We start from the raw sequence: 54,832 nt of genomic DNA, 5'->3' as shown, positions 1-54,832 counted from the left end.
CCCGCCACCTGCATTTGCTCGTGTTTGATATCCTTTCGCCCCTATGAGCTAGGAAGCTGCGGTGCATTTTTCCTTCTCTCTCATGCACACCAGGAAACGAGATTAGGTCTCGTTCCTCCTGGGCTCGGCTCTCTCCGGCTCCTCCCGGGCGATTTTCGGCGGTGATGGCTACTTCGCGCAGGAAGGCGGAAATGTCCGCGCGTCTCCCTCCCTCCCCCGCCGCGCCGTCTTTATAAGTTGCTCCCTCCCAGCTTCGTCTTCCTCTCCTCCATTTCCCGACCTCGTTCCCTTACATCCCCACTGCAATCCCGTTGAGTGACCGGAGGATTTGGCGAGTTTGGTGGGCGTCACGGTGGTGGCCTGCGTCCCTGGTGCTTCTCTTCGTTCGTCACCGTCGGATCTGGTTCACCGCGTGGCCGCTCCGTCTCCTCCCGAGCTCCGTGGAGGCGGTGTTCTTCCTCCTTCGTCTTCCTCAACTCCGTTGGTGCGGCTGGTGTTCGTGGCTGTGGATATGCCTCCTCTCCTTCCAGATCAGCTACATCTGCACCGGCTGCTCTTCTTCTTCTCCGTTCCGAGCACCTCGAAAGCTCCGACGACCACCCCGAGGTGAAATTGACCCCATTTACCCATTCTTGCGATGTTAGCGTTTTGTTCATACCTAGGGTTTCGATGCGACTACAGAAATGATGCATGGTTTGGTTACTGTTGCTCTATTATTGCCTATTTTCATTACATTAAGGTCAATCATGTTTCAGTTTGTGGTAAAGTTGTTCATTTTGCACAGATACATGCTTTTGCTCATGTTTTTGCTTGTTTGATATACTGTTACGGTCCATGAGGAATATGTCCATGCACTGGAGGCATTTTTCCCTATGCAGCCATGCTATTTTTTGTTGTTGAATGCTCACTCATGCATGTTGAGGGAAGCCAAGGTGTTTACATCTGAGTTATATATGTGAATGTTCATTGCTTTGTAGAGGGATCCCTATGAACATCGTCATTTGATGGCGAGACAAGCTGCAGCCATGGTTGTGGTCATGCTATCCTTTGTGATGACTAGGCTTAGGAGGATTAGGGCCGAAGAAGAGCCATTAGTTTACGGTCCTAGGTGTATTGCTAAGAAGCACAGACAAAGTACCCTCCAAATGATCTACAACTCCACTGATGTTAAATGCCTAGCTATGCTTCGTATGACCGGAGCCCCTTTTTTCAATCTATGCAACCTATTTAGACAAAGGGGCCTTGTAAAAGAGACTAGGGGGTGCTCAGTGGAGGAACAGGTTGCAATGTTCCTCCATGTTGTTGGGCACAACCAGAGGTTTAGGGTTGTCCACCAGTCCTTCAGGAGATCCATTGAGACTGTTAGTAGGATATTCCACCAAGTCCTGTTTGCTATTGGTGAGCTTAGGGCAGAAATGATCAAGCCTCCTAGCACCTCCATCCATCCAAAAAAATTGGGAAGCCACAGATGGTACCCATTCTTGCAGGTAAATCTAATTCATGTTAATGTGCCAATGTAAGCAACTAGTGGTACTTAATAGTTGTTATCCCACTTTTAGGATTGCATTAGTGCCATTGATGGCACACATGTGTTGGCAAAGGTGCCTAGACACATGCAGCAGGCTTTTAGGGGTAGGAAAAGCAATCCCACACAAAATGTTATGCCTGTTGTGGACTTTGATCTAAAGTTCACCTATGTTCCTGCTGGCTGGGAGGGGTCTACTCATGATGCACTGATACTTGCTGATGCAATTGAGAGGGATGATGGGTTCATTGTTCCTAAAGGTAAATAAATTATGTAATAAATACACATTCACATATGTCCATACACTACCAAGCACATTCACTATAGTCAATGTTTGGTTCACTTGTAGGCAAATTCTACCTTGTAGATGCTGGGTATGCATGCCGCACTGGTTTCCTCCCCCTTATAGGGGGGTCAGGTACCATTTGTCTGAGTATGGGAGCCACAATTACCCCACCAATGCAAATGAGCTGTTTAACCTAAGGCACTCTTCTCTTAGGGTGACTATGGAGAGGGCCTTTGGTGCACTCAAGAACAGATTTAGGATGCTTGACAACAAACCCTTCCATACTTACAAGACTCAAGTCAAGGCTCCACAATTGGATACTTGGGTTTGGCAAAGACCAAGTTGTGTCTGCAGAGGATAACTTTGAAGGTGCCCTTCCTGAGGCACATGATACCCAAACTCTAAGAGACATGTTGTCCTAGGATTCTATTGGGATGGCCCTTAGGAGGGATGTGTAACACCCTTGGTGTTACCGCTTAAACAACTTGCTAAAATATGTCATGAGCGTCATGTTTATGTGTTAATGCATGTGATAAAGTGTGTAGATCAATTTCTGTAACTCAAAACGATCGACAAAAATGCGAAACGAAAGTTGATTCAATAGTTCATGCATATCAAGTAGGGTTTAAAACCAATTTTTATTAAGCAAAAATGCTATAGAACATGTATGTGATGCTTAAATAAAGTTTAAAGTACAAACTTTGTAGATGACAATGAAATACTTACTGTAGAAAAATAATGTTACTAGCTAGTATTTTTAATAGTCTAGAAACAGAACTTGGAAAGCAAATTCAGCTCAAAAAATTAGAAATTTCCAAGTCTGTCAACAGCTAGACATTGCTATGTTTAGCAATTTATTTGGAGAGATTGGGTTAAGAAATGGTGTAGTGTTATAACTCAATTTGGTAGTCTCATATGCCATCTTGGCCGCGATCACCGCGCTTGGGCGCTCAGCGTCACGTGTTGGTCGCACGTGCGTGCGCTGCCGTGCGTGACTGGTCATGGCCGCCTCTGGCCTAGCTATGGTTCGGTTGTCGCTGGCCCCGCCATGCGGAGCCACTGCTACTATCGCCTGCCCTGCCCATGTCATGATGGAGCCACTACTAGCGCCATCAACTCACCATCACGTTCGCATTGCTGCCCTGCCTCGCGTTGCTGCTACCGATGCCACTGCGACGCTGTACTGCGCTGCCGCTCGCCTTGTCCTAGCACGCACATTGGCTATCCTGGCTGCCCCTCATCGTCGCCTTGCCCTAATGGTGTTGCGGCCACGCATGCCATGCCCCCACCTGCCTCCGCGCGTGTGCACATGGTTTGGTCGTATTGTTATGTAGCAGGTGCGCAGACACCACCTTAGGTTCGGTCGACCGTGTCCCACCAAGGCATGGAGGAGCCGAGCCCACCTATCATGTCCCGTCTCTCTCTCTGCTTTCCACCATCGTTGAGTCACGGTCATGGTGCGTCAGAGAGCAAGCACCTCTCATCAATTCCTCGTGCTCGCGTCTCCACCTTTACGTCCTCTTGTCGACCGTTCCCACCCCACCATGATTACGGCTAGACCGAGCTCCAATTTTGGAGTTTTGCTCCCACTACCGCGCTATTAAGGCCTAGCCCGCCTTGCCGTGGCCAGCTCCAACCTCGCCATCTCGTGTTGAATTGACCATACCACTAGCCTCGCCTAGAACCCCTCTTCATCATGTGCATGCTAGTCATAGCCCTAGTGTCGCCTCCACGCCACTAGCACGGGCATGTCACTGTGGTTCGCCGTCGAGCTCTGAAAGCTCTAGTTTGGTTTTGGTGAATTGATGAAACCCTAAGTGCTAACCTAGTTTATCAAGTGATCATGAGATAGGTAGCACATTCTAAGTTGTGAAGCAAATGAAGATCATGGCATGATGATGGTGATGCCATGGTGATGATCAAGTGCTTAGACTTAAAAAGAAGAAAGAGAAAAACAAAAGGTTCAAGGCAAAGGTATAAATGGTAGGAGCTATTTTGTTTTAGTGATCGAGACACTTAGTGAGTGTGATCACATTTAGGATCGATAACCATACTATTAAGAGGGATGAAACTCGTATCGAAATGCGGTTATCAAAGTACCACTAGATGCTCTAACTCATTGCATATGCATTTAGGATCTAATGGAGTGCTAACACCCTTGAAAATGTTTATGAAAATATGCTAACATGTGTGCGCAAGGTGATACACATGGTGGTTGGCACATTTGAGCAAGGGTTAGGAACTTCACCGGTGGAGTGTCCGCCCATAGAGTACGGACAGTCCGACGGTACCACCGGTGCCCTAAACAGAAAAGACGGAGGTCACTGCAAGTGACCGCACGCTGGCCTCGGTTGGACCGGCACGTCCGGTCAGTGGAAGCCACGAAGACGCTGGCGTCGGTCTCTAACCAGACGCTGGGTCACTTAGTGACTGGACACTGACAGGGTGCGTCCGGTCCTACTAATGTGGTAGCACACAGGGGAGTCATCATGTGACCGGACACTGGGTGTGTCCGGTCGAGCATGACCGGACGCGTCCGGTCGTGAAAAATCATTTTTGGATGCTTACTGGAAACAACCGGACACTGAGGTCCAGCGTCCGGTCACTTTGAGCTACTGCGTTTGGTCATCACTTGACCATTGAGATTGGACGATCAACATTTGAAGAGAGGGGACACGTGGCACGCATCGCGTGACCGAACGCTGAGGTCCAGCGTCCGGTCGATATGACCTGAGCGTCCGGTCACCCCATGTTGTGCCCAGTGAAGGCGTACAACGACTCTATTTCATGAGGGCTTCTATTTAAGCCCTATGACCGGCTCAAGCTCACTCTCTTAGCCATTTACATTGACATAGCAACCTTGTGAGCTTATCCAAAGCCCTCCCTCTCATCTCCATCATAGATTCATCATCTTTGTGAGATTAGAAGAGAATCCAAGTGCATTGCTTGAGTGTTTGCATCTAGAGGCACTTGGTATTCGTGTTTCGCTGTAGAATTCACTTGTTACTCTTGGTGGTTGCCACCACTTAGATGGCTTGGAGCAGCGAGGATCATCGAGCGAAGGGTGGTGATTGTCTCTGGCTCCGGTCATGGTGATTGTGAGGGGTTCTTGACCTTTCCCCGGTGGAGAGCCAAAAGGTACTCTAGTGGATTGCTCATGATTTGTGTGATCCTCATCTTGTGTTGGTTATATGGCACCCTATTGAGGGTTTGGCGTATGAAGCCAATTAGCGCGTGAACCTCCAAGTGAGTGAATCGTCACAACGAGAAGTAGCTTGCCAGCTAGCAAGTGAACCTCGGTAAAAAATCATTGTGTTCATCATTTGATTCCGAGGTGATTGGTCTTCATTGGTATTCATTCTTGTGATTGATTGGCTCCTTCCTCGACACGGCGGTATAAACAAATTGATCACTCTCTTTACTTTACCGTAAACTAGTTATCAAGCTCTTTAGTGTAGCTAGTTGTGAGAGCTTGTTAGTTTGGTTAGTGTGGCTCTTTAGCTAGTTTTTTAGAGCACACTAACTTAGTGTAGTGACATAGTTTTTGTGTGGATAGAAACTACATAAGCTAGAATTATGATAGGTGGCTTGCTATTTTAGTAGGCTAGCGCAACACTTGCTTCGCCTCATAATTATCTAACTGGTTTGTTAAGTGTTGTTGTAGAAATTTTTAATAGGATATTCACCCCCCTCTAGCCATTAGGACCTTTCAAGTGGTATCAGAGCCGAGGTCATCATGATTTGAGGCTTAACAACCTTCGGTGTAAAAATAGTTCAAATCAACAACACCAAGAAGCCACCCCAATTTGATGGCACAAATTATCCGTATTGGAAATCAAAGATGACCACACATATCAAGTCAATCAATAGAAAAGTGTGGAAGGTGGTAGAAACCAAAATTGAGATTGGTGATCCAAAGAATCCCACTGTGACCGAAGAAGTGCTTTTCCAAAATAATGACATTGCTCTAAGTGCCATTCATGATGCAATTGATGAGAGAATATTTGAGCAAATCAAGAATATTGAGATGGCTTATGAGGCATGGAAAAAATTAGAGGAATCATTTGAAGGCACTTAAGCCATGAAGGATGCAAAGGCATATATTCTCAAAGAGAAGTTTGTAAGCTTCAAGATGAAGGAGGATGAGAGTGTGCCGGAGATGTTTCATAGGCTTTAAGTTCTTATTAATGATCTCAAAGTACTTAGAGAAGAGGTGAAGGACAAGAACTTCTCCCACAAGTTCTTAAGATGCTTACCTTTAAGATTTGGCACATTGGTAACTATTCTAGTGAGGAGTGGTTTGGACACCATGACACCAAACCAAGTGTTGAGAGATATAATGACCGATGATACATATAGAGATGATGATGAGAAGGAAGAAAAGAAGGAGAAGAAAGATGAGAAGAAGAAGAGTGTGGCATTCAAAGCCACATCATCCAAGGACAAAGCAAGGCAAGAAATATCAAGTGAAGATGATGGCTTATGGGATGATGATGATGATGATGATGAGAAGATGGCTCTCTTTATTAATAAATTTGGCAAGTTCATGATAAAGAAAGGGTACCATGCTAGAAGAAAGAAATCGTCATCTAAGAACAAAGAAGAGTCAAGAAGGTGCTTTAAATTTGGAAGCAAAGATCATCTTGTTGCTCAATGTCCATACAATAGTGACAATGATGACGACAACAAGAAGAACAAGAAGAATGACAAGAAGGAAAAGAAAGAGAAGAAGGACAAGATGACCTTCAAGAAGAAGAAGGATGGTTTATATGTGGTCACTTGGGATAGTGATGCTTCCTCAAGTGATGATGATGATAGTGATAATGACGAGACCACCAAGAAAAAGGCACTTGCAAGCATTGCAATCAATGAGAAGCCTTCTCTCTTCGACACTCCATCATGCTTCATGGCTAAGGCCACTAAGGTACAAATTTGTGATGATAAAAGTGATGGAGAACATGATAACAAAAATGAAAATGAAAATGATAGTGATAGTGATAGTGATGATGATGAACCTACTAAAGATGAATTATTTGACATGCTAGAAGATGCTAAAGAACACTTTGACATTAAGAGAAAGGAATGTAAGAGCTTGAATAAGGAGGTAAAAGCCCTTAAGCAAGCCCTTGATAAGCTCAAAGCAACTCATGAGTGGCTAGAGAAAGCCCACGAGAAGCTTGGCAAGGCTTACAAGAAGCTTGAAAAAGCTCATTCCTCTTTGCTTAATGAGCAAAATAAAAAGAAGTATGTTGAAACTTGCAATATAGGCTTAACTTGTGATATAATTGATGAATCATTATCTATGCCTATCATTGTTGCTCCCGCTAACCCTTCTTGTAGTACTTCTACTTCCATCTCATCTAGTAGTGATGATCTCACTTGTGATGCCTCACTAATGGTTGAGAATAAGAACCTCAAGAAGGTCAATAAGCTCACTCACACCTTAGCTAAGACCTATGGTGGTGAGGATCGCTTGCTTATGTGCTTAGGTAGTCAAAGAGCTTCTCTATACAAAAAGAGATTGGGCTATACCCCCAAGAAAGGTAAGGCGACCTTTGCTCCTCACAAGACGAGTTTTATAAAGAACAATGGTCGGTTTTGCACTAGTTGTAAGCAAGTTGGTCATAAAGAGCATGAGTGCAAGACCAAGAGTAAAAATAATAATGTATCCTCTATTAAGCTTGATTCTTTCTATGTGCTTACTAAGGGTACAAATGGTGTGAAGGCTACGTTCATTGATAAACCATGGATGGGCTCAAAGAAGAAAGTTATTTGGGTACCAAAGAGCTTAGTGACTAACCTTTAAGTACCCAAGCAAGTTTGGGTACCTAAAAAGAATTGACCTTCTTTTGTAGGTCAATTACAAAGCCGGAGAAAGGCATTAGATTCTTGATAGTGGGTGTACTCAACACATGACCGGTGATGCAAGAATGTTCAACTCAATTAATACCAATGACAATGATGGTTATGATAGTATTACATTTAGTGATAATGGTAAAGGCAAGGTCAAAGGGTTTGGTAAGATTGTAATATCCAATGACATGAGCATTTCCAATATGTTGCTAGTAGAGAGCTTGAACTTCAATTTGCTATCCGTTGCTCAATTGTGTGATTTTAGATTCAAATGCATATTTAGGGTAGATGATGTAGAGATCATAAGTGTAGATGGCTCTAATTTGATTTTCAAAGGCTTTAGATATAAGAATCTATACTTGGTTGATTTCAATGCTAGTGAAGCTAAATTATCTACATGCTTATTCACTAAGTCTAGCATGGGTTGGTTATGACATAGAAGACTTGATCATGTTGGAATGAAATAATCGAATAGATTGGTTAAGCATGACTTGGTTAGAGGCTTGAAAGATGTTGTGTTTGAAAAGGATAAGCTTTGTAGCTCTTGTTAAGCCAAAAAACAAGTTGGAAATATTCATCCTAAGAAAAGCATGATGAGCACTAGTAAAGCATTTGAGTTATTGCACATGGATTTATTTGAGCCAACACAATACACTAGCATTGGTGGTAATAAATATGGCTTTATGATAGTGGATGATTATACTAGATACATATGGGTATTCTTTCTAATGGACAAAAATGATATGTTTGCAACATTCAAATCATTTGTCAAGGGCATTCACAATGAGTTTGAAACAACCATCAAGAGAGTAAGAAGTGACAATGGTAGTGAGTTCAAGAACACTAGATTTGATGAGTTGTGTGATGAATTTAGAATTAGACATCAATTCTCGGCTAAGTACACTCCACAATCAAATAGCCTTGTTGAGAGGAAGAATAGGACACTCATTGATATGGCAAGGTCTATGCTTAGTGAGTACAATGTGAGTCAATCTTTTTAGGCCAAAGCTATCAACACGGCTTGCTATTGTAGCAACCACCTCTATTGTCACCAATTGAAAGAGAAGACACCATATGAGCTCTTGAATGGTAGAAAGCCCAACATTGCATATTTTTTAGTCTTTGGTTGCAAATGCTATATCTTGAAGAAAGACACTAGATTTGGCAAGTTTGACAAGAAATATGATGAAAGATTCCTACTTAGTTATTCCACTACAAGCAAAGAATTTGGATAGTGGTACTCTTGAGGAAGTTCATGATGTTGAATTTGATGAAACCAAGGGTTCACAAGTAGAGAATGAGAACTTGGAAGATGTTAGAGGCATTTAACTTTCAAATGCCATGAAGAACATGGATGTTGATGAATTGAGGCCTAGGCAAGTGAATGATGATGAAGATAATCAAGTGCAAGTGTTCTCTATCTCAAATGTGCAAGATGATACAAATCAAGTTAGTACAAGTTGCTCTCATGATAATGAACAAGATCAATTGGCTAGTACATCATCTCAACCCAATAATCAAGCAAGTGTAAGCAATCAAGTTTCAATCCTCCAACCAATCAATATTGCAAGGGATCATCCATTGGACACTATCATTGGTGATATTTTAAGAGGTGTGCAAACTAGATCAAGATTGGCTTCATTTTGTGAGCACTTCTCATTTGTGTCATCCATTGAACCAAAGAAGATAGATGAAGCATTGAAAGATATTGATTGGGTAAATGCTATGTATGAAGAATTGAATAACTTCACAAGAAATCAAGTATGGGAATTAATAGAGAGACCAAAGAGACACAATGTGATTGGAACCAAATGGGTCTATAGAAATAAGCAAGATCAAGATAGGATAGTAGTAAGGAACAAAGCAAGATTGGTAGCTCAAGGCTAAACACAAGTTGAAGGTCTTGACTTTGGAGAAACATATGCCCGGGTTGCTAGATTGGAAGCAATTAGAATCTTGCTAGCCTATACTTGTGCCGACAACATCAAGCTCTATCAAATGGATGTTAAGAGTGTATTTCTCAATGGTTACATCAATGAAGAAGTATATGTTGAGCAACCTCCTAGTTTTAAAGATGACAAGAAGCCCAACCATGTGTACAAGTTGAAGAAGGCATTGTATGGTTTGAAGCAAGCACCTAGAGCATGGTATAAGAGATTGAGGGACTTTCTACTCTCTAAAGGATTCATGATGGATAAGGTTGACACCACTCTTTTCATCAAGAAGATTGGAAAAGATTTATTTGTGTTGCAAATCTATATTGATGACATCATATTTGGATCAACAAATCAAGACTTTTGTGATGAGTTTGGAAAGATGATGGCTAGTGAGTTTAAGATGTCTATGATTGGAGAGTTAAGTTACTTCCTTAGTCTTCAAATCAAGCAATTAAAGAATGGTATATTTGTGAGTCAAGGCAAGTATATCAAGGACTTGACCAAGAAGTTTGGCATGAGTGATAGCAAGGCCATTAGCACACCAATGGAAACCAATAGCAACTTGGATAGTGATGTAAGTGGAAATATGGTGGATCAAAAATTGTATCAGTCTATGATTGGAAGCCTACTCTATGTGACCGCATCAAGGCCAGATATCATGTTTAGTGTATGCATGTGTGTAAGATTTTAAGCCTCACCAAGAGAAAGTTATTTGAAGGCTACAAAGAAAATATTGAGGTACTTGAAGCATACACCAAATGTTGGTTTGTGGTATCCCAAAAGAGCAAAGTTTGAGCTAGTTGGTTACTCCGACTCAGATTATGTGGGATGCAAGGTTGAAAGGAAGAGCACCTCGAGCACATGTTAATTATTGAGAAGATCACTTATTTCATGGTCATCAAAGAAGCAAAATAGTGTTGCATTATCAACCGCCGAAGCCAAATACATATCCGTCAGTAGTTGTTGTGCACAAGTACTTTGGATAAAGGCCACTTTAAGAGATTTTGGAATCAAGTTCAAGAAAGTGCCATTGCTATGTGACAATAAGAGTGTAATCAAGTTGACCAACAATCCAGTTCAATATGTAAGAACAAAGCACATTGATGTCCGCCATCATTTCATAAGAGATCACCAATAAAAAGGGGACATTTGCATTGAGAGTGTAGGCACCGAAGATCAACTTACCGATATATTCACCAAGCCATTGGATGAGAAAAGGTTTTGCAAGCTAAGGAATGAGTTGAACATATTGGATTTCTCAAATATGTGTTGATGCACCCCCCACTCATATGACATGCCTCTCCTTCAAGCAATCTAAGGTAAAAGTTGATTGACATGGCATACATCCTTGATAAGGACTTGTTTAGTGCATCTAGACATCTTTCATATTCAATAGGCTCATTTATGAAAATCAAATGAATTTGATGATTGTATGGTACTGTCGATGTTTTACCACCGATAGCCTGCCACGGGGGTACCCGGGGCAGTATGTTCGGGCTTCGGCGTGTGCCGAACTCGATGGTTAACGCAAGACACAGTCGATTTATCCTGGTTCAGGCCCTCGATCGTAGATCGAGTAATAACCTTACGTCCAGTCGGCCTTAGCCTTTGCGTTGGATTGATTGTCAAGTGTTGTGTTGTACAATCGTCGTCCCCGTCTTAGGAGCCCTGCCCTCCTTTATATAGTCAGGAGGCCAGAGTCCTAGTCGGTTTATAATGAGATATCCTAGTAGGATTGCTTAATAGTTATACTACTAAGATTACAGGGGAAGAATCCTAGTTAGACTAGATCTTCTCTGTCCTTCGCGGGGTATCCTATGGGTCCCGCATCGACAAGCCCCCGAGCACTTCATGGTTGAGCTCTGAAAGTCTCGCTCTGCTCCTTCAAGTCTTGTTGAGTAGGAACAAAATGTCATCCGAGTGCTTTCTGGAGTAAAACCTTGTAGCGCTTCTTGGGATCCTTGAGTCGCGAGTGCTTTTTTAAGAAAAAATACATCCATCTAGTTGTAGCCCCCGAGCCTCTTGCTATTTGGAACAAGGAGCTGGAGGATCTTGTCTTGAAGTTGCTTTGATTGTTCGTTGAAGTTTTTTTTAAAAAAAAACTCGAATATGGATCGTTCCGGGTTCTTTTTGTCGTGATGTCTTGAAGTGGTCTGTGTTGAGGAAATCTTTTGGTGACGTGCGCTTTTTCGAGGAAAAAGTGCGCTCACTGAGTGTAGCCCCCGATCCTCTTGCTATTTGGAACAAAAAGTTGGAGGGTCTTGATCTTTTATGTTGTTTGAAGAATTTGTGTTCTGAAGTAGTCCCCGAGACTTGGATTATTTCGTTATCCGAGTAGTTTCGCGGCATGTAGCCTCCGAGCTTATGTCCAGGTTCTTTTTGTTTCAGGAAGAACTCGGATGCGAGGTCTTGGCGTATTCTTTGATAGTCTGCTGTTGCCAGATGTAGTTGTATTGTGGTGGTTGAGCGTAAATGCCTTTTGTTCACGAGTTGTACTGTGCTAGTATATTCTTCCGAATATGCCCGTCTTCGAGTACTGCTTCTTCTCGCCTGAGTCGTCCATTACTGAGTCCTGTCTTTTCACTGTGTCCTTTGTTGGTCTTATTTCGTTGGTGCTCCTGGTCCATGTGCGCCGATCCTTTGGCCTATAAATACCGTCCCGGAGTGCTTGTTTTCATCCATTGGACATTCTGTTGAAACCTTCTTGGTTGTGAACATGGTAGTTTGTGAAGTAGAGCAGCCCCCAGGCGTATTTTGTAGTTCCTGTGTGTCTTGTCGTAGCTGGAGGAAGTCTTGTGATAGGGATTAGAGGTAGGCTAATCCCGCGACAGCATTGTGCCAGGATGTACGTGGTGGTAGTTGGAGGAAGTCTTGTGATGTGGGCTTCGTTCCTTCATCCGGCAGTTCTGGGTTGATCCTCGTCGCCTGTCTTGAGACCGTCCGGTGCAGATCAACACCATATCCAGCATCACATCGGTCTTGGGTAGACAGATGCCCGCCGGCCTTCTCTGCTCCATGTTGCCCTGCCGTGCTGCCGATTTCCGCCTTGGATGCACTGCGTTCGTCCTTTGAAGAAAACAGTGTAGCTGATGGCGGTCTGTCCTTCCGAGTAGCAATTTGGGACACGTAGTCGTTCCAGAGCCTAGTCGTGTCCGTGTTCCTCTTTACTACTTTGCTTTTCGTGGTGCCGAGTTCGTTGGGTCTTGTAGGGTTTGTAATCTTCTATTTTTGAAGTCGCTTGTAATGTAACGAATCTTGTCTTCTGAGTTGTCTTTGATTCTTCTGTTGTGATCCCTGTCATTCATGAGACAACCGAGTTCCTTCTTACATAACCGGGTTCTTTTGTTACTCGTGAGGTAGCCCTTTCTTTCTTCTTGGTTTCAACGAGTTGTTCCTGTGGTCATCTAATAACCCTGCTGTGTTGCTGCGCGGATAAGTCTGAAATCTGCCCGTTGGTTCGTACCGTTGTGTGGATTCATGCCCTCCGTTGTTTTAGCTGCGTCGGTAAATGGACCGTTGTTTTCCCACGATGTGCTTTAACGGGCCTTATGGGCCGTTTGTATCACTGAGAAATCTATTTAAAGACCTTTTATCTTCTTTCCTCTGGTTCTTATTGGTGCTTCCTTTTATCACTTTTTCAGTGCTTCGTCTTCTTTAATTTCTCCATCGACTTCTTCTCTGCTTCCCGCCGTGCCAACGAGTTCTGAGCCTCGAGACTCACAACATTCTGTTGATGAAGTTGCAGCGGGGGCTTCAGAGCTACCTGGCGGAGTTGCAGGCTTGGTCGCTCCGGAGGTAACCGTGGCCGTCGCGCCGAGTTCTTCTGGGGATTTGGCTCCGGCTTCCCTAGAGGTTGCTCTGGTCGCTCCTGCTTCACCCCGGTCGGCTTCTCTTTCCCCTTCTTTTGCCTCCGGCGGCCCTTCTCTGTCCGATGACGTGGTGCAACAATTCGATGCCACTCATCGGTTATCGGAGCTGACCGCAGCCTGGGGGAGCTTGTCGACCCTCGCGACTTCTTTTGGTGAAAAGCTCCAGGTAAATTTTACTGCCACTTTTCTTTTGCATGCTTGTTTTTCTTCTATCCTTACGCCCCGTTTCTCTTTGCCTCTTTCTGCTCAGTCTTTTTCTCGTGATCATTCTGGCTTCTTTTTCTCATCTGAAAATGAGAGGAAGTTGTCTTCGGAGGTGGATGCTCTGAAAGCCGATCTTGGCCTTCTCCGGGCTGAGTTGGAGACGGAGCGTCAGTTGCACCAAAAGGAGGAGAACGCCCTTCGCGCCCGGGTTGTGGAGACGGAGAAACAGAGAGATGCTACGATGGAGTCTGCGAAGAATGAAAACAAAGGTGCCGCGGGTTCTGTCTGTTCCTTCTTGTATTTTGACTTCTTTTTCTGCTGACTTGTTCTTTGGTGTTCTGTTCTAGCTCTCCGAGTTGAGAAACAGAAGCTCTCGGAGAGTATTGATGAAATGAAGGCCCTTGTCCATTCTAGTCATAATAGAGCTGAGGAGGTAAATACTCACGCTGAGGAAGAACTCGCCCTCGCTAGGCTGATTAGGCGTGGAGCTGACAGAGATCTTGTGCAGGCCCAAAAAACCATTGAAGGCCTATCTGGGAAGCTGGCGACGGCTACCGAAAATTGGAATGCCTTGTGGAAATCTTTTCATTCGGTAGCCGACGTCCTCCGGACTTCGGCGGATGACGGGCAATCTTGGGCGCAGTTCATTCCTCGGATTCCGACTCATTTCCAAGAGTTCGCGAAGAGGTGCGCCCAAGTATGTACCAAAAATGTGCTGGCCCAGGTCCGGGTCCTTGCTCCGGAGGCGCCTCTCTCCAAGTCGATGTTTTACCACCGATAGCCTGCCACGAGGGTACCCGGGGCAGTATGTTCGGGCTTCGGCGTGTGCCGAACTCGATGGTTAACGCAAGACACAGTCGATTTATCCTGGTTCAGGCCCTCGATCGTAGATCGAGTAATAACCTTACGTCCAGTCGGCCTTAGCCTTTGCGTTGGATTGATTGTCAAGTGTTGTGTTGTACAAACGCAAAGCGCCGAGGTCCCCTACCTGGCGCGCCAGCTGTCGATGTTTTACCACCGATAGCCTGCCACGGGGGTACCCGGGGCAGTATGTTCGGGCTTCGGCGTGTGCCGAACTCGATGGTAAACGCAGGGAGACAACGATTTATACTGGTTCGGCACGCCGGAAAATCACGGCGCCCTACATCCAGTCTGGGGTGGATAGTATATTGCGCCCTACGCTATATGTTGTGTTGCGAGGTATGTTGCGGTTATGTGTGTAGCTACCGATCTAGGGACCTCTGCCCTCCTTTATATAGTCTAGGAGAGGCAGGAGTCCTAGTCGGTTACAAAGTAGAGATCCTAGTAGGATTATGTGTAACTAGTTCTAGTAGGATTACATGTAGGGAATCCTAGTTGAACTAGGTCTTCTTCTCTCTTCTCCGTGGGAAACCCCATGGGTCTCGTATCGACAAGCCCCCGAGCATCTCATGGATGAGCTTCGGAAGCCTTCTTGTTCTTGGTCTTTGTCGAGTTGTTGTAAATCCGTTCGAGGTTCTTCTTGAAGTGAAACCTTGAGATGGTCTTCTTTGTCTTTTCTTCGGCTGATGTGCACTTTTGGATAAAAGTGCACTCAGTGAGTGTAGCCCCCGAGCCTCTTGCTTGTTGGGACAAGAAGCCAGAGGGTCCCTTTAGTCTTCTTGGTTGCTCCGAGTTCTTTTTCGGTGGGTGCAATTTTTCGTAAAAATTGCACTCACTGAGTGTAGCCCCCGAGCCTCTTGCTTTTGCTTGCAAAAGTTGGAGGGTCCAGATTCTTGTCTTCAAAAAATTTTTGGGGTTATGTATCCCGCAGCCCCCGAGCCTTCTCCGAGTACTTTTCTTTAGAATAGAAATCGGATGAAGGGTCTTGATGTGTTGTCGTTGTTGTAGTCTTGAGTACTTGCATTCTTGGTCTTTCATCCTTGAATTCGAGCCCCCAGGCGTAGTTGAAGCGAATGCGGAGCCCCCGAGCTTAGTGCTTGACTAAGCCGTGACGCTCTTCCGAGTTGTTTTTTATTCCTCCAGGTCATTTTCTAGACTTCTCTGGTTCTTGACGTACCTCTTCCAGGTTGTTTGCACTTCATCCAGGTTCTTTCTGAACTTGTATGTACCTCATCCGGGTTGTTTTCTGATCAATCCAAGTTCTTTTTTGTCTTGATTTCTATTCCCAACTTATCTGGGTTGTTTTTCTTCAATCCGGGTTCTCTCTGATCTTATCTTGGTCCTTGCCGCACCTTGTAGGGGTTCTTTTTTGATAAATCCGGGTTCTTTCTGATCTTGTCTTGGTCCTTGCCGCACCTTGTCAGGGTTCTTTTTTTATCAATCCGGGTTCTTTCTGATCTTGTCTTGGTTCTTGCCGCATCTTGTCGGGGTTCTTTTTTGATCAATCCGGGTTCTTTCTAAAATTGTCTTGTTACTTGCAGCACCTCTTTAGGGTTGTTTTCTGATTGTTCCGGGTTCTTTCTGAACTTGTACGTTCCTCATCCGGATTGTTTTCTGATCAATCCGGGTTCTTTCTGAATTTGTCTTGGTACCTGCAGCACCTCTTCGGGGTTGTTTGCGCTTCGTCCAGGTTCTTTCTAAACTTGTATGTATCTCATCCGGGTTGTTTTCTGATCAATCCGAGTTCTTTCTGGACTAGCTCTCAGGAGCGTGTTTTCCTGATCTCATGGTACTGATGTAGCTCCCCTGCATGTTAAACATAAAAATATGTTGTAAATGACATTCCGGATATGAAGTGGGGAGCATGTCCCATATTTGAATAATCAATTAGGGGCAGGCCCCTGCATTATGAAATGCATATAAACTTTTTGTGTCTTGCTCTTGCTAGGCCATGCAAATTCCTCAGGTAGTGTCCTGTTACGTTTAAGCACTTGAATCTCTGGCGTATGGTTCAGAGGTTCATGACGTGACCATGTGAGCCTGGCACTCGGTTCGTGACCGTCCATGTGAGTAGACAAGCTTCACGGATTAAGGCGTGTTCTACCTGAGGAATTCGGCGACCGTTAAGAGAAGGCCTAGAGCATTATGTTTGCTCGCATGATGATTTTTTGTGTCTTCCCTTGCTAGGTCGGTTAATTTTCTGGGTAGTAGCCTGTTACGTTTAAGCACTTGAATCTCGCGTATGGTTCAGAGGTCCATTGATGTGACCACCCGTATGGTTCAGAGGTTCTTTGACGTGACCATCCGTATGGTTCAGAGGTTCATTGACGTGACCATCCATTCGAGAAAACAAGCTTCATGAATTAAGGCTTACTATCCGAGAAAATTAACAGCCATTAAGGGAAGATAATATGGCCACAGAGGTATATGAATAATATCCGGAATATATAAAAAATGAGACGTGACTTAGCTTGGTTCATGGCAGAGTTGTCGACGTAGCCTTGGCGGTCATCGATGAAGCTGACTAGTCGGAGTTGATTCCGACTAGTTGTTGATCACATGGAAACCCGCCCTCGGCTAGTTTTCTAGTCGATACGGGGAGTCGAAGCAGTGGCCGACGAGTCAATGCGGCCAGATGTCGATGTATGCGAGTAGTCGGATGTGGTGCAGCGACGGTTTGACGCAGGCATACTGCTCGCCTCCGGCTTGATGCAGTTGAACAACGTGTTCTGTCTTGTGTATGCATGTAAGTCCTTCTCTGATTATTGGCATGTACGATCAAGCCTTGACGTGAGCCGTATATTCTGTGGCATACGACAATGAAACACCTTTTCGAATCCGATTGTTGTGCTGGAATAGACAACGTTAGCTTGTAGGGCCCTGGAGGTTGATCCTGCGTCGGGGCTCCTTAGTACGTGATCGACGTGAACTCGATTGGAAACTCCGGGGCCGTAGTCTGTAGCTGAAGCGCCCGATGAAGCAGTGTTCCAGGCTGGCGAGGAAGGTCCTTAGGGGCACGATCTAGAAAACGAGGCAGCTGCGGCCCACGTAGTGCTGCAGGGTGGCGGTCCCGGTTGGTGCAGTGCCCGCCCTCTCAGAGGATGATGTTGGAGGAAGCGCTTGACGGCGTTGCCTGCGCTTCATTGTGCCTAGAGAAGAGGACGGATGGCTTGCACTGTTGTCATCTCTGAGCGAATTGTGCCGAACGGATCGGATCCGAGTAGATGGATCTGCAGCCGGCCGTGTTGATCTCAAATTGATCTTGACGTAGTCGACGAGTTGACTATGTATGACCCGATGGGGATCGGCATGGTAAGGCTGAGCTTCTGCGGAACGACGTAGAAGATGCATGCTGATCCCGCCGGGAACAAGGTGACAACGAGGTCTGCAGCGAGTTGTCGACGAGGGCCGACGAGTACCACGACAAACGTTGATGTTGAGGTCCATCGAGCTCTTGAACGCAAAGCGCCGAGGTCCCCTACCTGGCGCGCCAGCTGTCGATGTTTTACCACCGATAGCCTGCCACGGGGGTACCCGGGGCAGTATGTTCGGGCTTCGGCGTGTGCCGAACTCGATGGTTAACGCAAGACACAGTCGATTTATCCTGGTTCAGGCCCTCGATCGTAGATCGAGTAATAACCTTACGTCCAGTCGGCCTTAGCCTTTGCGTTGGATTGATTGTCAAGTGTTGTGTTGTACAATCGTCGTCCCCGTCTTAGGAGCCCTGCCCTCCTTTATATAGTCAGGAGGCCAGAGTCCTAGTCGGTTTATAATGAGATATCCTAGTAGGATTGCTTAATAGTTATACTACTAAGATTACAGGGGAAGAATCCTAGTTAGACTAGATCTTCTCTGTCCTTCGCGGGGTATCCTATGGGTCCCGCATCGACAGGTACCACTATTGCTTCTATGCTTATTTTGATCTAGTGTTAGCATATGACATGTTTGTGGGCTTGTAAACCTAGTGTTTGATCTAGAAAATGAGCTCTAAGTGTTTAACTCAATATGGTACAAGATAACCCTTATTTGGAGGTGTGAAGGAGCTTGTCCTTGGATCAAACCGAGTTAAATGTCGTTGGCAAGTATTCTAGATTGAACCAAATTTGGGAAAATAATCCTCATCCCATTGATTGACATTGATAATCTCAACCTATCTATAATTTAAGCCTTTGTGGTCATTGATGACAAAGAGGAAGAAATAGTGCACAAAGATAGTGAAAAGACAACACAAAGGGGAGAGAAATAAAGATACAAGTGATAGGGGGAGAACTTAACATAAGACGAGAAATATGACAAAGGAAAGGAATAGTGAAAAGACAACACAAAGGGGAGAGAAATAAAGATACAAGTGATATGGGGAGAACTTGACATAAGGCGAGAAATATGACAAAGAAAAGGGATCAATTAAAATTTTGAGCACACAAGTAGGGGGAGCAAGCTCATGAACTTGTATGGTGTATTTGAATGTGTATTTCATATGTTTGCTTGCATGGCATAAGTTTTAAATGTCAATATTTATGCTTGTGTGGTGTATGCTAGTTATAGGTTTGAATGATGAAATGAAAATTTAGCATGCATAGGTTACCTAGTGATTTCATTTCTGAGTGTTTCCAAGTGGTATCAAGCTAACCATGGTGCTAAGGATGGTATAATGGTGCACTCCGATTGGTATCACACTTCAAAGGTCCATCTTTTATACCTTAGCATCATTTGGTAGACATTGTCTCCTATATTTTCTATCTAAGCATATGTGCAAGCTACAATCCAAACTCTTAGCACATATGTAGGAGGAGCAATTACTACCATTTGGGGTTCATGAAACTTGTCCATATCCTTTTACACATGGTAAATATGCTTGGGCAAGCAACATGGATTCATTTGAATTTCAATTCATATCTTTGTGAAAGAGTTGTCATCAATTACCAAAAAGGGAGAGATCGAAATCTCTAGTTTGGTTTTGGTGAATTGATAAAACCCTAAGTGCTAACCTAGTTTCTCAAGTGATCATGAGATAGGTAGCACATTCCAAGTGGTGAAGCAAATGAAGATCATGACATGATGATGGTGATGCCATGGTGATGATCAAGTGCTTAGACTTGAAAAGAAGAAAGAGAAAAACAAAAGGCTTAAGGCAAAGGTATAAATAGTAGGAGCTATTTTGTTTTAGTGATCAAGACACTTAGTGAGTGTGATCACATTTAGGATCGATAGTCGTACTCTTAAGAGGGGTGAAACTCATATCAAAATCCAATTATCAAAGTGCCACTAGATGCTCTAATTCATTGCATATGCATTTAGGATCTAGTGGAGTGCTAACACTCTTGAAAATATTTATGAAAATATGCTAACACATGTGCACAAGGTGATACACTTTGTGGTTGGCACATTTGAGCAAGGGTTAGAAACTTCACCGGTGGAGTGTTCGCCCGTAGAGTATGGATAGTCCGACGGTGCCACCGATGTCCTAAATAGAAAAGACGGAGGTCACTGCAAGTGACCGGATGCTGGCCTCATTTGGACCGGCGCACTCAGTCAGTGGAAGCCGCGAAGACGCTGGCGTCGGTCTCTGACCAGACGCTGGGTCACTTAGTGACTAGACGCTGGGTCACTTAGTGACCGGACGCTGATAGAGTGTGTCTGGTCCTATTGACGTGGCAGCACATAGGGGAGTCACCGTGTGACTGGACGCTGGGTGTGTCCGGTCGAGCATAACCGAACGCGTCCGGTCATGAAAAATCGTTTCTAGATGCTTACTGGAAACGACCGGATGCTGAGGTCCAGCGTCCAGTCACTTTGAGCTATTGTGTTCGGTCATCACTTGACCATTGAGATCGGGCGATCAACATTTGAAGAGAGGAGACACGTGGCACGCATCGCGTGACCAGACGCTGAGGTCCAGCGTCCGGTCGATATGACCAGAGCATTCGGTCACCTCGTGTTGTGCCCAGCAAATTGGTACAACGGCTCTATTTCATGGGGGCTTCTATTTAAGCCCCATGGCCGACTCAAGCTCACTCTCTTGGTCATTTACATTGACATAGCAACCTTGTGAGCTTATCCAAAGCCCTCCCACTCATCTCCATCATAGATTCATCATCTTTGTGAGATTGGAAGAGAATCCAAATGCATTGCTTGAGTGTTTGCATCTAGAGGCACTTGGTGTTCGTGTTTCGCTGTGGAATTCACTTGTTACTTTTGGTGGTTGCTGCCACCTAGACGGCTTAGAGCAGCAAGGATTGTCGAGTGAAGGGTGGTGATTGTCTCTGGCTCCGATCATGGTGATTGTGAGGGGTTCTTGATCTTTCCCCGGCGGAGAGCCAAAAGGTACTCTAGTGGATTGCTTGTGGCTTGTATGATCCTCATCTTGTGTTGGTTGTGCAGCACCCTATTGAGGGTTTGGCGTGTGAAGTCAATTAGCGCGTGAACCTCCAAGTGGGTGAATCGCTACAACGAGGAGTAGCTTGCCGGCTAGCAAGTGAACCTCGGTAAAAAATCATTGTATTCATCATTTGATTTCAAGGTGATTGGTTTTTATTGGTATTCATTCTTGTGATTGATTGGCTCCTTTCTCGACACGGTGGTATAAACAAATTGCTCACTCTCTTTACTTTACCGCAAACTAGTTATCAAGCTCTTTAGTATAGCTAGTTGTGAGAGCTTGTTAGTTTGGTTAGTGTGGCTCTTTAGCTAGTTTTTGAGAGCACACTAACTTAGTGTAGTGACATAGTTTTTGTATAGATAGAAACTACATAAGCTAAAATTGTGGTAGGTGGCTTGCTATTTTAGTAGGCTAGCGCAACACTTGCTTCGCCTCATAATTATTTAACTGGTTTGTTAAGTGTTGTTGTAAAAATTTTTAATAGGCTATTCACCCCTCTCTAACCATTAGGACCTTTAAAGCTCGCCGTGCACACGCGGCCAGACTTGCTCAGGGCGTCTCTGGCTAGGAAACCACCATGGGTAGGATCATGGCGCGTCACTGATGCTTACCCGTCACCTCTATTATCTGTTGTGCGCTGTGACTCACCAAAACACGGTTGTCATCGCTACAGGTCGCCGCCATCGGGGAGAGCCCGCTCTGCTTCACTCCCGTTCATGCAACCATCGCCCATCGTCGCGCGTCGGCCCATAGGTGAGCGTCGGTCTCCTAGCTAGGTCTACAAGGGTCCTGGTGGTCGGCATACCGCCTAGTGCCACCGCCCGGCACGCCGACGAGCGCGGGGCGTCTCGGGGACCTCTCCGGTGCGAAGGTGAAAAAATACGATGGCTCCATTGCAAAGTCATTGTCTATAGAAATAGTACGTGTCGTACTCACGCTTTTGTTTGATAACGCGAGGGCATTTTTGTAAAAATGCTAGCACGTGCGGACTCCCATCGCGGGCTGCCTCTGTGCTTGGGTCACGCCTCGCGTGGGCCACGTTGGGCCGAAATCGGTTTACCTTTTTTGTGGAAAAATAGAAATAGCTTCTTATTTTAATTCTGAGCTGAACTTTGGTAATTAATATAAAATAATGTAGATATCCAAAAATTGTGAAATAAATTTTATTAGGTTCCTAAAATTGTGCTCTATCTGTTAGTGTATTTAGTTCATATATGTGCTTGTTGATACCAGGAGCTATTAAATCATTTTAGAATGCTCAATATTATTAAGTTAATTATGGTAGGAATTTTTGTGGTAGATTGGTGATAGCTTTAAGTCTAAAATTTTTATAGTAGCTTCATTGTATTATTATGTGCTCACTATAATGTTTTTGTAGCCCTAGAGTAGACTACTTAATATGGTAGCTAAATACCCATTAAGGCTAAAGAAATAATGGCATGATGTTGATTTATAAAAGTTAAGCACTTGTAGGGTGAGTTTGAAATCTATTTGGCAAAGATAATGATTAGCTTAGTATCTTAGTCATCAGAGCTAGCTTAGTGGCTTAGCATGTGTATTCTTATTTAAGAGTTGTTGTTGCCAAAATGCTAAGTGTTGCATCATCATTGCATGCATGTAGAGAATGAGTTGGCGGAGATCGTGACCATCGGCGATCATGAGTTCGAGGAAATCATCGAGGAGTACGAGGAGGAGATCCTCGTGCAGGAGGAGGTCTCAAAGCCACCACTAACTGACTCAGCTGACACCGCGCCTACCCAAGGCAAGCCCCGGTGCATAACCCTTATTTTGAATGATCACTGGATATATATATGTGATGTGCATTTACGTACATGATGTATATTGAAACTACGTGCATAGATAAATCTACCAATGAGTCCTACTAGCAGAGGTCGAGTAGCTGCTATGCTTAAGCTATCGATAGCGTGAGTAACCTACCGTTACTCATAATAGGTGATTATTATTATTATTACTCTCATGATAAAATGGTGAAAGAAAATGGAGACCGGATAGGGATATGGTACGGGTATTGGTGGGTGTAATAGGTTGTGTCACATGGCTAACGGGGCATAGCTTGGTTACACTGTTTTTTCTATCCATGTCGATTAAGGACCGTCCGTTGCTATGGATTCTAGTCAGTTCACAAACTTATTATCCTAAGCACATACTTGCTTATGGGACCAGGAAGGCTCGTTGCTCTCTTATCATGGGTTTTGTCTCTTTCTAGACCTACTAATTGGAGGCAGGGATGGTGGAGGTCTAAGCACCACACTAAGTCCGGGACTCAGTAGTGAGGGCTTGGAGTCCAAGTTTAGATGGAGACCTGGACCCCTTGATAGGAGAGTGGTGGGTTGGTCTTGCTTGTGCCTGGGGTACAAACGGGACGTGTGTTTTAGGGTACCCAGCTGGGATACATTGGTTCGCGAACCACCGTGTGATATGGTACGACTTATCTACGATCTAGCACCATAGTAAGAACTAAAAGATGAAAGATGGTGAAATAGATCTAATTGCTCAACTCTTGCTTGAAAGTAGAACATGTGCTTACATAGAATGGTTAGCTAATGAACTAATCATGACTGCTAATAAGAAACATACATAAGGATTCACTACTAGTAATGCTTTTCGCAAAAAGGAAACCCAGTAAATCATAAAGCTTATCATATCCTTTGGAGTCGAGAAATTATTCCCACTAGTCGGGTATGTCTTGCGAGTACATTGTGTGCTCAGGGTTTATTTACCCTTGTTGCAGGTGCAGCTTGAGGAGTGACTGTTGTGTGGAGGATTCTTCTGGTGGGCACACATGGATCCTTGTATCTTATCATTAGATGTTTATTCCAATTCCCCTGTTTAAATTCCGCACTCTGAACTTGGTATTGTAATAATGTATTTCTGAGAACTCTTGTTATATGAAATGGACTAAGTGTTGTAAACTCGTTCTCATTATTGGATCCTAGATGTAAAACATGGATTGTTCGAATTCTCCCTTAGGGTGTGCTCGACAGAACTGTCCGATGTAGCTAACTTTTGGGGTGCTTAGTGTCTAGTTGAAGATGAGCGCCTCCGAAAGCATGTTATTTCAGGCGGTTCTACCTTAGGATGGCATTTGTAATGCCATGTGGGCTGGTAGGGGGACCTCTATAATTTAGTTTATCATCCATTTGTTGTATAACTTCATTTGGACACCCTGGTATGGAACTCATGTATGGGTACTGCTCATGTCATATTTGTTGGACATGTTTGAGACCTGATTTTTAATAATTTCTTTTCTTCTATCTGTTGTTAATATTGTATGTTTTCATATGGTGTACTTCATATTTGGCTGGTAACCTATTTAGGATGGCTTTACTTGGTGCTGATGGGTCTGCTGGTGCTGCTGGGTTTGCATCTACTGCTGACTTGCTTGCTGGGGTTGCTGGAGGGCCAACGGTAGTTAGGGCTACTGTAGCAGCTGCTGCTGGGGCAGTAATGGTTGCAACAACTGCTACTGGTGCTGGTGTTGGTGCTGCATCTGATGTTGTTGATGTGGAGGCTGATGAACCTATGGAAGTGCCTACCAAAGGGGTGTTTGTGGTGCAAGGCCCTCATGAGGTGGAATAACAACTCATCAGGGTTTGTCCTTAGGAGGATAGCCCAAATTGAAAGACCTTAGTGGTGCACTATTTGATCAGTAGACCAATGCCATTATACTGGATCCAAAGCACTTCCTAGGGCACTACAAGGTAGACAATTAGTCATGAACACTTGTGGTCACTATTTCTCATCTTCCTTGTTTGTTTAATCAAATAAAATGCCTGTAGGACCACCCTAAGGATGCTGAGTTCCTCAACACACCTATCAGGTTCTACACTGAGATGGAGACCATCTTTGGTGGTTCTATGGCCACTGGTAGGTATGCTATAGGGCCTAGTGAGCCTCTTGGGGTCAACCAAGTTGACAGTGTGGCAGCTAAGATAGAGGGCAATGGATTCACCAGTGGTGCTGATGTGAAAACCACCACTGAGGTTGGTGAGGGTAGCAAGACCACTAAGCTGCTCACATCAACATTGGGGGGGAAAGAGGAAGAGGCCCAACTTTAGTGAGGATGAGATGCTTATGATGACCAACATGACAGATGTTGTCAACAATGTGGCTAATGCCCTTAGGGAGACAGGTCCTGCACATGTGGATCCTGACCTCTATCTTGCAGGCATGGAGATGCATGGCTTCACCACTGAAGCCCTCATTATTGCCTACACCTACCTGCTGGAAAACAAGGCCCTTGGCACAGGCTTTTATGAACATGGCAATGAGCCATAGGGACATTTGGCTGAGGAAATACCTTGCCAAGAACTACTATATGTAGTTCTGTCCACTTATGACAGCAAGGCAAAGAGGGAGTTGATTGTTGAGATATATAGTTCCTCCACCTCCCTCACCCACTCTCTTCTCTTTTGGGTTCCATTTTGTTGTAGCTACTGTGCAGGTAGATGGCTGACAAGCACCTGTCCTTTTGGGTTAGTGTAGCTGTAGGGTGGCTAACTATAGGTGACCAAGTGTGACTTGGGTACTACTATTTGTGCCTATTTCTTATGGGCTAAACTGCTATTTGGACACAACCATGTTGAATTAATATGCAGCCTCTGTTGGCTGCTTGGTTTGCTTACCTTTCTTGTATATATCAATTGTGTTGGGTTCTTGCTGATGTTATTTTGTGATTTCAGCTGGATTCAACTGTTAACATGCTGCAGTAATGAGAGGAATGGGTTCTGGCCAATGATGCAATCTAAACAAACTATAATGAGGTGGTTGTTTCTTTTCATTTTGCATGTCTTATTGGTGTTTCTCATGGTGGTCATCCAACCCATGGGACACATCCATTCCCTATGCAACACTGTAACCTAAGTACAGTGATGGCAGGGAATGGATGTGCCTATGGCTTTCGTGGTCTTCATGATTTGGGAGGTTGCTTGGCACTAATGTTTAACTAGTGGTTTTTCTGTGTTGCATTTTGAAAATAAAGCCACCAATGATTGAGTTGAGAATGTAGCAGCAAATTCATATGCTGAGGCCTCACTTGTTCATGCCTATGATGTCAGATATTTTTGTTCAAAAAAGTGACTGAGGCACTAGTGTGTTGCTATAAGTAGCCTATGATGTACTGAGGCATTGTTTGATCAATACTTTTGTGGCTTGCTTGGTGGTGTTGACTGGCCTGTGATGCAAAACATGGCAAGTAGATATGACGTGCCTGCACTGCTGATTTTTCCTGATGGTGTTTATCATGATTGTCATCAAGCACGTTTGGACCATCCATTCTCTAGCAACTCCAGTGAATCACTAGGTTGATGGCAGAGAATGGATGGATAGAAGTGTTCCATGGCTGCCATGTTGTTGGGTTCATACTGTTTACATGTGCATGCACCTAAGATTGAGCATATATGAATTGAAGTACCATATATAAGAGCTGAGGCCACTCTTTTCTTAGCCAGTGATGTCACATCACAATGTTAGTTTGGTCCTGATGAAGCACCTCATTGGTGTGGCATTTAGGATCTTTGGATTGGTTTCAACCGACCCCTAGATCTTCAATGTCGCACTCATGGGTTCTTTCATGTGTCATATTTGACTGAGGCTAATTAAACTTTTGTTCTCCACAGAAATGGCTCCTTGTTATGTTGTTTTTGAGGGAAGGAAGCCTAGGATTTACATGTCTTGGCATGAATGCAGTCTTCATGTGTTAGGCTACACAAATGCTAGGTACAAGAAGTATGCAACCTATGATCAGGCTTTTGATGTTTATAATGCTTCAAGAACCGCAGGCTATGCATACTTCTGCTTTCCCTATTGGTTCACCTGATGGTTAGCAAGGTGGTTGGAAAAATGTGGTTATTCTAGCTCTGTGTGTCATGGTTTTTGCTCTTTGGCAGAGGGTTAACATGTCTCCCTCTTGTGAGTGCAATTTGTAGGCCGATGATGACATAACCTAGGCAAGTAGCTTCATGTTTTTCCTACTTTGACTGGTCGACCTCTATGATTTAAGACAATGTATGTGGCATCAGACTATGATGATGTTTATGCTGCTGATCTCTCTGTCAGATTCTTCTTTGTTTATTTGGATGAAACTATGATTAATCATGCATCAATCAATGCCATTAGTCTGAGGCCAGTGTGGGTTTACAACCTTATTTCATCTGTTCTTTCTTCCTTGCCGTTTCTGTTATGTGGGATGTGCCCAGCCGGGCCAAAATCAAACAACATCTCCAACTGGCAGTTGGAGATAGTTGATGATGGGCCTGGCTGAAGTGATGCAATCAAACACAGGTTAGGCTGGGCCTGGCTCCACTGCTACAATGAAATCAAACAGGTGCAGTTGTCCACTCTGGGCCTGGCCGTGGCTGGCCAGAGCCTGGCTCACGGGCCTAGCCTCCCACAGCCCAGAAATCAAACACGCCCTGAGTGATCTGATTTCCCCCCGTCCCCCCTGCTTCAGTTCAGGAGATACTACAGTGCTGTTTTTAGGAACATGGTGTTGATGTCAAATTTCGATCTGCCAAATGTTTCATTTTATTTCACGTACTGCACTTGATAATTGGTAATTATGCCCATTTGGTACAAAAGAGTTATCATGCTTTTGCAGTAATTAAGATGTTTGGTGCTAAGCTTCCCAAACTCAACACACCCTTAAAGCTATGCATTGTTTGATCGCTCAATCAGCTACCACTTGGTGAACATACTTATGTTGATGTTTTTACTACAAATATTTGGCCCGCGTATCCATTACAGACGCACAGAAATGATTAAAAAAGCACATCTGACAAACGTGTTAGCTGATTGTGATTGTAAAACGAGGCATGCGCACCAATTTGATTGTTACACGCTACACACGGTCCAGCCTCAGTTTCAGTTGTGGTTACAACTTACAACAACTGCATTCCAACAGATCTAATTGGCAAAACCTAAGGTCATCATCATACATCTAATAAAGAACTGTTCTGGCTGTTCTAATACAAATACATCCTTCCATGAACCCCCTATGGGTTCATGAAATCTTTTGCACTTCCAAGCATCAGAGCATATTCAGGCATCAAAGCTTGTAGAGAAACTCAACGTGCTGCATTCCAAGTTCCTCAGATTGAGCTGCATTAGCATAAAGAGAGATTTTTGTTACCAACTGATCTAATTATATCCAACGAGAATCAGTGCTGAGGAAAATATCAAATAAAGCAAGTGTACACTGTCTTGTGTCTAAAGTTCTGTAGAATAAAGTGGGACATGTTTTTTAGCTTTGAATTTTTATTATGTCGTTATCGTAAAAGTAACAAATGCCTGAATCAAGAATTCTTCTCTTCTCTGTCTCTGATTACCAAGATAATAAAAGTGGATCTACTGGTACCCAATCATATAAGAACATACCATTACAGCAGCTCCACTCTCAGAGAACCTTGGGATGGAGATTAGCCTCACTTTCTGTTTTTCTGGCCCTGGATAACTAGGAGGGTAAGTTGGATGTTCAAGCAATATTATGAAGCTTTACATGAAGTACTACCTTCCAACAGTCGAGTTTCATATTTATCTTGATTCCCAACAAAGTAGACGTGCGGGCAACTTTCAACAAGGAAAGGATCCTTGTCTGTGTATGGATAACAGCCTGAATAGAATTACCAAATAAGTGTTTTCTAGCTTTGGATTATACAATTACCAAAAAAAATCAATCACCAAATCATGTACGGATTCACATACAAATAAATGGGTTATGATAATAGTTATCTAACTATTTTGGTGCAGTTGGTATGCCAATTTGAGCTGGAAACAAGTTACCTAGGCTATTTGGAGCAGTAGGAGCAAGATGGCGCCATCTCAGTGTTCTTTCCATGAATTCCAGCTTGTCTTTAGCATCAGAGTACTTGTACAGGTCATCTATGTTCTGTCCAGATGTTCCAAGAAACCTACATAGAGAACTTTCTTGTCTCAAAACCTCCAAGCTGCTTAAATATTGAGGTTAGTCAAATGAGAGCTTGACACTCACTGGACACTGTCAAGCTCGAATTGATGGGGATTTGAACATGACGAAAAAGTGTTGTAGGTGGATGCCCCAGAGAAAAGGCATCTGTGCAGAGGCTGCAGTTAAACAATAAGTGAGTTAGCCATGCATGCACAAAATGCACACTTGAGTGCTGCTAGTACAAATCAAAAGTATGTATCCACGTCAATAGCCCACCTGCTGAGGCAAAGAAAAATTTGCCGGATCATGACACCCCGGCATCATATCTACAGGCAACGATGCCACAAGCTGAAGATAGCATGGATTACATAAAGGTCAATGTCAGAGCAGAACCGGTTGCGATGACTAAATTTGATGGAAGAAAAAGCAATATTTTTAACCTGGGTAAGCATTATATCCAATTCCTTGATAGGCTCTGCTATCCTGGATTGATCTTTTGATGCTACCGTCTGACATATTAAAACTAATCGTTAGTATGACATACTGAAGCAACACAATATGTACCACAGAAAACATGTGAAACTGAATGCCATTACCTGACCGTTGACAAACCTTGGTGAAATATGCACTGAATTCCCAGCAACCACAACACGTACTATATTTGATGCTATGGATTGCTCCTGAGTGATTTCGAACAAAGATTATCCATATTAGAATATATTTAGTACAATAGTTTACACTTTACAAAGACAACTAGCATACATTCTCATCACCCAGATGCCCTGTGACATGGTCAATAAGAAGTTGGAATTGTAGAGGATTGAATGTGTCACTTCCTACACTTAGCCCAGATACGAATACCACATACTTGTCTTCTGCTGTAACCAAAGTAAATGCAGTTTCAGAGCAATTCGATCATCGTTAAAAATTTGGGAGAAAATGTTGAAATATGAACACATGGCAATATGGAGAATATTACCTGCGCTAGACAATGCAGTTTGGGGAGGAAGACCAGCCTCAAGAACATCTTCAACAAGAAAGTTGCCAGCACTTGTTTCCTTCCCATGGAGAGCCACTACAACCCCTGAAAATGATTGATGATTGAGCATGATTTTCAGGGAAAAAAATTATGGGGGCAGAGGCATCAAGATTGTCTATTGAGTAAAAACAGAAATTATACATCAATAGAGAAAGAAGTCTGATTGCATTATTTTTAGTTTGTGGAAGTGACAGACTTACCAGTCACAAAAGCTGCTGTAGGTATGGCTCCTGCAAGTGTAACCCTTCCACTTTCATCTTCCAGAATGAGATGATCATCAGGATGCATGAAATTATGCGGTTTGACAAGAGGAATTGCAGACCTCTGGCAAAAAAGGGGGAAAGGTTGATGCAGATACTTCATTTGTTATCAGGGACAGCCACTATACTTGTAGGTACATAAAACTAACTTTCAGGTCATTTTACCTCTTTGGCATATTCATCAAGAATGGAAGGCTTCAACTTCATGTGCTTATATAAAGTTCCAACAACTATGCAATCCTTTCCTTCTTCGAGTCCTAACACTGTAGTGACTGCAATGTAGGAAAAAAAAGTGTGCTTGAACTCTCTCCAATTCTCCATGCATAAGCAAAAACCCGTCGTATGAACCACTTCCATGGGAAAATATAACTGTACCACCAAAACATCTTTCCAAGGTACACAATAGCAGTCCTACTCCCTACAGTCACAAATAAGCGACCATTTGAAGTTTTTTAGGCCACCATTTCAAACTTTGGTTGCATATTACCTTTTATTAAGACTAACAAATATGAATATGCTTGTATGAAGTAAAATAGGACGGATGGAAGAATCCACTTTTCCTTTAATGTTAGGTACAGATATCTGAAAACGGTATGGGCCTATCCCAACTTGCTTGGGACTGAAAGGCTATGTTGTTGTTGTTGTTGTTGTTGTATCTGAAAACGGTATGAGTATTTTTGTTTCTGAATATAGTTTCATAAAAATAAACTTTTGCTATAATTTATACTCTCTCCAATCACAAAAACTTGTTCAGGACAAGATTTGGTCAAACCTTAAAAACTACAGGCATAAATAACTATTACATTATTTAGTTTGAAAACATGTAAGTTATATGTATCGATTTCTATTCAAAATAATTGTCAAAGTTGTGCTTGAAGACCATTGATGCCTAAGACAAACTTATTTGTGATTGTAGTAGTAAATAGGATTCGTGGCTTGGCGAGCCAATATAAAAACTTAGCTACTAAATTGGAGAAATTGGAATAGTAAATAGGATACAAAATTAAATCTTGCCAGCAAGGAGGCACCTTTCTTTTTAAGATTTCTGTTCATGCTCACCAACTAATGTTAGTGAAATCTTTAATTGTTAAATTTACCAGCTCAAGGGCAAAGCATCTATGTGACAAAGCAAAAAAGAAAGCAGTGTAAAGCAGCAAGCCAGCAATCATTTATCACGGAAGCTACGCTAGTGTACCAATAAAGACCTCAGCTAACAATCACATATATAAGCTATGTCACAAAATTCTTTATAACGAAATATAGGCCAATTCACCTGGCAGAGAAGCTCAAGCCCCTATTTAAAACGCCAGGCTTCTCCTAAAACCCTAATCCGGGCTAACAGTGCCTTAGTTTTTGCACACCAACTCCAGTTATGAACCAATTGCCAATCCAATGCCTCCAGAAACTGACTTAAGACCAAAACCTCGCGGGACCAGCGAGCCACAGATCAGCACAGAAGCCCTACTTAAACTACCCTATATACAATGTTGGTGTTTATCACACTCGAACCGCGAGAGGGGAGGAGAGGGGAATTGGGCCCGACCTGGGAGTAGCGGCTTCAAGGAGGGGACGAGGGCGTGGAGGAGATTCCGCATGTGGTGGAGGCGCGTGAAGTAGATGTGGCTGTACTGCTGCCCCTGGTACTTCTCCCCCTGGATCGCGTACCTCTCATCCTGCAGCCCCCAATGCGACCGCTCAGCTGAGACCCGAGGTGATCGACAAGGGAATGAAGGAGACCACGAGGGTGGAAGAAGCGGATCCTTACGAGGTTGCTGTAGGCGGCTTGCTTCCTCTCCATCGGCTTCGGCACTGGCATCGGCGGCGGCGGTGGTGCACGGGAAGCTTGGGGCCCTTGGGGTTTTCCGACTCGGGGGTGGTTCCGCGGTTTCTCCCCCTTCTCCCGCCCGCGCGCCCAAATTTATCGATCCTTTTCCCTCCGTGCCATTAAAAAAAAAATGCTCCATCTCAATAAAAAGTTCACACGGATTCTAGTTCCATGGTGCTAAACTATTTTTATCCAATACGTCATTTCATCTATATTATATTTGGTTTTGATCATTTGGTAGTTCTTACATGTGGGACCGGGTAGAAAAGATATCCATGTTGCCCCTTCAGTCACGGGCATATGTGGAGGTTGTGTTGACCGATATTGACCGGCATCTTTCTCAGTCTCTCACTCTCTCTTCTCGCTCGACTCCCTCAGTTCCCTAACCCTAGCCACGGCAGATCCAGCGGCGAAGGCTGTAGCGGCGGCTGGGAGAAAAGACGACGAACTCTCCGTGCTTGTGGCGACGCATGGGATAGTGGAGCGTGGATTGAACCGTAGATCCAGAGGATAGGCGTGGCATGGCAAGGAACAAGGGCGTGGGCGAGCGACCGGATTGGCTTTCGGACGGGTGAGTTCACTACTTCCCCCATTGGTTTCGTGGTGCCTCGTGTTTGTAGTGTTGATTGGTATTTAGTACCCTCCATTTGTGCTCTGTGTTTGTAGTGTTGATTGCGTGCTCCTTGTTCATCTGTAGGATGGATGCAGAAAGTAGCTACAACTTAGAAATTTAGATTGTTGCTCCTAATTCTCGTGCGTGGTGGTTTTTGTTGAACAATGTGGTGGATGCTGACCGCACTAACTTCACAGACCTGGTTGCTGAAGTTATTGACAAGTATCCTCATGACTACGGTGACATAGTGAGATTGTTTTATTTCTGCATGGATAGTAAAGTGAACATCCAAGCCTGCACTGACCAAGATTTGGTTGGAATGTTTGCAAAACATAAGGCTTTTAAATGTTGCTTGTTGACTGTTGCATATCATAGCCCAAGTAGTGAGCCCCCTGTGATTCCTGATTGAGATTCTGGTAGCACTATGGACTCTATTGAACCCACATTCACCCTTTCAATTGCTTGTCCAAGCTTAGCAGAACCAAGCCATGTCACATACACTCAATCTGCTAAACCTGAATAGCTGGCTAACCCAAACCCAATGAATGAGCATGTGTGTGTTGATGAGTAAGGGTTGTATATTGACCTTGGTCCCCAATATCCCCCATCTCCTTCCAATCCTCAGAGCTAAGGTGGGAGTAAAGAAAGGGAATGTGAGAGTTCTGGTGCTGATGAATCCTTTGAAACAGACTCTGATGATAAATCCTCTGATGATGAAGTAGAAGACAGATGATATGGTTAAAGATAGGGAGCCTGAACATATGTCTGATATTGATTATGACAAGGACCCTCCTATATCGGTAGGAACAGTGTATTCAGACATGGTTGCTTTTAAGATTGCTTTAGCTACTCATGTTGTTAAACATGAGTTCAACTATGATATTGAGAAGAGTGATACAGGGAGATATAGGGTGAACTACTCACAGCCGAGTGAGGGCTGTAGGTGGAGACTTCATGTCTCAACTCTAAGGGATGGGCACACTATTAAGATAATGTGTTAGTACATTGTTTTCATTGACTGCTCCCTATTTTTCTTGCATTGTGTGGCTTATAATAAGTGTATTACTTGACTGTTTTGCAGGTGAAAAGGAACCCCTACCCTCATGAGTGTCAGAACACTAGGAGGCAAGGAATCTGTGTAGGGGTAACACAGTTCTGGGTGTGTAGTCAGGTGATTGATTGGCTGAAGGAAGATAGAACTCTAGGTAGAATAGAACTGCAAAGGAGGTTGAAGGATGCACATAAAATTGTGGTGCCCTACAAGAGAGTGTATAAAGATAAAAATCTTGCCATGGATAAGATTTATGGTCCTTGGGACAAAAGTTTTGATAACATGTATAGGCTTAAGGCCCATTTAGAAGAATCAAGTCCTGAATCATTTCTTGTCATTAATAATCACACCATCGACAATAAGATCAGGTTCAATAGGCTATTCTTTGCACTGAAATAATGTGTTGATGGATTTCTTAGAGGCTATAGACCATATCTTGCAGTAGATAGCATATTTTTAACAAAAAGGTTTAGGAGACTGTTGTGCATTGCTTGTGCAGTAGATGGGCATAATTGGATGTATCCAGTAGCTGTTGGTGTAATTGACTCAGAAATCAATTAGAATTAGGTGTGGTTCATGGAGAGGTTGAAGGAACCAATAGGCACCCCAAAGGGCCTAACATTCTGCATAGATTGTGGCCAGGCAGTCATAAATGGGGTTAGTGAAGTTTTTCTAAATGCTGAACATAGAGAGTGTATGTATCACTTTGTGGGCTTCTTTATATTCATGGAGCCCTTACATATTTGAGAAGCACTATCAAGCAATGGCTGCAGTCAAACCTGAGGCAATGAAGTATATGCAAGAAACTCACAAGAAACTTTGGACCAGGAGCCAATATAGGATATTGTCAAAGGGTGATTATGTGACTAATAATTTGATTGAGTCATTCAATAATTGGATCAAGCCTGAGAAGGTAAAGCACCTGAATGACTTGCTAGACACTATAAGATAGAAGATTTTGATCAAATGGAACCATAGGAAAAAGGTAGCCAAGAAGTTGGAAGGAAATATTCTGCCTCACATCCTGCAAAAGCTAAGGGAAGACAGTTACAACCTAGACATTGAAGTGATCACGGCCTCCCCTGATGGTGTGGTAGAACTGTGTGCTAAGGGAGGTAGTGGCTTTAGGTTTGTGGTTAGCCTACCTGACAGAACCTGTTCCTGTAGGGTTTGGCAGGGGTCAGGAATCCCATGCAAGCATGCAATAGCCTATATTACTTCAATTTCTGGTGAAAACCTGGAAGACCATGTGGATGATTACTTCTCTGTCAACAAATTCAGAGCTGCATATGAGGGTTTCATCCCTTGTATTTCTGACAAGAGCATGTGGCAAAAAGCTACACATGGCATTTTCATGCACCCTCCCTGTCTTAGGTTCACAGGAGGTAGAAGGAAGGATAGGATGAAATCATCACTTGAGGGAGGTAGCAACAAGAGGAGGGCAAAGAAACATGAGTGTCCCATCTACCATGAGTTAGGGCATCACTGGTACACTTGTAAGAATGGAAATCTAGAAGATATAGCTACAATGGAGGCTGAAAGGTAAACTATGTAACTAAATTACTTTGTAGATACATGTACAACTTCAATAACTTAGTTAACTAATGTAACTTTTCCTATGAAGGGGTCTTTCAAAGAAAAGGCTAAAAAAAGCAGTGAGCTGTAACGCAGAACTAGCATTGTAGTTGCTACTCCATCCCAGATGGTGTTCCCACACAATGAGACAGTGGTCAATGCTACACACAAGAAAAGGTAGAGAAAATCTTCTTCTTCTTCTGATGCCAAGAAGAACAAGGGGGCAGCTACCACTACTACTTCAAGCTCAGGTCTAAACAGTGTGTCTAACATGTATGTTTGCCAGCTCTTTAATTGATCATAGCACTTCTATTATGACTGCTAATGCCAATGCACACTCTATCTTTTTGCCATAAGGTCTAGAACTGGTTCAAATGACCCAGTTCCAATCAAAACCGTGCACATGGCCCCTTTACAAGAAGACTCCATTATAATAGAGATAGAACCACTAGAGACTGTGCTGCCCCAGGTGTAACAGAACCGACCAATTATACAAAATTAAGTAAGAAAATCATCCGCTAGAGCAGACGATTTAGCAAACTTAAGCCCGTATAACCCGGTAGTCCGTGAAATCACGAAGGATTTCAAACCAACTTCCATTTCAGCCAAGATCGTAATAAGTTTAGCGGTCACCATCACATATTACATAAAAGTTCGCAATCTCAGATACATCAGAGTTTCAACATAGTTATTACAAAACAAGTTCGAATAAAAGTAGCGGAAGCCATTTGTTCAACCCACACACACACTCACACGGAGTTCAAATATAGTGCCAGCGAATGATCATCTCCAACAAAAGCATCACACGAGACGTAAGGAATGACCATATCCATGGTCCTAAGCATCACCCATCGCAGGATAAAGGCAGTTGATACAGTAGCCGTAATACATCTGCCCATCTGCAACAAGTGGGAATAAAACCCTGAGTACGAAAAGGTACTCAGCTAGACTTACCCGACATAACCGAAAATAAGTGACACCAAGGATTGTGAAGGGCTTTATAGTAGGGTAGCTGACTCATTTGCAAAAGAAGCATTTTTAGCCTTTCAAGAACCTTCCTAAAAGCATTATTGTCAATTTAATTATTATTAACCTGTCAACTAGATTTGCACCTATACTATAGCAAACATGTGATTAAGCAGATAATGATAACCAATGATCATTAAATAACTTCCATACTGTCATATTCACTATAACTGTCCAAGTGTTCCATAAATATTTACTACGATGAAGTAACTCAAGTCAAGTGCTCACTATCCCGGAGCGATGGCGATTCGAATCGATTCCTAACCAGCTGGTGATTTATTCCTTACACAAACCTCACTCACCCGCTAAAGTGAGATATTGATCACCGAGTCAACTATCCAAGAATCTCGAGTTTACCAGGAACCACATGTACCCGGGGGCCGACCGACTGCACTTTGGTCTTATCATCTCGCCCCCGTGTCCTACCACACCTGCTCCAGCACAGTGCATTGCGGGCAATCTACTCGGCCCGAATAATCTCCTGGCTACGCGGTCGGAAGGTACTTTATCCGACCAGCTAAATGTAAGGCATGCGTTCAACATGACTCAAGGCCCAACAACGGTCGGTCCTTAATCGACACAGACGAAAACACTACAGTCCAAAACTCTACAAGTCTCTGTCCGGTCTCAACTTCATTTAACACTTAGTTATACCATGACTTCATAGTCATCCAAGCAGATCCAGGTAACCACCTATAGCTCGCAGGTGACAGGAAATCACCCGACTTCTACCGGTCTAAGCCAGCTAAGCATTGACTCGACTGCGGATACCCGGGTAACAAGGATATAGTATAACAAAGGTAAACAAGGTATAATGCAGCAACGGTTGCAAACAACTCCTGAACGTAATGCATCAATTAAAGTAAAGCATTTAATTAAATAATTGCAAACCAGGAGAAAATGCTCCGGGGCTTGCCTCTCTCGAAGGAGCTCGGACGGTGATCGGGGCACTCCGGAAGTTCCTCAACGTCCTCCTCGTCGACTTCTGGCACTTCCTACGGCTGCACCTCGAACCGCTCCTCGGGCTCCTTAGGTATGACGACTGGGTCCTCAGTTTGCGATCCTATATGATGCAATGTGCGTAAGTGCTTATGCAATCGGTGCATCGGATGAGATGAATACAATGGATATGTTTGAATGCAAGGTAGTCAACATCATCCAAGAAAATATACTACAAGCACATGTCATCTATTGCATTCTCTTCTACTACTAATATGTTAATTCAACACATTTTATTAAATGCTTCAAAGATACACCAAAGCTTTACTAATTTCTTAATCCCACAAAAAGCAACACTTAATTAAACCCTAATTAATAATAGGTTTGAATAGCAACCTCTATTTTTCTTGCTTAGAAAAATTTTAGAAAATTACTACAGCATAGTACTACCCTAAGTAGTCTACTATCAGATTTTCATGGTATTTGAATGAGTGGATTAGTCTACACAAAAATGACAAGGCATAAGTGCTTAAAAAGGCATAAATAGGAAACCTTAGTTAAAAGTGTCAAGCAACAGATTTCTCATTTTTCCTAGTATCACTCTAGCATAAGAATAGCACTCACCAAATTTTACCTTTACTGGATCTATAGAAAAATTATGAAAATTCACACAAGTATTAATCAATGATAAAAGGAAAATCTATAACTCAAAAACTACACATGCACTAGCTCTGAAATTTTAACCAGAGCTTCTACTAAGCAAGACTAGCATACCCACAAAATTTCATAATTTTTGGACCATAAAAACTCAAGATAAAATTTCAACAAGTTTGCATGCATCTAAAAACATATTTCAAAGTCCTATTTAATTCATCCAAAATTTCTAAAACCTGTGCTCATATAATATTTTTATTAAATACTAGGCATTATCAGGAACTCAACAAAATTGGAACCATAACATTTGGATCTACCAAACTTGATTTACACATTTTTGAATCGTGCACACAAATCTGTGAAAAACAAAATAAACAAAACAAAAAGGAAAACCTAATCAGCTACTGGGCCAGCCCGAACGGATTAGGCGGCCCACGACTGCGTGCGCACACAGCCCAGAACGGCGTAGCCCAGTTTCGGCTCCCTCTCAGCAGCGGTGACTGACAAATGGGACCCGCGCGTCAGCGAGAGAAAACAAGGGACGGAGGAAGACGACGGCGCGGCAACTACGAAATTCGCCGACGGTGATTTCTCCGATGGAACCGAGGGCAAAGGCGTGCCCACCTCGACCTCCCGCATCCATAGCACTCCTAAAACTAGACTCTAACGGACTCCAGGGATGTCGGCCATGACCCACGGCGGCTCGGCCATGGCGCACGGTGGTGCTCTGGCGAACCCAGGCGGTTGGTGGCCATACAAGGCGCGCGTAAGCTTTCAGTGAACAAGATAGACCTTCCTATGCTACGGCTACCGGCTATGGTGAAGCAGTCAAGCGGGACCGCGTGAGATCACCGGCAGCGACCATGGCGGCCATGCCGTGGTGGTGCATGGTTCGGCAATGCCGCTCACCTACAGCTTGGCTGGCTCCGTGAGGGCGCTGACGAGGTCCGTGAGGCGATGGCAGAGCTACGGGTGGGATGGTGGTGGCTGTGGCGCCGCGGCGAGCTCGAGCGAGCTCGATGGAGCTGATGGCATCGGCGGTGCGCTGTGGCTGTGAATGGGGAAGGCAACGGAGGAGTGGATGAGTGCAGAGCGCGTGCGGAGGGCAGTAGGGCGCGCTCCTCTTCAAGCCAGCCAGCGCGCGGCGTGGTCAGGGCGAGCTGAGCACGTGGCGGACACGCGGCGGCCGCCATCTGACCTCGGTCGGCCATAACATGTCTGAAGCTGAAACACTGTAGCGCGATTCAGATAATCAAGAAACTGACTGACAGCGCCAAATGGTGATGCTCTATCTCCTAATCCGTTGATCGTTAGCGAAAGAAATCAAAACAAAAGTTATACACCTACATACCAGCTACAAAACTCATTTAGAGGTCAATGTCTAATTTGTAAAGGACAGAGAGTAAAATCATGCCAAAGTCGTGTTCAAGAAACTAAAAAGTGGAGTTTGTACTTAGAAAATTTCTAAGTGTTGAACCCAACCCAATTTCTGACTTGTGGGACCATTTAGAGCATGTTGTGCACATTTTCATGACTTGATCACAAAATAACTTTTGTTCCTTATATAATTTGCTACAACTTTGTTTTAGGTTGCTCAGACATGCAAACATTCTAAGTGGTACTTTTTGAATAGTCAAACCAAAAAGTCCTAGGGTCAAAACAAGTCAAACCATGACTTGGAAACTTAATTAGGCAAAATGATCAACATGAACATTGTTCCTAATGACTTTCTAAGCATAGCTAAGATGTTTAACAATATTTTTAGCCATACCACACATTGGTCACACAAGAATCAAGCACTGAATGTACTGAAACGATGAAAAACAATTGAAATGTTACTTTTGTTTCATAGTCATGTTTCACATGTTTCATGATCTTGTTGCATTACAATAACTAGCTAGGTTCCACTAAAGTGAGTTGCACATGTTGCACTTGGGTGTTGCACACTCTTTAATTCACAAAAACAACACTCATGAAATATACAGTACGTTGCAATGTTTCGATAACATGTTTCATGTGATATATGCTCATGAATGGATGAATGATGCTCATGTTCATGAAATGCAAGTGTAATTAGGCAAGCCTAACACCAGGGGTGTTACAGCCCTCCCCCCTTATAAAAATCTCATCCCGAGATTTGGGTTACGAACCATTTGTTATAAAAATCTTCATAAGCTTTTTGTAGATACTCTCCTGTTTCCCAAGTTGCATCTCCCTCATCATGATGATCCCACTGTATCTTGTATGTTTTCACCACACTATTCCGAGTAGCACGTTCCTTAGTGTCTAACACCTAGACTAGTTGCTCACGATACACCAAATCTAATTTGAGTTGGATACCTCGAGGTTCTATTCTTTCCTCCAGAACACGCAAATATTTCTTGAGATGTGATACATGAAAAACTGGGAAAACGGTACTCATTGTCTCAGGTAACTCTAACTTGTAGGCTACCGGACCTCTTTGTTCTAGGATCTTGTATGGTCCTACGAATCTCGCGGCAAGCTTTCTTCGGACTCCGAACCTTTTCTTCTTCATTGGCATGACTTTTAGATAAACATAGTCACCAACTTCAAACACAAGGGGTCACCTTCTTCTGTCTGCATAGCTTTTCTGACGTGATTGGGTCGCTTTCATATTCTGCTGAATAATATGAACTTTCTTCTCGGCTTCTTCTACAAAGTCAATGCCATAATACCTTCTATCACTAGGCTCGACCCAATTCAATGGTGTTCTACTTTTTCTGCCATATAAAGCTTCGAATGGGGCCATCTTGATGCTTTCTTGATAACTATTATTATAAGAAAACTCAGCTAACGGTAACCATGACTCCCATGATCCCTTAGAAGACAATACACATGCTCTTAACATATCCTCCAAAACAGCATTCACTCGTTCAGTCTGACCATCTGTCTGAGGATGATAAGCGGTACTGCAAATCAAACTAGTTCCTAAGCCTTTGTGTAAATGTTCCCAAAAGTGAGCCGTGAACTGTGAGCCTCTATCAGATACTATGGTCTTTGGTATACCATGCTACCTCACAATTTCTGTGATATACTTTTCAGCATATTGAGGTGGTCCATAATCTATTTTGACAGGCAAGAAATGAGCGGTCTTGGTAAGACAATCCACAATTACCCAAATCGAATCATGTCCTTTTTGAGTAGTGCGCAAACCCATGATAAAATCCATACTTATATCGTCCCACTTCCAACTAGGGACTGATAAGGGTTGCAACATACCGACAGGTTTCATGTGAATGGCTTTCACTCGACAACATGTGTCACATCTAACAACATATGCTGTAATTTCTTTCTTCATTTTGGTCCACCAATAATGAGATCTTAGTTCTTGATACATCTTACTACTTCTGGGATGGATAGATAGCTTAGAAAGATGAGCTTCATCCATGAGTTTATTCCTAAGCTCTCGATCCTTGGGAACCACAAGACGGTCGTCAAACCACAACACGCCCTGTTCATCCACTTTAAAGTGCTGAGACGACTTTTCTTTGATTTTCTCTTTGATGTGGAATATCCCCTTGTCGGTTTTCTGGCCTTCTATTATCTTACACTCCAAAGAGCAACTAATCTGAATACTATGTAACACAGTAGGACGCATTAGATCAAACCCATCTTCAAGTAATGGCTGCATATTCAAGTAATGTGACTTTCTGCTCAAAGCATCTGCCACTACATTGGCTTTTCCAGGATGATATTGCACATTCAAGTTGTAATCCTTGATCAATTCCAACCATCTACGCTGTCTCATGTTCAGCTCTGGCTAGGTAAAGATGTACTTAAGACTCTTGTGATCTATGAAAATGTTGCACACATTACCAAGTAGATAATGTCTCCAAATTTTTAGGGCGTGCACAACTGCAGCAAGTTCAAGATCATGTCTTGGATAGTTGACCTCGTGCTTTCTCAATTGACATGATGCATAAGCAATGACTCTCCTTTCTTGCATAAGAACACAACCCAATCCAGTCTTCGATGCGTCGCAAAACACATAAAATGGTTTCTCGATATCTGGTTGTGCTAGAACAGGAGCAGTGGTCAACAGTTTCCGCAAAGTGTGGAAAGCTGCTTCACACTCCTCTGTCCACACAAACTTGTGATCCTTCTGTAGGAGACTCGTCATCGGTTTGGCAACCTTTGAAAAGTCTAGTATAAAGCGACGGTAATAACCGGCTAGTCCTAAGAAACTTCTAATCTCAGGAACTATGGTCGGTGCTTTCCAATTCATAACTTCTTGCACCTTACTTGGATCGACTAAACCTCCATTCTCTAATAGAATGTGACCAAGGAAAGGAACTTTCCTCAACCAGAATTCGCATTTGCTAAACTTAGCATACAGTTGATGATCCCTAAGTCTAGTCAAGACAGTCCTCAGATGCTCTTCATGATCTTTCTCGTTCTTGGAGTACACCAAAATGTCATCGATGAACACTACCACAAACTTATCCAATTCTAGCATGAAAACTGTATTCATCAAAAACATAAAGTATGCAAGAGCATTTGTCAAGCCAAAGGACATGACAAGATACTCATACAACCCGTATCTGGTGGAAAATGCAGTTTTCGGTATATCCTGTGGCCTAATCTTGATTTGATGATAATCGAATCTCAAATCTATTTTTGAGAACACCTTGGCCTTAGATAATTGGTCAAACAGAACATCAATATGAGGCAAGGGATACTTATTCTTTATGGTTACAGCGTTAAGTGGCCTATAATCTACGCACATTCTCAACGTGCCCTCTTTCTTCTTCTTCACAAACAAGGCGAGACATCCCCATTCAGACTTGCTTGGCCGGATAAACCCCTTTTTTGATAAATCTTCTAATTGCTTCTTCAGCTCAGCTAACTCATCTGGAGGCATCCGATAGGGTCTCCTTGAAATCGAAGCTATTTTGGGGATTAACTCAATTCCAAACTCAATCTCTCTATCCAGCGAAAGACCAGTTAGCTCATCCGGGAATACATCCAGAAATTCACACACTACCGGAATCTAATGAATAGGAATGACTGCCGTAGCACATGTAACACTTATAAGGTCTGTTCTTCGAGGCAATGGTACTTGGAAAGTACCCTCACCCAGGGGATCCTTAAGGGTAAGTACTCAACCTCCAGTATCTATGACTGCTCCCCAATCCTTCATCCAATTCATCCCTATAATGACATCCAAAACTAATCCAGGCATAACTATCAAGTTTACTCGGAACTTCCTACTACCTAATTCAAGGGTTGCCCCTCGAACCATCTAGTTGGTTAAAACATCAGCCCCTGCTGAACTTATACGGTAACCATAACCCAATTATGTGCATAGTTGTTCATGTTTCTGTGTAAATGCTTGACTCATAAAAGAATACGATGATCCAGAATCAAATAGAACAACTGTAGGGTTTTCATTGACAAGAAACTTACCAGCAGTGATGGGCTCTCCCTCAGGAATTTCATCCACAGTCGTACTATGCACTCTAGCATTATAAGTCTGCTGCTTCTTCTTGGGCGGGTACGGACAAAACCTCAAGAAATGGCTAGGTTGATCACAGTTATAGCAGGGTCCCCTCACTGTCCCGGTAGATCCCACAGCTCCCTTGGAACTGCCTTGTACCGCAGTTGCGGCTGCTTTGTTGGGCTGTACTGCCATCTTGTACGGCTTCTGAGGTCCACAGAAATTCTGACTTCTTTGCTGAGGTGGCCTGAACCTAGCGCCCAGTGCCGATGGGTGATATGGAGGACAACCTCCCATAGGTGCTCTAGCTTGCGATGGACCACCTTCAAGGGCTCTCTTGCGTATCTTGGCTACGGTGCTGGCGTTGTTATTCTTCTCCTGCTTCAGACAGTCACTGATGAAGTCATTGAATCTGACGCGGTTGTTGGTACCAACATGCTTCATCATTTTTGGATTGAGTCCCCTCTTGAAACTGGCTATCCTTTTAGCATCTGTGTCAACCATATCGGGAGCATAGCAACACAAGTTGTTGAAGGCATGCAGATATTGCGTCATGGTCTTGGTGCCCTGGTTCAACGCCAGAAACTCTCCCAACTTCATCTCGGTCAGCCCGGGTGGAATATAGACTCCACGGAAGGCATCAACAAACTCTCTCCAAGAAATCTGAGCATTTGGAGGGAAGGTGGTGCGATGGTGCTTCCACCATATTCCCACCGGTCCTTGTAATTGAAGTGCAGCATACTCTATTTTCAGCACCTCAGTCATCCTCAACACACGAAATTTATCTTCCATCGTGTTGATCTATTCCTCAGCATCGAGTGGCTCTGTTGCTTCCTTGAATACTGGTGGCCTGGTGTCCATGAAATCTTTGAAGCTGCTATATTGGTTCACTCCCATGCCACCACCTTGATTGTTACCACATTAAACGTTGTTGGCGATGGTGCGTAGAAAATCCTCCATGTTCTTCTGGGATTGTTCTGCATTGCACTGACTCCCGAGCAACTGTGCGAGGAACATCTCGGGGGTAAACGGGGGAGGAGGTGACAAATGCAGTTCATGGGGAGGTTCATTGTTGTTGCCATTGTTTCCACCATCACCACCACCACCGGTCCCCGCACCGTTAGCACCGGTCTCAGCGGCCTCATATGTGGTTCGACGAGTGTTTGTCATCTGCATATTTCAGCAACAAGTAATGATTGAGTGAAGCTGTAATAATTGCGAGTGAAGGAAAAATTATGCCGTACTAAATTTACTGGAGAGAATAAATTCATACAATAAAACAGAGGCACAACAATCGCATCCCAATTAAAACAACATCACTTAATCAAATTACTTCAACAGCAAACATCGCGTCCATACAATCAAATTGCCAGCATACATACACTGGACTTTTTATGCGTTCAGATATCGCATTCTAAATCAAGTTCCAGCCACATGCCAAGTCTCATACGTTCAAAGCAACATACAATAGGTTACATGCCAATAAAAGAAAGGTCATCGCGACAGGACCTAGATACTAGCGCAAGGCAACTAGCCTACTCCTCGGGGCCATCGTCGGGATCGAAGACGTCACCATCGCCCCTAGGTGAAACTACAGGCTCGTCCTCGTTGTCGTCGTTGATATCTATGCCAGCGGCGTCTGGTGGAGCATATGGGCCAACCCCATTGTAGAGCGCGTGAAACTCCTCGTGCAGGTTGCCGTTGTATTTGTCTAGCTCATCGACCCTCTGCAACAGAAGGTCCCTCTCATCCTAGGCTTCATTCCTTTCCTGAACCAACTATCCAATCATGTGGTCTGCATTGTTGTTGGCTTGAGTCAATGTATGCACCCATTGCATAGCTCTATCACCTCTCTCAACCACCTGATCTCGCTGTAAGTTCATATCAGCCAACTGCTCCTGCAAACTAGCTATAGCACGTGCCTGTCTCTTCTTCTACTTTCTACCCTTGAGCTTATCCTCACCATGCAAGCCAGTCAAAGTCCAGTAGGTACTCTTGAGACCCTCATACGCTCTGATGGCGGTGAACATAGCACTCATTGCCTGGTTGTCGCTAGCCTGTCCTTCAGCTAGACCTCTGACCAATGCACTTCCCTAAGGCTGAACCCAAATGGCATCACGAGGATCATCCCTAGGAAAAGTACTAGCTAGAGCTGCTGTAAGCTCACTAGGAAATCTGCTCATAATGTCCCTAATGACATGGAAGGTTGCTCCCTCTGCACCCTCAGCTGGAGTGCAACCCTCAAACTCCAAATGCCAACCATCCTAATCTGGAGCATCACCGAGAGCAGGAACCATGATCTCCACCACTACGAGTCTATCCTATGCTAACTAGCTCTCATTCCAAGAGTACACCGGCTCTTGACCCTCTAGGTACCCCACATCATGGAGCACTCTCCAAAGCAAGGTCGGCATGCCAAACTCGCTCAAGAAGGTATCCGTGGTGCGGTGCTCCCTTAGGGCCAACGGACGTCGAGGTGCTCTTCCTCCGGTGGACTTACGGGCGGTCTGCTTCGTGCGGGCCATCTGTAGCAAAAGTTCTTTTATTACCTCGGGGAAACATATTTTAGGTGATACAACTTTTATCAAAATGAGATAATCAATTTATAAGGGGAGGAATGCATGACATGAATGAAATGCACAAGTAACATAATGTATGTACGTGCCGTATGTTCTCACAAACTTAGGAAATAAATAATTTCTAATGACTAATTCGGTGGCATACAAACGATCTCTCAATACGTAGCTAATACGTTCTACACGATAGCGTTGTTATGTACCTACAGAAGATTTATTTCAGCCCAATTCCCAATGAATGTATAAAAGCAGTAATTTTTTATCTACACGCTCTACACGAATCCCCAGATACGTATACAAAGGTAGTAACTACCCAAACCATCGTCCTATTGACGGCATCGCCTTCACAGATGGAAGACCCATACATGAGATATCTTTGTAAAACATGCGTAGAACATGTAATTACTCTAGCATTATATAAGCATTCACCCTAGATTGGCGGTGTATCCGATCATGCTCTCACAACTCACACTTACCGAGGCGTAGAGGCAAATGATCCATACATTACCACTCAAACAAGTGGCACTCATACAATAGCACGATGTATGAGCGGCGAAAGAGAAATATGATGCAAGAACCCCAATCAGTACTTACTTAAGCCACCTAAAGTCCTTAACTGGGCATAAAGGATATGACCACTGGCACACTTTATAGTTTGGAAATCACGTTTTTTCAAATGCATTTTTGTTTTAAATACACTTGTGAACAGTAACACGCTAAACTATGCTCTGATGCCACTTGTAATAGAACCAACCAATTATACAAAATTAAGTAAGAAAATCATCCGCCAGAGCAGACGATTTAGCAAACTTAAGCCCGTATAACCCGGTAGTCCGTGAAATCACGAAGGATTTCAAACCAACTTCCATTCCAGCCAAGATCGTAATAAGTTTAGCGGTCACCATCACATATTACATAAAAGTTTGCAATCTCAGATACATCAGAGTTTCAACATAGTTATTACAAAACAAGTTCGAATAAAAGTAGCGAAAGCCATTTGTTCAACCCACACATACACACTCACACGGAGTTCAAATATAGTGCCAGCGAATGATCATCTCCAACAAAAGCATCAGACGAGACGTAAGGAATGACCATGCCCATGGTCCTAAGCATCACCCATCATAGGATAAAGGCCGTTGATACAGTAGCCGTAATACATCTACCCATCTACAACAAGTGGGAATAAAACCCTAAGTACGAGAAGGTACTCAGCTAGACTTACCCGACATAACCGAAAATAAGTGACACCAAGAATTATGAAGGGCTTTATAGTAGGGTAGCTGACTCATTTGCAAAAGAAGCATTTTTAGCCTTTCAAGAACCTTCCTAAAAGCATTATTGTCAATTTAATTATTATTAACCTGTCAACTAGATTTGCACCTATACTATAGCAAACATGTGATTAAGTAGATAATGATAACCAATGATCATTAAACAACTTCCATACTATCATATTCACTATAACTGTCCAACTGTTCCATAAACATTTACTACGATGAAGTAACTCAAGTCAAGTGCTCACTATCTAGGAGCGATGGCGATTCGAATCGATTCCTAACCAGCTGGTGATTTATTCCTTACACAAACCTCACTCACCCGCTAAAGTGAGATATTGATCACCGAGTCAACTATACAGGAATCTCGAGTTTGCCAGGAACCACATGTACCCAGGGGCCGACCGACTGCACTTTGGTCTTATCATCTCGCTCCCGTGTCCTATCACACCTGCTCCGGCATAGTACATTGCGAGCAATCTACTCGGCCCAAATAATCTCCCAGCTTCATAGTCGGAAGGTACTTTATCTGGCCAGCTAAATATAAGGCATGCGTTCAACATGACTCGAGGCCCAACAATGGTCGGTCCTTAATCGACACAGATGGAAACACTACAGTCCAAAACTCTGCAAGTCTCTGTTCGGTCTCAACTTCATTTAACACTTAGTTATACCATGAGTTCATAGTCATCCAAGCAGATCTAGGTAACCACCTATAGCTCGTAGGTGATAGGAAATCACCCGACTTCTACCGGTCTAAGCCAGCTAAGCATTGACTCGACTACGGATACCCGGGTAACAAGGATATAGTATAACAAAGGTAAACAAGGTATAATGCAGCAATGGTTGCAAACAACTCCTGAACGTAATGCATCAATTAAAGTAAAGCATTTAATTAAATAATTGCAAATCGAGAGAAAATGCTCCGGGGCTTGCCTCTCTCGAAGGAGCTCGGACGATGATCGGGGCACTCCGGAAGTTCCTCAACGTCCTCCTCGTCGGCTTCTGGCACTTCCTACGGCTGCACCTCGAACCGCTCCTCGGGCTCCTTAGGTATGACGACTGGGTCCTCAGTTTGCGATCCTATATGATGCAATGTGCGTAAGTGCTTATGCAATCGGTGCATCGGATGAGATGAATACAATGGATATGTTTGAATGCAAGGTAGTCAACATCATCCAAGAAAATATACTACAAGCACATGTCATCTATTGCATTCTCTTCTACTACTAATATGTTAATTCAACACATTTTATTAAATGCTTCAAAGATACACCAAAGCTTTACTAATTTCTTAATCCCACAAAAAGCAACACTTAATTAAACCCTAATTAATAATAGGTTTGAATAGCAACCTCTATTTTTCTTGCTTAGAAAAATCTTAGAAAATTACTACAGCATAGTACTACCCTATGTAGTCTACTATCAGATTTTCATGATATTTGAATGAGTGGATTAGTCTACACAAAAATGACAAGGCATAAGTGCTTAAAAAGGCATAAATAGGAAACTTTAGTTAAAAGTGTCAAGCAACAAATTTCTCATTTTTCCTAGTATCACTCTAGCATAAGAATAGCACTCACCAAATTTTACCTTTACTGGATCTATAGAAAAATTATGAAAATTCACACAAGTATTAATCAATGATAAAAGGAAAATCTATAACTCAAAAACTACACATGCACTAGCCCTAAAATTTTAACCAGAGCTTCTACTAAGCAAGACTAGCATACCCACAAAATTTCATAATTTTTGGACCACAGAAACTTAAGATAAAATTTCAACAAGTTTGCATACATCTAAAAACACATTTCAAAGTCCTATTTAATTCATCCAAAATTTCTAAAACATGTGCTCATATAATATTTTTATTAAATACTAGACATTATTAGGAACTCAACAAAATTGGAACCATAACATTTGGATCTACCAAACTTGATTTACACATTTTTGAATCGTGCACACAAATCTGTGAAAAACAAAATAAACAAAACAAAAAGGAAAACCTAATCAGCTACTGGGCCAGCCCGAACGGATTAGGCGGCCCACGACTATGTGCGCACATAGCCCAGAATGGCGCAGCCCAGTTCCGGCTCCCTCTCAGCAGCGGCGACTGACAAATGGGACCCGCGCGTCAGCGAGAGAAAACAGGGGACGGAGGAAGACGGCGGCGCGGCAACTGTGAAATTCGCCGACAGCGATTTCTCCGATGGAACCGAGGGCAAAGGCGTGCCCACCTCGACCTCCCACATCCATAGCACTCCTAAAACTAGACTCTAATGGACTCTAGGGATGTCAGCCATGACCCACGACGGCTCGGCCATGGCGCACGGTGGTGCTCCGACGAACCCAGGCGGTTAGTGGCCATACAAGGCGCGCATAAGCTTTCAGTGAACAAGACGGACCTTCCTATGCTACGGCTACTGGCTATGGTGAAGCGGTCAGGCGGGACCACGTGAGATCACCGGCGGCGACCATGGTGGCCATGCCGCGGTGGTGCATGGTTCGGCAATGCCGCTCACCTACAGCTTGGCTGGCTTCGTGAGGGCATTGACGAGGTCCATGAGGCGATGGCGGAGCTACGGGTGGGATGGTGGTGGCTGTGGCACCGCGGCGAGCTCGAGCAAGCTTGGCAGAGCTGATGGTGTCGGCGGTGCGCTGCGGCTGTGAATGGGGAAGGCAACGGAGGAGTGGATGAGTGTAGAGCGCGTGCGGAGGGCAGCAGGGCGCGCTCCTCTTCAAGCCAGCCAGCGCGCGGCGTGGTCAGGGCGAGCCAAGCACGTGGTAGACACGCGGCGGCCGCCATCTAACCTCGGTCGGCCATAACATGTCCGAAGCCAAAACACTGTAGCGTGATTCAGATAATCAAGAAATCATGCCAGATAACATGCTCTATCTCCTAATCCGTTGATCGTTAGCGAAAGAAATCAAAACAAAAGTTGTACACCTACATATCAGCTATAAAACTCATTTAGAGGTCAATGTCTAATTTGCAAAGGACAGAGAGTAAAATCATGCCAAAGTCGTGTTCAAGAAACTGAAAAGTGGAGTTTGTACTTAGAAAATTTCTAAGTGTTGAACCCAACCCAATTTCTGACTTGTGGGACCATTTAGAGCATGTTGTGCACATTTTGATGACTTGGTCACAAAATAACTTTTGTTCCTTATATAATTTGCTACAACTTTGTTTTAGGTTGCTCAGACATGCAAATATTCTAAGTGGTACTTTTTGAACAGTCAAACCAAAAAGTCCTAGGGTCAAAACAAGTCAAACCATGACTTGGAAACTTAATTAGGCAAAATGATCAACATGAACATTGTTCCTAATGACTTTCTAAGCATAGCTAAGATGTTTAACAATATTTTTAGCCATACCACACATTGGTCACACAAGAATCAAGCACTAAATGTACTGAAACGATGAAAAACAATTGAAATGTTACTTTTGTTTCATAGTCATGTTTCACATGTTTCATGATCTTGTTGCATTACAATAACTAGCTAGGTTCCACTAAAGTGAGTTGCACATGTTGCACTTGGGTGTTGCACACTCTTTAATTCACAAAAACAGCACTCATGAAATATACAGTATGTTGCAATGTTTCGATAACATGTTTCATGTGATATATGCTCATGAATGGATGAATGATGCTCATGTTCATGAAATGCAAGTGCAATTAGGCAAGCCTAACACCAGGGGTGTTACACCAGGCTTCACCAAGGAGGAATATAGGGATCAAGAAGAAGCTTACACCAAAGAAGCTCTAAGTTGCAGCAGCTAGCTCATCCAGCCCAGCCAGCCCTACTTCAAATACCATAAGCAAGAAGAAACTCCAGTTGCAGTGACATGTGTCTGCTCAATGTTCTTTTGGTGATGTGATTCTGGAAAAACACCTGCTCTATGATGGCATGATTGTTCTTTTGCTGTGTGATGGCAAACAATACTTAGCTATAGATGAAAACTAGTAACTTAGCTGCTATGTGATGAATATTGGTGATATGTTGGCGCCATGAAACCTTTGTGATGAAAAACAGTAAGATAACTATTGTTATGTGATGAACACCAGTTATGTGATAAATGCTAGTTTACTGTTGCAGTACTCTAATTGTTGTTATATTGTTCTCACATGTTGTTGCATTCTGAACAATCTTCATAATCATCATTCAACATTGATTGATTCATTCATCTATCCATCCATCCATTCATCCATGACTACTCACACACACATAGGCACCTACTTCTTCAAAATAGCATACAAAGCAAGAAATATGCAAACATAGACCATCTTCTCAATCCACCTAAGCTGTTGTAGAACCCTATTGTCAATCCTATTATCCACTTGTACAACTCCAGCAGTCTAGGAACCTTCCTAGATGATGGCCAGAGGAGCTACAATAGGAAAACCACCAGGTGGTGCCACTGCCTATAGGGAAACTGCCTGTAGTGGAGCAGGGGCTATAGGTGTCTGCACTTCAGTGTCCTCCATTTCATCCTCCCACTGATAATACTGACGGCTTCCAATATGAAACTCAAAGCATCAACACATTGTCACTAAATAACAAAAAAAGGTAAAGGAAAAAATAAGCAGAGAAGGAAACACAAACGGTAAAATAGGGCACTTGTGAAAAGGCACGGTTGTTGTTCTTTCTGGTCATCAGGATGAACCAATTGACAAACACATGACAACTGGGTCAAATCACCCGCTTGACCCTACCACCATAGCTGCTAGAAGCTTGAGACATGACTATGGCAGGAGAGAGGTGAAGGAGATAGAGCTCAAGTTAGATGAGTGGCAACAGATAGAGCTGATGACCTATATACAGGAGGAGAAGCCCATGGGTTCAGTTGGCACCAACAACCCTGGCTTTGGTGCCAAAATGCTCAGCCTAGGGCTGGCATAGGAATGGCATAGAAGCAAACAACAGAGCCTCTCAAGTCCAAGGGCATCTAAGTCATTTGGCTACGCTGTTACCCACCGTTAGAAGCAGAATTGGATGAAATAGCATGTTGGACAAAATAGTTTAGCGTCATGACAGCAGGATCCATATGAATTTTTTAATAGCATATAGAAATAGAGCATCTTTCCTGATGACACTCAGAGAAAAGACTCAAATTTATCCGCCTAAATCGTCTTGGTCGCGCGAGCGGCGCGCTCTGGCGGCTGACCGGCCATCAGCACTCGGCAGTGCGGCCGTGGTGGGATTTGGCAGCAGAGAATCTGATGAGGACATTACTTCTTCATCACAAACAAGCCAAGGAGAGGAGGAGGACCAGCATGGGTGTCCAATTCATCTTTCTCATGTTGGAGGCCCAGTCCAACTGAAGTTGGAGCCCATCTCGGGTTCCAGGACTAGTCTGTCTTAAACTAGTCACCCAGGACATATCCGGACTCCATTTTCGACGATCCATATATGGTTGGAAAGCTAATTTGATAAGGAAGCCAATTTAAGTGGTTTCACGTCAAAAGACCTTTGGAATCAATAGGAATCGTCGAAACAAGTCAACGTCCAGAATCTACCAGGGTGCTGCGACACCGTCTTTTGGTCCATTGGACCGTGTATCGTGTATCGTGTTTGGGCCCATTAGGGGGCGCGTCCAGGGGGTGACGCCCAAGACTCTATAAATACTAGCCGTCGCTCTCCTTAGGGTTTGGGTTTTGTTTAGTTCTTGATTTTCTCGTGAAACAGACGTCGTTTTGCTGCAACTGTCGTCGTCAAGGCCGTTTACTGTAAACCAGGGCCCCAGTTCTTGATCTTGTCCACCTGTGGTGATTAGTCCTTTCGAATAAAGACTTGAACTCTTTCTCATTATCATAAGCCTCATATTTATTTACAATTTCAGATTACGTTTATCTCGTTCTTACTTGTGTTCTCGATTCGCTTGCAAGAAAGCCTTCTCGGCGAGGTCAATCGCGTTCGCGTGGTTGATAACCAACGAAGCAGTGGTGTAACGGTTGTGGGAGTCTGAATCAGTCTTGGTTTGAAGCCTAGATCATGAACGTTGAGTCTCCATCAATCGACGCTATCATACCTTTCGAAAGATCGGACCTAATCTACACCAAATGGTATCAGAGACCTTATTGCCCGTTAGGTATAACTTTGTTTTCCCCTTTACATTGTTACTGTTTTTGCATTACCTATAGTCCACAAAAAGCCAAAAAATATACATCGTCACATATTCCCTGTCCTATAGCCTCATTGTGCCGTGCAATTTTGTCTCTGTTTCGCGTTGTTGAGTTTGTGCCATAGGTCAAGTTCTGGTTGCTGGTTTTAGATTGTTTTTTAATCTAGTTTATGTTTTCCCCTTTGTTTTTTATCATAATCCGTAAATATCTTCAAGTCTTATTGAGCTTCCTTTGTATTCATCAAACCCTAGTCCACACCATCTTATTTGTTACACTTGTCTTCACTATTTCTATCAAATCCTTGCTGTCATGACCAATTTTACGCGTATTGTTCCCATTTTGTCCTCTAATTCGGAGTACGTTTTTAAAATTGGTCTAGTTTTCGCATACGAACTCGGATTTCGACATTCCATATATCAAAATTGATCAAAAAAAAATTTGGATCCGTCCATCCCCCATACTATCAGGGTCGAAGATTTTTATTTTGGTCAAAAAGTGGTCACAAGATCCTATTTTCGTGGTCATAAGGTTTTTGTCGATTTCGAGCACGTCTTCTGAAAATTCCACATGCCACGTCTTTCACTTGTTTAAGCTCATATTTTCTATAATTACTTCTTTTGTGCTCCTAAGTGAAGAAAAAATATCAAAAAAATAAAAAGAAAAAGTTGAAATTTTTCAAAAAAAACAACGACAGCAAAAAAAAATAGAAAAAAGAGAGGGATAAAAGAGGAATAATATCTAGAGGAGCACATAGAAAGCGCCATTTGAGTTGTGTTTGCGTGTGCTGATTTTTACCATGTTCCTAATCATATTCTTGCTGTTCATATCACTTGATACATCTGGTACTAGGAACGTGAGTAGGCCAGTAACTAAGACAGGTACTTGGGATACTTATTCAGCTTTGATATTCAGTTGTGAATTTTGCTATTCCTTGCTACTATATTGTGCCTGTCCAAGCTCCACTTTCTTCTAACCAAGTACATGTTCGCCTTGCAACTGTTACACTCAAGCTACAACGGTATCACAGTCACCGATCGACTGTACCATCTGTTGCTTTAGTAAGAACACTTGTAAGACTGTGGTAAGACGCTTGAGAGTTGAGTGCCTTGTTTTTTCCTTATCCACAACCTAAGTAGTTGATAGGGATAATACTTTTGTGTTGTCTTTTGCTATCTTCTAACCATATCAAGAAAAGTCGAAGGCAGCGGCCAAGAAAACGAGGACGCACCTACAAATTTCAATGACTGTGTTTCTAAGAATGAGCTTCGTGCCATTTTTAATGACAAGTTCAATGAGATCCTTCAACAAATCACCAATTTGGCCAAGAGGATTGAAGATGTTGAACAATGACATCCTGAACCACGTCCTGAAGATGATAATGATCTCTCTGAGGAGGACGATGGCGACGCGGAGGCTGAAGCCGAAGCTTAACGACGTGCTGAGAATGCACGTAACAGTAATCGGTTGAACTTTAACCGACGCGGTATAGGAGGTAACAACCAAGGTAATAATGATCCTTTCTCTAAAATCAAGTTTAAGATACCTCCTTTTTCTAGTTCTACTGATCCTGAAGCAT

The 54,832-nt window shown here is 43.4% G+C and overlaps 1 protein-coding gene across 2 annotated transcripts; it reads right to left on the bottom strand.

Annotated features, from left to right (window-relative positions):
- Positions 1 to 27,677: 27,677 nt before the first annotated feature.
- LOC136508868 (DNA polymerase delta small subunit-like) lies at positions 27,678 to 32,049 on the bottom strand. 2 transcript variants are annotated; one of them, XM_066503656.1, is made up of 14 exons: positions 31,903 to 32,049; positions 31,681 to 31,810; positions 30,303 to 30,409; positions 30,078 to 30,201; positions 29,818 to 29,922; positions 29,601 to 29,713; positions 29,435 to 29,518; positions 29,279 to 29,347; positions 29,115 to 29,186; positions 28,923 to 29,014; positions 28,715 to 28,842; positions 28,443 to 28,544; positions 28,310 to 28,377; positions 27,678 to 28,033 (listed from the first exon to the last, which is right to left on the bottom strand). In XM_066503656.1, exons 1-14 carry the CDS (start codon positions 31,951 to 31,953, stop codon positions 27,974 to 27,976), a joined length of 1,305 nt encoding a protein of 434 aa, XP_066359753.1. In that variant the 5' UTR covers positions 31,954 to 32,049; the 3' UTR covers positions 27,678 to 27,973. The 2 variants fall into 2 exon arrangements, with proteins under 2 accessions (XP_066359753.1, XP_066359744.1); XM_066503647.1 differs by having other exon boundaries at positions 27,679 to 28,033; positions 29,601 to 29,716.
- Between the last annotated feature and the right edge of the window lie 22,783 nt (positions 32,050 to 54,832).

The sequence above is a fragment of the Miscanthus floridulus genome, chromosome 1 (assembly GCF_019320115.1).
Source record: "Miscanthus floridulus cultivar M001 chromosome 1, ASM1932011v1, whole genome shotgun sequence".
Taxonomy (NCBI): domain Eukaryota; kingdom Viridiplantae; phylum Streptophyta; class Magnoliopsida; order Poales; family Poaceae; genus Miscanthus; species Miscanthus floridulus.
Note: the sequence above shows the minus strand (reverse complement) of the source record. Positions and strands in the feature narration are given on the sequence as shown.

What these genes read in the sequence shown, in the direction of transcription:
- LOC136508868 (XM_066503647.1), bottom strand. Translation starts at nt 31,953, where the DNA reads ATGCCAGTGCCGAAGCCGATGGAGAGGAAGCAAGCCGCCTACAGCAAC. An exon ending in AAGCCGCCTACAGCAACCTC is followed by an intron (nt 31,811 to 31,902) that starts GTAAGGATCCGC and finishes TGGGGGCTGCAG; the next exon opens with GATGAGAGGTACGCGATCCA. An exon ending in TGGATATAATGCTTACCCAG is followed by an intron (nt 29,187 to 29,278) that starts GTTAAAAATATT and finishes TGCTATCTTCAG; the next exon opens with CTTGTGGCATCGTTGCCTGT.